The following is a 53,470-nucleotide window of genomic DNA, read 5'->3' on the forward strand; positions in this document are numbered from 1 at the left end:
GGAACAGATAAGTGAAACTTTCCTAGTTATACAGGCAATTGGGATTAGGAATTGGTGGGAAAGAAAAGTTAAACAGCAGCATCCACTATTAAAACACTGCCCTCTGGGTGGTCAAAGTTTTCTTTAAACCTTTAGATGCTAATGACAAAAAGTATCTTTATAAAAGACGACAGCTTTAAATGTGGAGGAGCTAAATCAGCTTGTTTCCGACAGTGAAGAAACTGAGCAGCTGCACCAAGGTCCAGTATGAGATAAATAATTTCGACCATTGAATTATGTAAAGCTACTTTAATGGAGCCAAAGAATAAACACAGAGCTAGAAATGACCACAACACATTCCCTTAAAAAATGCTAGCAGGAAAACAAAACAAATTAAGATAAGCAAAATGAGCCCGTTTCCCAAAAGCACCTCAAGGCTAAGCTTATTGGATTATCCACATCAATAACAAAAAAAGTTTCCCAAATGCAAAATAACTTACAGACATTCTTAGAGATACTCAAACATTGAAGTGTGCCTTCTGCTCTGGCTGTGAAAGGCTGCAGAAGGGCCTGGGAGGGGTTTTAACTGCAGCTTTTATTGCTTATGCTAATTTCTAAGCCCTGTGATGATCTTTCAGAGACACAGATGAAAAGCAGCTATATTTTTGTACGACGCCCATTTTCTCTTTGTAGCAAATTAATGTAATAACATGAAACAGAATCAAACCGTAACCGGCGATTGACACTTTTAATTTGACTTTTCTGACTAATAAAACACTTTTTTGTTTTGTTGAGTGTCACGTACTTGCACGAATGACAGGAAGATGTTGATAATAAGTGCTAAAATGCATATATTTATAGAAGTGCTGTGACTTAATCTTAACTAATTTCCTAAGGGTGTTGGTGTAATTTGGCAACAAGCAGAGAAAGCCGTTGACAACTGCACTTGAAGCTGTGTTTTCTCACTGAACAATCACAAATGTTTCTACAACATTCAAGCTTTTTAACTGATAAACCCCATTTTTATCCGCCTCAGAAAATGCTTTCAGAGACTTAGATTATCAGGAAGCAGGGCCAAGATCTGTGAGAGTGTGAGCACACAAAGACCTCATTTTCACTCTGAACATGACAGGAGGAAAATCCATTTTCTCAATCAAGATGAATTTCCAGTTTTCAATTCTGATTTGAACATTTGATTGGAGCTGTAAATGCACTATTATTCAGCACAGAGATTTGCCGCAGGAAAAGCAGAAACAAGTGCCTGTTTTAAGCCTGAAAAGGCAGTTTTTGAAAGATAATCTTCAAGGTATACAATGGCTGCAACAGGCTGAGAGGACTCTAGCACTTTAGCTGTTGTAAAGAGGCACCACCCTGTCTATAGATGCCCTGCAAATGGGGCATTTCTTTGGCTCTGGCAGGGCCTCGTAGCACTGGCTGCAGGTACACACATGACCACACTCTAGAAACACGCAGGAGCGATCCTGGCTCAGGCAGACAGTGCAGCTGGTGGGGGATATGCTGCTTTCCTCTATGTTAAGTTCACGCAAACGCTTCCTCTGTTGTTCCTTGAACTCCTCAAGTATGCTTCTCTCCTTCTTGCTCTGTCTGCGATGCATGTATTGCTTCCACAGGATGTAGAGGAGCGTGGAGCAGGCAGCCATGCCGAACACAATCGCCAGAATCCTCCAGAGTCTAACGCTGGTCCCCTGCTTCCGCAGGAGAGACTCGTAGTCCAGCCGAGTGAGGAAATAACAGAAGCCCTGTTTGGGTGGTTGGAGCTTAATCAGGTTGTTATCCAGGACCAGCTCTCCGACTCCTGTGATGCTGTCACCCACACGCAGCATCTCCTCGGTTTCGTGGATGCCTTTTGGTCGCTCCCCGCTGATGAAGTGACCAATAACACTGGACAAGGATTGGACTGTGGGGTGGAAGTTCTCGTAGGTGGTCTCCAGATCCAACTCCGCTGCATCTAACGGGCGTATAACTCGGACTGTGGAAGCGATATCGTCATCATGTGACCCGAGGGCAAAGGGAACTGTGTTAATGCGCTGATGGATGATTTTCTCTGTGCTGTTCCTGTGTGGAAACATTACATTAATTTATAATCACTATCCATGCATCAGAAAACAGCAACAGTCCAAAGCTCAGCTTATAAAGACAAACAACCATATTTTGGGCTTTTTTTCTTTTTTTTTTTGATTATTAGCTCTTTATTTAAGCTCCAGTGTATTTTAAATAGTTTCTTTGCATGACAATAATAATCTCAGATTATTCGGCAATTTTCTTATAATCAAATTATGTAAAACTGCCATATAAACATTTTTCAAAGCTTTTAAAAGAATCATTTAAAAAGATATTTAAGAGTTTCAAGTGCGAATGACTTTTTAAGTCATTTTTCTCTGTCTTGTTTTTTCCGACGTGTAGGGTAGATTTAATAAGAAGGATATAGGTCAGTAATGGACAGTCATTGCTTTTGCCTCAGCCTGACAGTCACTGCTACAAAATCTGAGGACCTCATGCGTTCTTTGCACACCGCCTTTGTAATATGCAATGACCTAATGAACTTGAGGCAATTTTGGGAGATTCAAGCTGGTATTTTTTTCCACAGTTACTGAAAATACTCAATTACTTCGGCTGAAAAGCATGCACGCCCAACACTTGTTTTAATGCACTGCACTTTTATCCCTTGCACAGAGTCCGGTATGCTTTGGACAAGAGATATCCGAGTGTGAAGGCAAAACTGGATTTTACTAGTCGATCAACACTCCTGCCCTCACCTGTGACCATGACATGTGGGTAGAGACTGAAAGAATAAGAAGATCGTGAGAATAAGAATAAGAAGGAGAAAAGCTTTCTCCGCTCTGACTCTCTTAGAGACAGGGGAAAAGAGTAGAGCTGCAACTCATCCTCAATGAAAAGAGCCAGTTTGAGGTGGTTTGGGCATCTGACTAGGACGCTTTCTAAGTGAGACATTTCAGGCAAGTCCAACTGCGAGGAGACCGAAAGGCAGACCAGGACATGGTTGAGAGATTATGTCTCTCAGATAGCCTTGAAAGGGCATCTCTGCTTAGACTGCCACCCATTCGACTCAGTTAAGTAGCAGAAAATGGATGCTGGGACTCACTAAACAGTTGGCAGCAGTTTTTCTTTTCCCTGAATATTTGGTCATGCCTGTGAAAAAAAGTTATTAGAGAAGAAGGTGACTTCAGCATGAAATAAGCTCAATTTAGTTACCAGAGTATTTGGCTCTTGAGTTGTTTAGCAGGCTGCTGTCTGCGTCAGCGTTACCATCTGCTCTCCCTCTAACTACAACACTGACACAACTGTTTTTCCCAACGGCGAAACGTCAGCATGTAATCCTGTTCTCCGTCGATGTTTATGAATGAATTTGATAACTGCATGCCATCATTAAACCAAAAATCACTTAGCATAAATAGTTCCGTTTTTTAAATTAAAAAACAGATGTTTGGTGTGGAAAACAGAAAATGTTATTTATTTCAGCTGAATAACAAAACATTCAGACTGTCTGTAAAAAAACATATTTATTTAACCTCTTACCATATGTGAGTGGTGCGGTTCCACACCATCTTCTCCTCCTTCAGCGTCAGCCTCTCAATGACACCTTTGCAGTTATCGACAAACTGGCTGTTTAGTGTTTCCTTCACAGATCTCACCACACCTGCAGTGTGCAATAAATAAGTGTCAATTATTTTTCAGGACTCCCAATAAAAATAAAAGTTACTTTATTTAGGTTTTCCGCACGGCTCAGCAAACCTTCTATGACGGCATATGGGATACATCTTCCAGGAGTTTCAGACAGGATGGTTTTCAAATCTTGGTCATGGGAGACTTTCTTTGCTTCCTGTAGAATAAAAATAAATATATACTAAAAATGTAAGGAATTTTCACCCTGCATATGATAAACAGAGAAATGCAGAAATATGTCTGACCTTTAATCTGGCAACTATTGTAGCTCTGCTTCTGTAAATGGAATAGAAGAATGCGGTCAGAGCCGAGCTTGTGGCTAAAACCACAATCTGTGCCGTTGAGGGCTTCCCACTGGAGTCCATCCTGAAATCTACAGCATTGAAGGTCGCTGTGAGAGAGGAGATGAACACATCAGGAAGTTATCATTCATGTCAGTCCAATAGGCCACAACTGTCAGAGTTTGACCTACAAAGTAGTTCCTGGAACTCACTAAAAGACACTTTAGCCACGGAAAAATGATCAGCATTGTAATATTTTTAAGCACACTGAAGATGAAAAGAAAATGCATAGATTTCTGTTGAATAAAGCAACAGACTCTTTGCTTTTACTTTCCACAGTCCGATCAACCACAAATGTTGGAAATTGTCCATTTACAAAGCCACCACAAAGTGCAATTTCCATTTTCTGCACTTGAACTCCATATTATAGGATACCATTGTTTTTACTCCAAAACATTCAATTAGACTCCACAATATGGACACCCTACAAATAGTTTTGACTGTGCAGCAGTTCAAACTACCAATAAACCACATTTACTATGAGATTACAAAGAGCAGGAAATCCTCACAACTCAAAATTTTAAAGGAATTTTCCACCAATCAATCTCAAAGGTCTTGTTTGTTCTACCAAAAATCTAAACATATTTAGATTTTTTAAATATATATTTAAAAAATAAACATAAAATATATGACTTGGGAGTTCAGTCCTGAGCTACACACGTGGTGGAGACTGTCATGTCCTGTGGGGCACGGCAGCTGCTCTGTGGGAGAGAAGGCAACTCTGCTGAGGTGGTGGAAGCTGCACAGAGGATGGTTGGATGCTGCCTTGCCGCCACCACCACTACTACAGACATCTACACCAGCAGAGTCAGTAAGACTGCTGAACTCTAGTGGTCCCAGCCAAAGGTAACACCACTTGTGTCTTTGAACTATACACTTTTTGTTTTTATTTATACTAAAGAACACTGTCAAATTGTTTTAGGGTGCTTGCTTCTGTTTCTTTTCTCTCATTCTTGTTGGCTTTAACCAGGACCTCAGCGAAAAAAATCATTTCACCTCATGTGAGTATGTGTTGCAATGACAATAAAAATCCGTAAATATATGCAGACTTTCGCCACTGCTGTTGCTAAAAATCTACCGAAACAGGAACGTCAGAGCAAAGGTTGCGTGGCATCTCGTTACAACTTAGAGCAAATTTCAAATAGGATCATCTCACAAATAAAGCACATTGAAACTACCCATAATTGAATGCGTGTAGATAAATACTTTTGAAAAAGTCACGTCTGCGGCTCCCTAATGTTTTGCTTTTCTCCTTTTCATATCTAAATGGACTGGAAACCGCTCACAGCTTAAACGGTAAATATATAGTTTATGGTTACTCCAGTCTGGACACTAAAATAGCCCCCATTAACTAACACGACAAGCAAGTTAGCTTCAGCAAACACAACATTACTCAGTGCTAACAATTAAATCATCAGCTTACATGGTAATATCAGTCTTTGTCAGTAAATATCCTTTCGTTTAAAGCGAAGTCGTTAGCTGGAGTGTTGACTAAAGTTATCATTTCCTTCACTTCCTTAACTGACATTACTAGCTAGCTTGGCTAAATTAGCAGTTTGCTAGCTATGCCTTGACTGGAAATGAAAGGACGGCTGAGACATTTGTTTGAAATAAGCTGCAGCCGTCACATAAGGAGACAACTAAAAGCAGCTTTAACGGACTGTCCAGCCACACATTTACACTCGATTTCCTGTCAACAAACCTGAAACAACAGCAGTCTCCACAGCTAAGCCAACACCAACACCGGGAAAGACACCGACGTGCACTTTGCCTCCCCACCAGTAGATGGCAGTGTGGCAGCGTACATCTATTCGTGAACTTGACGGCCATACCAGCTCCTATCCAAGGTTAAATAAAACTAAAGTAAAAACTAGAAGGAAAAAAACAAAACAAAACAAAAATAAAACAAACAAAAACATTTTAGATACCGAAATAAAAAAACAACAACAAACAGACGTTGCAACTCGACAACAACAAACTGAAATTATATTAAATGCTTACAAAACTAGATAATATAAAAATTGTACATGCTTTAGTCTTTATCAGTGTAGCCAAATCTGTCAAGCATCAGGAGGCTTTGGTGTATTTCTTTAGTGAGACTGGAATGTTTATATGACATTAAAAGCATCTCATCTATATCTGAATCGGACTTCTTCCACATTATAGTCATAAAAATGCTCAAAATTACACTGAAATTGGACTAATTTAATAATAAAAACTAACATGAAATGCGCATAATCACTCTGGAAATTAACAGAAACTAAAGTGAACTGAAAAGAAAAAAGAAAAAAAAAATCATCTACTCAAAAGGTTAATTGAAACAAAAAGCCAAGGTTAAACTCAAGAGCTAAAATGTCAATAGACATAATTCTATGCAAATGAAACATTAAAATCAATCAGAACAAACAAACAAACAAAAAAGAGAGCAACAGAAAAAGCGCATCTATAAAAAACGTGTTTTAATAAGTGAAGTTAATATGAAAGCCTTATCTCCAACAGCAGATTTTCCCATAGCTGGGGCAGAAGCAGGGTCACCTTTAGATTTAAGCCCCAGAGAAGCCCCACTTGAGATTCAGGATTTCTGCTTTAGAAGTGATCAGTGAAATTTTGTGCAAAAAAATTCTAAAACAAACAGAGATCCAGTGGAAGGAAGCCACGATTTGGGTGTTTGAAAACCCAGTAAGAAGCTGAGCTGCTGAATTCTATTTGAGGTGAGATCGAGAGCCACTTTTCCTCAGTGCCATAAAGAGGGAGTTGCAGTAGTCAGATCTAAACAAAACAAGTATGTCAGCAACTGTTATGTTTTTACTAGACATTGTGTTTACCTTAGCTAAGGCACTGAGACCTATTTTTCCAGCAATAAAGTGCAGCTTTGATTTTTCCCCCTTTTTTTGTATAGGGACAAGCAGCACTGATGGCACTGATGCCATCTGATTGCCACGGGTCTTTAAAATGCATTAAAATCTGCAACAAACTAGAGACAAACAAGCATAGACTACATACATGCATACAAACATAATGACAGCTTTGGGCGTGCCAGTCATGCAAATTCTAAACATTAAAATGAATGTTAGTTACACATCCTCTCATTATATCTCCTTTAGACCTGCCGCTGATCTGATTTCTTTTTTAATGTTCCTGGTGTTGTTCTGCTCGTGTCTTTTAATTCTCCTGCTGCACCATGAACATTCTAGTGCTGCTGCAGAGGACATAAAGTCAGTGCTACAGTTAAAAAAAAGATATATATTCCAGTCCATAAAGATGTGAAGGTGTACCCAAAAGCCTCCTGGAGGGTAGGAGGGCTTCCTCGCCCTGGGGTGACCCTCTCTGCCTGCAGTTTATCCAAGGCTGCATACAAATTGTGTTTTCTCGGCTAGCATTAATGGCACTCTTTAACCATGACTTTGGGTCATCTTATAAATCATTTCAGTATACACTCATGCACACACTTACATTTGGATAAAACAAACAAAACAAAAACAGAGACAGTGGCTGTCAGACAAAATTAAGTCCAGTGTGAGTCAGTAGATTTATAACAGTAAGTCCAGTAGAATGGGTACGCCTTTTGTTTTGATGGATTTCTCCTTAAGAACCATATTTCAACTAAATGACCAAATTATCTTTTGTTGTATATTGCCTCTTTGCACTTTCCCATTGCATCATGTGCTTGGTGTATTTCTAGTGTGTTGTGGTTTCAGTTGGCACAGTTTGTAGCAGGAGGCTCTTTAGCCTGAAAAGCCATGCCCTGCTTACTCAAGCTGAATCTATCAGATAAAGAGAAGAGCTTTGATGAGGCAAAAATCATTGGAATTAGGTGCAATACTGAAACTTAGTGCATTGGGTGTATTGAATACATTTATACATTTTCAGATCATTTTTTTTGGCTACTCTGTATATCTCTAATCATTTCTGAGTCTTTGTTTTTAAACCAGGTCAACCAGCTGTCAAAACCACCCCGTACAGCAATCCATTAAAATGGTGGTACTGCACAGTGTTGGAGTGAATTGCCTGAAAAAACATCAGCCAGTTTCACTCAATAAAAGTGCTGCTATCAGAGCAAGCAGAGCTTTGGATTAAAAAAAAAGGCTGTTTTCACACGTTTGATGCTGCTGGTTGAAACAGCATTTTAAAAGAATTTGGGTCATGCTGGGTTGAATAAAGTGGAAATCCTATAAAAACAGTGAAACTGCAGAAAAGCAGTTGATTTTGTAAACACGGTATCAGAGTTCTTTAAAGGCGTTTTTTTTAAACTACTTTTATGATGTCTACCTAAAGTCATCTCAAATATAAAACTATGAAGCAATGATAAAAAGTTGCAAGATAAAATCCCTGCTGGTATTTTGTCCTTTTTAGATACTTGGGTTTGTTTCTTATGGATCTGATGTCACTCAGAGCTCTGTCCACTCAGTAAATGCACATCTAGTGTTTACTCCTGTTTCTTTTCACTGTCTCTCCTTGCCTTTGGGATGTTTTACGACTTCTTCATTTGTGGGAGAAATAAGAAGAAATGGATGTAGCCACCACGATGTCACCTTTTGGCTAATTATTTGTTTTTTTTAATAATACAGAGAAAACCCAGAGAAAGCAATCAAAAGACCCCCCCAGGAGCAAGTAATTGGTGACAGTGGAAAGGAAAAACTCCCTTTTAATAGGAAGGAATCTCCAGCAGCCATCTGCTACAACTGGTTGGGGGTGAGAGAAAGAAGACAGAACCAAAGACACTGTGAAAGAGTGCCAGAGCTTAATAATGTTTACTGAAATCATAGAAAGGGAATGTTGGTATATTTTTTTCATGAACTTTGCAACAACCGGCCTTCCTCTTTGCAACCAGAGGAGTCACCACCTGCTGGCTTCATTTTTTAGATCTGAAAGCTACATTTATCTTTCATACAGTCTTTCATCTTATAGAAATGAGCAACCTAAACTCCTGGGCTGTTTCTTTCCTCTGTTCAGTTACTAAGAACTCGTCCGCCACCCTCCAACATGAAAGATAGCTTTCTTCATCCTTTTACAATATATTTATCTATTTATGTTTAGTGAAACAAAGGTCTGCATTTACAATTTCATTTTGCAACTTTGTAAGTCCGAACTAAAAATCTGTCTTCTGCCTTCAAATAATGTATAATTCTTATTCATATGATCAATTCCTGTTATCTTGCACTCAGCTCATTTCACATCAGTAATTATTTGCCAGACACACCGCACAGAAATGCTCATTGTAATTATTCAGATGGGCTGTTTAAAACGTAATGAATGAAGGAAAGCAGCAGGTGCAACAGCCTTTAATGGTGCATTTCTTTTTACTCGTCTAATCTTTACATTCACTAACTGCATTTACTTCTTGAAATGTCCCTGAAATGCACTTCATCCTTTTAGCGTCCCTTTTAAAATCTTAAAAATTCAGCAAAGTGAAAGCAAAATCTGTCACAGAAAACTCCCGTGGCTGAATCAGTCTGACATAATCAACCTGACATCTGAATGATCAGCCTTCACAAAGTCAGGGAGCTTTGCTTCTCTCGGGAAAAGTTGCAGCCTTATTTTCAACCTCAACAAAAGAGCAGGGATGTCCTGGGGGAGTTCTTTTCAACATTAGTCACCTTATTTTGTGGAGAGAATCTACCTTTCTATTACCCCCCTCTGCCCATGTAAGACTACCTCATTTTGTTTGTGTCAGTCACAGAAAGACTTCCGTTCAAATGCCAGCCTGACACATTCACATTAATTTCAAACAGACAGAAATAGAGATAGCAGATGGAGGCAGCAGCTTTATAGGAGGAGTACTAGAGGCGAGAAGAACATTGTATGTGTCCTCTTGATGCTGCACCGCTGAAAGGACGACATTTGGAATTTGCTGCGACTGATTCAGAGAAGCCTGGCATTTTGCCTGCCTGTGCAAAATCCACAACACCCTTCCTTTTCACTGTTACACAGCAGGCACATTCATTTATTGTAATACTCTTTCAAACTTACAGTAACTTACAGGTGCTGAAATTACAATATACAACTGCAGAAGTAACCACTCGACCTTTGAAATGTCCAAATACTCACATGTGGTTGGAGGAGTGTCTCACTAAATTAAAGACAATATCAGTTAGAAGTCTTTTTCTTTTTACTCTTCAGTAAAGTGCCTTCATTGACAAAAAATATTTGGTGTTAATAAGCTAATCAAAAATTAGCAAACAATCAAAAGATTTGAAGAATTTAAATGTAAAACATGTTTGGAATACTAACTGCTTTTACTTCTGCACATGCATACAGGCTGCTTATTCATCCACTGAAAAGCATATTATTTGAGAAAAACACTGAAATGAGCCGGCGTTCTGCAGCCGGAGGACTGCTTTGAGCATTACTCAAGAGGAGCACAGGATGTATAATGAATGTAGCTGGCAATGACTTTATTGTGGTGTCTCACATATATTTTGCCCTTGAAAGCATGAAAAGGTTTTAGCTGCAACATGCAATGAAACACTAGTATTCCTGATACCGCTGAATATACTGGTATGCATAATGTGCAGTTATCATAGTGCAAATATGAGATGAAGGAAAATGCAACATCCAAAATGTGGTTTAAAAATAAATGAACATTTCAGGAAAATGCTGCATGTTTATGTCCATATTACAGCTAACATGAAGATCAATAGTAATCTTACACACTCACGGGACACTTTATTAGGTAAAACTGCATTTTAATGCAAATGCATCAGGCATGTAGGCATGGTTTAAACAACCTGATGAAGTTCAAACTGAGCATCAGAGGGAGGACAAAGGTTTAAATAACTTTGAATGTGGCATGGGTGTGTTGCATGTTTAACAGGCAGGCGTTAGCTGATGCAGACACTGAAGGAGACAGAACTAAGTTTCAAACAAAAAGCGAGCCTTTTATTGTGGCCGATAACATAAGAACAAAAATAAAGCGAACGGTAAAACTAAACTAAAACCTAAACTGGGAGAACTATGATAACAGACCAGGAACATATGAAAAACTAAAACATGGAACATGACCTGAGCAGAATCATGACATACATGAAACTTAACGGAGGAAACACAAACAACCCGACAAAGACTGAATGACAACACACAGACTGAATACACACAGGAGGTGATCAGGGGAAGTGGAAATACAGTGGAAACAGCTGAAACAAATGAACATAATGACACCTCAGGGGAAGAGTAAAACTAAGCACGCTGAACATGGAAACACCAGACTTTCAAAATAAAACAGGAAACATTGAGAGACTTAGACATGGCACACAAGCTTGACAACATGAAGCACGCAAACAAGGAACACATGACATATTGACAGAGAAGACAAGAAACTACAAATGAATCAGGAATGATAGAAGGAACAAAACTAGAATGAAACACAACCAAACCCTAAGCACTGAGCATATATTCAATATAAGAAATCAAAAAATACAAAATGAACTCAAAATGCTGGGTCACAGCAGAAACTCAAATAACCACTTGTCACAACCAAACTATGAAGCAGAGCATTTCTGTTGCTGACCGTATGTCAGGGTCTCTGAGTATTGGATCGCAGGTTTTCTGTAAATGATTATTCTGTTAACTTCTGAGAATCATTTCTTTTTTGCATTTTTCTAATAATAGTATTTCTTTATATTTATATTTCTCTGGGTTTAGTTCTTTTGAACATCCAGTTCTGTTAACAGTTACAGTTTTGGTTTATATTCAGTTCATTGAGTTTCTATGTATTCCTGCCTCTCATTTGTTCTGTGTCTTTAGTCTCTGTTTTTGTGTTTTGTTACTTCCTGTTTTTATTGTTGTCGTCTGGTGTCTTTAGTTTACTTCCATCTGAGTCATTATGTTAAGTATCCTCAGCTGTGTTCCCACCTGCTACTTTCCCCCTCATTATCTGAGGTGTTGTGTCTACACATATTATTATGTGTAGACACAACACTGGTTAGGCACATTTTATGATTGAATGATTCACAGGACAGTGCTAAGTGGATGAGACGAATAAATGAAAAACATTCCTCTAAAAATGGACAAAAATGAGTAAAAAAAACAGCCAATGCCAAAGAAAATCTTTGAAAGAGTCTCAGAAAGTCTGTTGCTCAAGACCACTTTAAAAAACTTACAAGAAAGTCTAGCTCAGAGGAACAAATATTAAAGTAATGAGGGATGGTTCAAGACTTTTGCCCAGTGTTGGGTATAGCAGAAATGAAAGACATACATTATAGGTCCCCTTTAAAAAGCATATGAACAGATATCAGACTCCTCATATGTCTCATTATTTATTTATTTTCTTGTGCTAAGAATCCACATCCAGATACTTAAAATAATTCTAATTAACATGTATTAATTAGCCCTTGCTTCTAATGTCTTGGCTAATTGCCTCATTATTTTTGCCTTATTTTTTCACTGACCTTTAAAACAACCACTTACTGCAGCACAGCACTCTTCCACTTCTATAGTGCAGGATTAAACGAGGGGGAGTTGACCTGCATGTCTCCTGTGACTGTCCCCTTCTACTGAGCAAGGACGGGAATAAGCCTCCTTTCTATAATGTCCTGCACGTTCCCTCTTCATTAAACTATGATTCACTTGAACTGAATTACGTATTCAGCCAAAGCTAGAGAATCTATAGTATGGAAATTAGGTGATATTGATTTTCATCCCTTGAGGCTTTTACTTCCTGTTTTTGTAAACAAAGAAAAGGCTTCAGCTCTACCAAACATTCTGTAATGCTACTTTGTCATTTTTTGTCAGACTAATTTTTGATTGGCCGTGGGTGTGTTATTGATAGCGGCAGTCTGATGCGTGAAAAACACAGCAGCCTTTCTGTCACTATTCCCTCTCGCGCTTTCTTTAAGCTACGGCTGCCTGCATTGCTGTCGCCCTCACGTACAACCATAAATCAGCCATGTAAGAGCTGGGCCCCTCTCTGCCAGACCCTGCACATTGATTACACTGCACTGGGTAAGTGTAGCGTGATGAAGAGAGAGCCCAATTCAATTAGGCTGCCTTGCTAGACAGAAATACGTAGAATATGTTGGCCTGGATAAAAGAATGTCTTCTGTCGAAACTGAGGATAAGGAAAAAGAATTTCAGAGGTGAGGCAGGGATGTCGCTTAGGGAAAGTAATTGGTTTGCTACGATAACCTTCTGCACCCTGGATTGCTTGTGAGTTGATAACTGATGCACATTTTCAAGGGTAGAAGAGAAAGTGATATGATGATGATAAAAGATTTGTTTTTTATTTCCTGCAACTAACAGCGAATAAACACATTTTAATCAACCTTAGGTCAAAGTCTGCTTGCAAATCTTCTGACTTTGTCGATCCCAGTTTGAACAGATTTCAAGAAGATACATTGTAACTTCTTAAGTGAACCCAGCTTTTTTCCTCTTGTACACAGCAAAATCTCCAGTGTTAAATTAACACTGGAGAGTGTCTATATGGGTCCACACCTCTGAGTGGTAAATACAACACTGTTGAGTGTTAAATTAACACTTTTGACAGTGTTATATGTTTACAAGTAACCTAGTCAGTTTTGAAGATTAACAATGGCTAACACTAAGCAGTGCTGATTTTCTAACACTGGAATATTTCTAACATTTTGAGTTATTTTATTTTCCTTGGCTGCTTATCAAATTCAGGGTAGCATAGGGGACTGGGGCCTGGAGTTTTTCTAAGTTAAATTCTAGCCTTTTATTAGTACATTACAGGACAGCTCATTTGTATTATAGAACTGGACCTCTCAACTTTGATTATTTAGAGCACGTTTAATGCAGTTAGTAAAACAAGACTTCTTTTGTGTTTAATTGTACAAACAGTCCATCCTCCAGTTTTGGTAAGCAATAAAAAATGATTTTGGGACTTTTTAGCTTTCAGGGTGATAGAGGCATAAAGACAGGAAAGCTGGAGAAAGACATGCAGCAAATGTATTAAGGCAGGTTTGAACTTGGGTCTCTGGATTAGCCTTACAGTATATGGATCACCTGCTCTACCCGGGGAACTAAACCAGCACCCTCAGTAAGTATTGTTTGTATTCTGTTTGAACTAATTAGCAGTCCTTGCACTTGCACCGTGTTAACCATGCTGGTTAGCATTAACTGATCAGTTCATTTTGTTCCACCCTGACACTATGAAGGTTAAAGGCTCATGTTAGACTGATTTTTTGTCATAACACAGTTACTTTGCATTATCCAGTAAGTATAATATTAAGTGTATTATTTTATATATTGTATCTATTTTGGACACATCTACTATTTGTTACATTGCCACATATGTTTTAGCAAATGTTTTACTTTTATTTGCCTGAGCAAATAAAAGTGCATGAAAAGTTCACAGGAAACAGTTCAGCAGTTCTAAAACTAAAAGTCGAATATAAGTCTAAAAGTCCAATATTAAACTTGAATGCAGACAGATATTTAAAAAATGCACCACACTCTGTCTGAGAGCAGTTCATACATTAACCAAAATAAGAGCAATGGGTGAAAAAAAGAGAAAAGTTGTTGCAGTTTCACTAAAAGCTGAAGGACTGAAACATATGCCACATGATAAAGAGACTAAACACGTATTACACTAATTGCACTTAAGTGCATTCTTGTATGGGATGATAACTCACGCAAGTCAATACTTAATACACAAATCCATTTCTTTAAAATCATGATGGATCTTTTCAGTTTAGTACATCAGCATCTGAGAGGTGATTTATGGGACCAAAGATGCTTGGATAAGGCCTCTCAATCAGACTGTCTTTGGTAACTCAAGGAGTTAATTCTGGATCAGATCCAGTCTTCATTCACTAAATGTCCAACATCTCTTAATCATTTGACCCCCTGTGGTCTCCTACGTGGTGACTGCTCAAGCATTTCTAAGCCCATTAACTCAGTTTCAACAATCCCAAGTCTTCCCTTTCAGTAAGCATTCAGAGACAGCTTGGATGCACTTAATTTTGCTCTTGTAGTTATAATAAGAGGGATTTATGTGTGTTAATAATAATAATAATAATGGATACTTTATTGATCCCCATGGGGAAATTACTTGTTTTTCTCTGCATTTGACCCATTCACTCAGTGAAGCAGTGGGCAGCCCACTAAGCAGGTGCCCGGGGAGCAGTGTGTAGGGACGGTACCTTGCTCAGGGGTACCTCAGGGTAGCCGTTAAGTGGATTCGAACCGCCGACCTTCCGATCATGGGGCGACCACTTTACCTACTGAGCTATCCCTGTTATAACGCCTCTAAAGCTGTTCAATCTGTTTCTCCCCGCGTGCTTTTTTTAATTCACTGCACACACGACGGGTGGAAAGAGGGACATTTATTTCCCAGTGTTGCCACAGTAACAATTTTCTAAGCTAAGAACTTCATCCACCATGTACACGTGACAGCTCAGTCCATTCTGCCCAGCACAGCTTGCTGGCAGACACATATGATACTTATTTTGATTCATTGAAGCAGAGTCATCCAGCCAGTAAACAGATGTCTGGACACAATGTGGTGATGTCGGACAGATGTTCATGCATTTTCATCTTAGCCATGTCCACAGAACAGAGCTGAAACCTGGAAGTGTTGTTTACATACTACTAATGTGCAGAACACAATACATTTACATTTATAAGAGACATGTTTTTGACAACATAATAAAGGACAATAAATGCATCTACCAAAAGGTTGATTCTCTTCATTTTATACCTTATCATTGCTTCACTGACGCTGCATTCAGATTATTAATAACCTTTGTTCAGGGTTTATTTGTATGGGTGGAGCAAATAGCACTTATTCACCTCCTCTTAACAAAAGCTAGACTTGCTGTTCTCACCAATGGAAATACACTCACTGGCCACTTCATTACTTACACCTTGAGAGTACTGGGTTGGACCCCGGTTTTGCCTTCAGGACTGCCTCAGTCCTTTGTGCCACAGATTCACAGTGCTGGAAATATTTCTCAGAGATTTTGAGCTATATTTACATGACAGCATCACACAGTTGCTGCAGATTTGTTGCTGTACATCAAAGACGAATCTCTTGTTTCACCAGATCACAAAGATGCTCTACTGTATTGAGACCCGGTGACTGTGGAGGCCACTTGAGTACACTCACTGTGATGTTAAAAAAAACAGTTGTAGATGATTTGAGCTTTGTGACGTGGTGTGCAAAGAAAGTACCCCCACATCACTGCACCACCATCACCAACCTGACTGTTGATGCAAGGCAGGATGGACACCATTTATGACTACACCAGCAACTGGAATTGAGACTCATCAGACCAACATTTTTCCAATCTTTTATTGTCAAAATTTTGGTGAGCCATGCAAATTGTGATGTCAGTTTCCTGTTTTTAGCTGACTTCTCCTCACGGATTATTTTTTTTCTCTTTTTAAGACTTAAAGTTACTTAAATCACCTGTATTCCCCATTCAGTGATGACATCAACGGGTTTACAGCCTGATACCTGAATAGTTTGACAGCTCTTGGGGGATTTATTTTAAAACTTACCTGTTTTGCAATTTTTAAAATTACCTCTGCTAATTTGAGTCACTGCACAGTCCTTTCTAACCTTTTGTGGTATTTGTGCCTTTTGGAATAGTTTGATAGAATTATGTATTATGGTGTGCACTGTAGTACAGCCTGTCCAAGAAGTTTGTCCTTGCAATGCAATATATTAATTATTTATATACAGTTATTAATAAATAGTCTGTGGTCATATATGGAGCTTTAGCTGCATCCTACACCATGCCAACATGTTCAAAATTTCATTTTTGACACTTACATAGTTACTTTTGTAACTTAGCATGCTACCAATTCTTAATTAGCACTAAACAGCTGTGGTCAGTGAGAATATCTTTTTTTTGGTGTTATACTGGCCCAAATATTTTCAACAAGTAGAAATGTGACTTGATGAGGATGATGGTAAAAAGAAATTCCAGGGATTATCAGAGTCATTTGGATTCATCATCAGGGATCATGGCCAATCCATCTGGTTGTGATATTCCACAAAATAAGTTACATTTAGTCCTGGGATAGAAAAGGTCAGGTTAATGGGGTTAATCCTTGAAAGTCTGCACCGATTTTCAGTCACTGCTGAAAATTTTTTTCCAGCAAACCGTCCGGTGGGTGTTACCGTCCATCGAGTCTTTCTGCTAAAGTGGATGAAAGGTGAACACTGACCTGGAGTCTGAAAGTGGTAGTGTTGACCCTTTTCAACATTTTTAACATCTATAAAACAAAGGCTATATTCAGAATATGGACTGCTCTTATCTCACTGCTGACAAAATGTTTCTATTGATCCTTAAAAGTACAGAAAAAATCTAAGTGTGTAGATATAATTTGTGAAATAAGAACGAACTACTAAATGTATTAAGCAGGCATCCATTAAAGCATGACATATAGACATTTTCAGTTACAAAAATAATGGGATTCTGTATTTCAAAAGCATAATTTAGTGCTTATCAGCTGTTTTGGAGTTTTGGAAACTTGCTCTGTCTTTGAAAATGTTTTTAATTATGCAGTAATATCACTCAAACAGAATTTTTAAGTCCAATCCTAATTAGCCTCACTATTATATCTCAGATATCTTTGCATAATATACAGTGAGCGACTCAGCTGTGGAAGGAAAATTCTGCTAGTTTATGTCTGAAGTGAACTGCTGATGTAAACAAACCTTTGACAGGATTAAATGGCCTTACAAATTTATCTAGTCTTAAAAGAGGGGTTAGAATCATTCCAGAAATAAGGGGTCTTCACTGTGCAACACTTGCAACATCGATCCAAAACACTTGCATCCTCAAGCTGTTAATAGGATAAGATAATTCCGCTGATCCTGCTTAAACAAATCACACTTAACAAGTGACTTTTACAACTCATTTAATAAGTAGTTACCTAAGAGGGAATACTTGTTTTTCTCATGTTTACAAGAAACATAGATAGAGTGATAGCTCAGTGCAAAGCTGGATGGATAAATAGTGCTTTGGGACTGAGCCATTTGGAAACAAAACAATAAAGCAGGGAGGGGGTTGAGAGTGCCCGAGTGCCGGGCTAAGGATCCTGCACTGATCAGCGCTGCATGATGCAGAAAACAGATGAGAAAGAGGAGGAGGAGGAGAGGAAGGAGGAGCGAACTGGGAACAGACTGGCTGAGGCTCGCAGCTCTCAGTCTCTTCTCTGTGCTTCGCCAAGCAGCTTCTCTGTGCTTTCCTCTTTCTCTCTCGCCCACATCGGCTTTAATACTCTTCTTGCCTGAGCTTACAAGAGGAAACGTAGCAACAGAGGGGCTCGCTCACTCGCTCGCACCAACTTCGCCCACGCCATGCTGCCCTGGAGAAGGAATAAGTTTGTTCTGGTGGAGGATGAGGCGAAGAGTAAACCCAAGAGCCTGGGGACTGGACTGACATACCACTCCATCCTCTCTTCTCTGCTGCGCTCCTGTCCTGACTTGCTACCCGACTGCCCCTTTGACTGGGTGGGTAGCATCTTCCACACAAAACGGCAAAAGGTTGAACTGAATAAAGAGGAGCCGGTTTATAATGTGCGCTACTTGGGAAGTGTGGTCACCATTACGGCAAAGGGAGATGGCTGCACCCAGGAGGCGGTGGCCAAAATCTGGGCGAGGAGCAACTATGGGGACCAGAGTGTCAAGATGAGGTTAACAGTGGGACCACAAGGGATCCGGATGAGTGCCGACAAATCCGGGAAAAAGAAACCCATCCATCTTTACTCCCTGAACAGGATCACTTATTGCACCGCTGACCCGTGCCGGCCCAAGATCCTGGCTTGGATTTATAGGCACCAGGTCAAGAACATGGCGGTGGTGCTCCGGTGTCACGCAGTCCTGGTTAGTAAGTCGGAGAAGGCCCAGGCAATCGCCCACAGCCTCTACCAGAATGCCACCTCCGCCTTCAGCGAGTTCAAGCGGCTGAAGCGTCAGAGTGATTTCCGGCACTGCCAGCAGCAGCTGCTCGGTGAGGAGGCAGTGCCCCTGATGCCTCTGAGGAGGCTGCTGAACGGGCAGTGCCACTACAGACCGCCTGCCGACAACCCCGGGACTGCCACCCGTCTCTGCTCCATCACAGAGGAAGAGGAAGAGGAGGAGGAATGTGAGAAGGAGAGCAAAGATAGAAAGGAAGAGGTGAAGGAAGCGGAGGAGGATGTAAAGGAGCAGCAGGACAAACAGAAGGTTTTAACGACAAACACAGACCCGACTCAGTTATTATCAAAGTTGGACATTGGGGATATTGCTCGACTGGAGCAGTGCCAAATCAACTTTGTCAGTGACAGCAACAACAATACATTTACCTTTATAACCTCTCTGGTGTGACTGTAACACAGTTTAAAGAGTGCAATTCTGCACTACAATGACACATTCCTCTCTCTGCCCTTCACTGGTACCCCACTCAGGCTCCCTCCTGCCCCAACCATGTAATGCAAAGTGTTTACCAGAAACTTCTCCAACTTACCGGGTGGACAAGAAGAGGCAGACGATCGTTTGTGGGAGTAATTCCTACTCTGCCCGGATGCCTCGGATTCGGGCTTGACTGTAGCAGTTTGGGAAACTGCATGTTTACACAGGAGGGCTGGTGATGCACAGACTAACAGCAGCACAATGACAAATGAGGACACTGGGTTCAGAAAACACGGGAGTGCTGAGAGACGCTGAGATCGCTGACATTTGTGTCACATATTGATTGCAGCACCGATCAGGATGTAATTAGTAGACCTCTGTCTCTTATTTTTGTGAGTATATTTCAAGCCTCGTTTGTAAACAGGGTCATTTTTTGGACTGACTTGTGATATTTTTCAGGGAGGTTCTTTGTAAATTTGTGTAACTTTTCTAAAATGACAATCCTCATTAAAATGACTCGCAGACTGACCTTTCCCAGCGAAGAAGTTTATTACGGTTTTACTAATGATAGCAGCCGACTAATGAATAAGGCTATAATTTAGGAGGCAAGCCATTGAGTCGACATGTTTATTGCTGCCATTTGTTAAGGTCCTTATCATTTATGCATGACAAGTCAGCAGTAACCTTTTTCGTGCTGAGCTATTGTCTTTTTTCTCATGACATCTTTGATCCTTTGGCTTTTAAAATGAACACTGTGATAAATGCGTGACCAGGGACTATTACATAACTGTTCATGCAGCATTGATTAATTCTTATAATGCATCTTTTAAAATATATATTTATGATTTGCTAAAGTAAAAACAAACTGTTTGCCACTGCTCTGCCCGTCTTAGTTTTGCTAATGCAGTTTTTCCATGAGCCCTTGCAAAAATGCAAATGACCCTCACTATTGAACACAAGTGTTTGAAATATGACTGTAGCTGATTTCCTGTTGATAATATCTGTGCTACTGTCCCAAGATGCATTGTGATTACTATGAGATGAAGCTATTTATTTTCCAAATATGATGAATAAAAATTACCCTTGCTTGGGTTTCCTTCTTGAATCTCAGGAGGAGTGTATTTCAAGATGGTATCAAAGAGATTATTCAAATGAATGCAACTGCTCAGCATTCCACTAGTGTACATGTGCATGTTTGTGATGTGAAAATATGTCTTACCATCACGTCAAACACAAGAGAACAGCCTATTTACATCCGATTAATCTGCTTTCAAACTGTATAGAAGGATAAATAAATGTTTTTGCCACAGAAAAGACAACTTTCAGCTGCCAGTTTCATTAGATGTTAATGTGGTTTGATAAATTTCTGCAAGCCTCGCAGTGGCTCTGCATCACTTAACCCTAAGGGGAGCAATTAATCAGCGGGCTGAATTGTTCAGAAAAGGAACATAAAGCACCTGCCTCGACAGGACGGCTGTCAGGCTCCGACAGTAACGAGTGATCCAAAACGGGGACCAGGAAGTTGACTTACTAATCAAGCATATTGCTGCCAAAATCAGCTATTTCTAATGAAGGAAGAGAGTTTAACCGGGTTTACTGGGATGATATGTAACTATACCATGTTTGGATTATATCACCATAAAAATAATAAATATATTAACGTTGAAAAGCTAGTAACAGTTAAACAATTCATGAATTCATGTCAGGTATCAAACATCAAAAGCCGTTTGAGCTGACTTTTCTCATTAGAGATTCTACTTTTGAAGAGGAATGGCTTCGACTTTATTGCTGCATGAGAAAGCAAAACCATTTGGAGTTGGGTTGAATTACTGAGACGGATTGCTGGAACATTTGAGATCAATAATTTTCTTTTCTTGAAATGAACTACCTCGGAAATAGAAGATGATCTCATGTCAGGAGATGGAAGATAAAGGATTCATTTGTCCTTGCAACAAATCCATTCATAGGAGAGATTACAGAATACTTTCATTTATGTGATTTTTTCCCCTGCATTTTAATACTCAGACACACAAAACACAACGCAATAAAGTCACACTGACATTCTGCTATGGGGTGGTTAAGCAGAGGAACCACTGTGTTTTTACGCAAACACAACTCTTGTCAGGCAAACATAAGAGAGGGAGCAGATGGCAGCAGCAAGGTGCACGCTGAGCTTTATCACACTCGTCTTCCAGAATAACAAGGGCTCAAGCCCATATCCGGAGCTTGTTATGTTTTGTCACATCGTCAGCCGCAGGAGATGCTCTTTAAAAACATAAAATCTAATCAAACCCAGCAGACCTGGGCCTGTCAAGTATTACATATAACCAAGCTGTGCCATTTTACAGCAGGGTGTCTGAGGAGATCCAAATAGCTGCTTCCGCCTGCACACATCTGTTCTTAGTCTTTCTCATCCTCATGCAGTGTCTGTGAGGCAAACACAAGGGTGTGTGACAGTACCACAGGCCTGCATGTCTCCACCACGACGAGGAGGAACAGAGGAATAAAATATTGTGTCCCAAAGTAGCTGGCGGCAGGCAGCAGTCCATTTTATTCCAGGGAGTAATGTGCAAAAAAACCTCCCAAAAAATAACCACACACACACAGCTTCCCCAAGAGCATGACAAAGAGGAAGAACAGTCCACAAAGCCCAAGGAAGGACACTGTGAATCACCGAGACGTTGGCCAGTACTGGGAGAAATGAACAATAATGAAACTTTATGAAATATAGCTGTAGGCAGCAGTGAGGAGGGACAAGCAGTTCAGCAGGGCACAGTCACTATGGCAACTTTTTCTGATCGTGTTAAAAGCCTGTCTGTAAGCACTGACAAGAAAACCATGGACTGGTGCTGGCATGAGGTCACCCAGTCATTTTGGGAGTCTGCATTTTGTAGTCTCAGTGTTAGCAATTTATGGTGGCAAAGGTGACTGTGGTTTGACAAAAGGGTGGAGTGGAGTTATCAGATAACACTTGCAAGCTTAGTTAGCAAGCAGCATCCACGAAACGTACACATAGAAGCACCTACTTGCTAATTAGTAACACACCACAACTGAGGCACAAGTTTATTGGATGGGCTGTACCACATCACACTCCAGAGGCAACATAAACATGGATGAGTGGTCCAGTTCATTAAGCTGACTGGCTACCAGTGCTGTGAATACAGCAAGTAAAAGGGGCAGTATTGCCAATGCCAACACTGATACTGATAGTGTTAACGTATAAAGGCCGCTTATGCAGTGGAGATTGTTGTGTTATCACTTATGAAATGAATAATCATGATTTTGCAAATTATGAAGTTTATTGGTGTAATTTTTACTTTCCACAATAATTAGTTAACATAGTAAAAGACACCATTCAGCTTTTCATGTATTTTGAAACTGCTCTTGTGCCTGTCTGTAAAGGGTCAGCATGTACTGTAGGTTAAAAAAAACAAGCAGAAATAGACAGAGTAAACAAAAAGGTTTGGACTTTTTTCATAGTACATTTTGAGGTATATCTTTTTTCATTTCCAAATAAATGATTCCTTTAACGAGTCAGCGGGCTACACACTGAACTTAGAGGGTAGCAACAAAATATCGATACTATCGCACTGTATCGATCCAATCAGACACCAGGATTAGCATTAATACTATCGATATTTGAATTGTTCTGCCCACCTCCACTGGTTAAGCCCATATAGACATGTATGGGCTTCAGCTTCCCGTGTAAAGGCACCTCGCAATCAAAGCAAACACACCTTAAGCCAAAAGAAAATTGAAACGTAATTGTAAAACATTCTCGTACTGTTCACTTGTTATTGTGGGGTTCTTTGTGCCCAGTTATAAATACTTTTAATGATGATAATTCTACTTTTGAAAACAGTGATCTGCAGGAATTAGCTAAGTTTTGAGTTTTAGCATTTCTCTGTTGGCTGCATTTTAAAAACGTATTTCTAGTCCTAATGTTGCTCCGTGGTAGAAAAAATAATAGTATTTCAACAAAATGCAAATTAAACTAATTTGGGGGTCCAGTCTTAACAAGTAGTGCAGATATGTGCCAATTTGGGGACAAATAATCAAACTTTGTGAAAACGTTGAAAGTCTTTTCAATCCTGTGTGGTGAAAATTGATATAAAATACAAATAGATCTGTGCACACCTCCAATTTTGACCCTTTGGTTGCACTAGATTGCTTGGTGGCATTGACCCAATTTATTGTGCCAAGTTAGTCTTAAAGTTTCACAAAAAGGCACCTTTAAAGGTACCATCTGAATCTCAGTTATCTATTAATCAGAGGTGTGGACTCGAGTCACATGACTTGGACTCGAGTCAGACTCGAGTCATTAATTTTATGACTTTAGACTTGACTTGAAAAAATGTTCTAAGACTTGTGACTTGACTTGGACTTTTACACCAATGACTTGGGACTTGAATTGGACTTGAACCGGTTTACTTGAAAAGACTTGATATTTTACCCCAAATATAAAAATTTAACATGCATATTATATAGAGATTGAAAATGTGACGTCATTCACGGGTAGAACCGCAAAGGATTCTGGGAACTCGTGGCAAGCGGTACTAGCGCACGCAGGCTTTCAATTAAAATCAGTTACACAGCGATAAAAAGAAACACAAAAATGTCAAGAAGCTGTTGTATTATTAACTGCAATAGCCGGTCGCATGACAGCCACGGGAAGCCGACGGGTAAAGAGATCGGTTGTTATCGGATTACGTCGTTGAAGAGAAATTGTTCGAGCCATGTTTCCGAAGTAACAAAGATGCGACAGATGGCCTGGATTGCAGCCATTCAAAGATCACATATAACGTCCCAGAACACTCCAGCTCACAGGTTAGTCTGCTCCAAGCATTTACACGAAGGTCAGTCTTCTGTTGTAGTTATTACGTATTTTATCATAACATAATTGTTGATATAGGTTACAAGCAAGTCTGGCGCTGAACAGAAATGGTCGCGCTATGCTCCTTTATTTATTGTGTTTATTGTGCATAAATAGTGAATTGTCCTGACACAATATTGCGTTTCGCTTCTGTTATTATGGTACATTGACAAAAACGTATACTTTTATTCACAGGATAAAACAGGTTTTTTGTATCACTAATTGCCCAGTACGATTACAGCATACAGTATTATTGTCACTGCTACATTTCTGTGATGGGTACCAGAAATTATTTCCACTGCTAATTAATTACCGTTGAGCTCAAAGGTCCTATTAATAAACGGTTAACGAATGTGTATTTATGACGACGATTTGTGAGACTGGTAAACTTATGATACGTACGATGGTCTTTCGTTCTACACGGTGCATTTCAAGGTCCTGCACCCATCCGTCGGTAAACTGTACCTGGGCTTGTTGCAGTGACCTGAAGTTACTAAACTTCATGAGTGTATGCACTCACTCCAAGAACCGTATGATTATAAATATGCATATAAATATGCTACAACGAGATAGCTGACTTCATCGAACTAGCAAATGTTGTCCAGGCTACGTTGGTGATGCAGTTTTTTTTTCATATGTATGATATTTTTGTCATGCGATTTTAAAGCCGGTCCTACAACCGCATCCAAAAATAACATGCAGCTTATCTCAGAACTGTCGGTGAAAATTATTCTAGGTTTAATTGAGCTGCATTTTAAAGAGGTGCAATTTCACAATTTGTGTATATTTTCTAAGTTCACTATTTTGTCATGTGTTGAGAAAAACACAGATTTAAAAATTACATGGTCTAATATTTACATTTAGCATATAACTGCAACATTATTTTTTCGTTTTTTTTTTTTTTTTAAAGACTCGAAAGGACTTGAAATTCAAAGTTTCAGACTTGTGACTTGACTCGGACTTTTACACCAGTGACTTGAGACTCGACTCTGACTTGCCTGACATTACTTGAGACTTGACTTGAGACTTGAGGATAAAGACTTGAGACTTACTTGAGACTTGCAAAACAATGACTTGGTCCCACCTCTGCTATTAATATCATCAGATTTCCTTTGACCTTTCTCACAGCTATGACATTTGAAGAAATGTTGCATCACATTGTTCCAATACATTAGTTGCAGCTATCTTACTAAAATGAACTTGATTAAAGGAAACATGAAGACAACTTTAAATCACATCATATTTTCCATGCAAAAGGCTCTCTCCAAGATCCCAAAGTATTTCACCTTGTGATTTGTTTTGATTAATAAAAACCTGACTGCAGTATTTCCTCTGGCAAAACTAAAAGACACCATTGAAAATAACATTTCACAAAACATATTTTCTTGCTGGATTCATTACTGTCTCTTGAGACGTGTGACTGGAAACATCCACAGGTACCTTTTTTGCTTGGTGAAGACCTCAGCTGTGGTGGTTGTTTGTTTGCCCAGGTAGATAGAACAACAATGACACCTATCCACACTCAAAAACAAAACTCAATAAGTGACAAGTGAAGTTCAGTCAAATAGCATTTTTCAGTTCTATAAGAGAAAAGACCTGAAAAAAGTGTTATTTTTGCAGTTAAACTGCAGTGTATGCTTGCTTGCCAGAGCTTCCCTCTGAGACCCGTGGATGTATTAAACAGAGCTGCATTGCCTGCCTCACCAGCCAAAAGTTTTCCAGTTACTGGGTTTGCTCCCATGGTTTCCAGTCCACTGCACAAATGCTTTAGCATTTTCCTGAATATAAAACTCATTTTACAGGCACTGTGGAGGTTTTACAAATATGCAACTCTGTGGATTAAAAATCATTGCAAAAATGGTTAAGAGACATACCAAAACCAGTGGGAAAACTTTTTTTTGTGGTCACTGGGACACACTGTGTCCCACTGATCTCCACTTCTTTCAGTACATATGTGATAACAGATTCATGCAACGATTAGTAAAAACCACTTCCTCATTTGCTGTTGTTTTCATTTCTACAGTTGTTTCTTTGCCTGAAATCAGGCAAATCATCATGAAAATGTTGGTGCTCACTAAACAACCCATGCTGCTCCAGAGACCGCGCCTTATTATCTGCTGCTGTCATTCTGCAGTTGCAGGGAGTTTACAAGTTCAAATGATCACAGCTAACAAGCATCATTTCCCCTACTGTGCAAATCTTATAACACCTTCTGAGAAAAATAGTTGCATATCTAGCAAGTTTCAGATGAGATGTGGTGGGTTTTGCCGCTCAGCATCACTGTCAGTATCACACTGAAGCCCTCAAACAACAAAAATGCACTGCAAGATGCACATTCAGGATTTTTCTTATAACTGCAACGATTTGTGTTTAATATTGCAAGATACAGCTGCCCCACAAGATCCTAAAGTGAACCAGAACTTGGTAGAATAAACTATCAAATAATCTCTTGAAACCACCACAACTGTTGTTCTTGAGTATAAACGGTCTCCTGGGAAAACAACATAAAAAAACAAAAAACCTGGAGTGTCAGTGAGGAGACCTGTACAACTATTTAACTCAGGAGTGCACGGATTCGTTTAGGCCATGTAATACCTACAGTTTTATAGTTTTCCCTCAAAAATATAATCAACAATAACATCTTTGTCATTTCACATGGACAACAAAATTGGATACAACTATATCATTGCAAGGTCAAAAGAGGTTTAAAAGTGTGACTATATAATATGCATAAAAAGTCAAAAAATTATACAAGTCTCTAAAAGTAATTATAAAAATGAAAGTAAAATAAATGGTAAATGGTAAATGGCCTGTATTTATATAGCGCTTTTCTAGTCCCTAAGGACCCCAAAGCGCTTTACATATCCAGTCATCCACCCATTCACACACACATTCACACACTGGTGATGGTAAGCTACATTGTAGCCACAGCCACCCTGGGGCGCCCTGTAAAAAACACATTATACCACATATATAACATATTTCATATTCAACAATTCTAAAAACAAACATTTTGTCTCAAGAAATGTGGCCAAATGCACATCACGGACTATAAATGCTTTTTCTCTAGAAGGGTGTTTTCTTTTTCATTTTTCCCAGATTCATGGCCATGTGTGTGCTTTGCTGCTCCTGCCCGCACTACTTTATTGAAACTCAGCCTTCCCAACTAATTAACATGACATTTGCCATATTGGAAAAATTGCCCCTTTAAGATTATGTTTAATAATGTTACACTAAGGAGAAACAACACTGGGGAATGTAATAATAACCCTGTCACACACCACCTGACGTCTTTATACCACACAGTCGGAGGAATGCAGGAAGGCTGCACAAATTACTCGTGCACTGACGTCACAGGAGAGCCATTACAAGGACTAATTATGAAATCAATAACCCAGGAGCATAGGTTTGTGCTTCGAAAGTGTTCTTTTATGGCACCCAATTTGAGGCCGTGCTGCTTACGTCCTTGCAGGATCTGCAATTGCTTTGGAGTCATTGTGATTGTGCGTCTACTGCTTCACTGATTGCAATAGTGAGATCGAGTTACATGCTGAGTCAGTCTTGTATTACGCCTGTGATGTATGCTGTTTGAGTTGCATCGTGACATCAGCGGCGATCACAGAAAAACAGTTTTGGAAAGAGTGAAATAAAAAAAGGTATTTGAAGGAATATTTTAATGTTCTGAGAAATCCACTAATATACTTCACAAGACAGGTGAAAATATCAATACTAGAGTGATTTAGCAGCAGGGAATTCAGGCTAAAAGCCTTTGAAAATTACCTCAGAAAAAAGAAACAGATGGACAGATGAACTGATGGGCATGTTTGAATTTATTTCTAAATTGGGTGTTATAACTCACATATTTCGCAGTACCATACGTAACTTAATTCTGGGGTTTCTCCCATTTTAATGAGAAACAGATTAAATTTTTAAAAATTTGTTTGAGTACACAAACAGGCTTCTAGCAATCTAATCCTTGAACATTAAAAGGCACAGAACAGAAGTCTCATATTAAACTAAATGTTGCACGCAGTTTAGTGATGAATATGTTTTCAGTGCTGGGCTAGAGGTATTCAGTGTAATATTTTAGTCAAATAAATGGATCCCTCCAGTCATAAAAGGTAGGTGAAGCTTCCTGCTTTGAAAAGTGAGCCAGTCTAGAATTGCCTTAAACTGCATTTCTACTGCCCAGCAGAGGATTTGCAAAAAATACGTTAGATTGTGTTGCAGTCTATTAGAAATTCTCCCTTCTGCTTACTTATTTGTGACTTCAGCAAACATTTCCACGATGATCTGATTCTCTAGTTTCAAGTCTTACTTTTTTTCATTTGAATATTATAGTCACATTTATAGCCATAAAGGAGGAGACACAGAGTATGTTTTATGGTGCGCCTGCCTTGTGATTGACAATTTACTACACATGCCTTCAGAGTCGTCAGTTTCTCAAACTGATTTAGCCCTCGCTCAAAGTTTGAGGTTCAAAAGAATAAGCTGTGATAAAAATGCTTTGCTCTCAGAATTCACACCCTTTGCATGTCTGACATGTGCTTTGTACTCTCTGTAAAGCAGGGCAAAAAAGCTGTGTGACACACAAGTAGGGCGTCTGTTTGCCAGTTTGTTTTAGTGCTTACAAACTTAGAACTGGGTATTTTGTAAAATTTCTGTCATCTGTAATCAAAAGGATAAAAGGAAGTTGTTCCTCCCTACCATCACTGAGGGCTTGCTCATGTGGGACTGTTGGATTTGCTCTCTAATCTTTACGACCCAGAGTGCCTTGAAACGACTGTTATGCACTGCACTCAATATACACTCCTTCTTTCAGTTGCTCCCAGCTATAAGGGGTTGCCACATTTGATCATCTACCTCCATCTGAACCTATAGATTCCTCTTCAGTCACACCAAACCTCTGCATGTTACTACATCCATGAACCTTCTCTTCAATCTTTCACTTTTCCTTCTTCCTGGCAGCTTAATATGCAAGGCCCTTTGTCCAGCATATCCACTATCCCTCCTGTCCAAATGCCCAAACCATCTCAGCGAAGCCTCTAACTTTGTCTCCATAACGCTCGACCTGAGCTGTCCCTCCGATATATCCATTTCGACTCCTGCCCATCTTTTTTGTCAGTGCCTCCCAGACATACATCATAGCATCATCTTGTAAACCTTCTTTTTCACTCTTGCTCCTGTCCTCCCACCAAAAATCACCCCTGACACTCATCTCCACCCACTCCACCCTGTCAGCACTTTCTTCTATACCTGCCTTGTGCATAGTCTGTTGCTTTTGATGTTTGAACTCAGGTTCTTAAACTCATTTACCTTCACAATCTCTACCCATGCATGCGGAGCTTTTCACATGTCTCTGTCATTTATTTTCTTTCTAGTGCATACCTCCACCTCTCCAGGGACTCTTCCACCCACTCCAACTCTCACTACAGATTGTCGTCTGCAAACATCATAGTCTGTTAAGACCTGCCTGACCTCACCTGTCAACCTGTCCATCCCATCACCACCACTGCAAACAAAAAAGGGGCTCAGAATCGATCGCTAAAGTAATCCCACCGCCATCTTGACCCCATCTGTCACTCCTACCACACACCTCACTACTGTGTGGCTGTCCCCATGCAATCACTAAACACTACACTACAATATACACTCACTAACAGTTTATTAGGTACACCCGTTCAACTGCTTCCTTTAAATGCAAATATAATCAAGATGACCTGTTGAAGTTCAAACTGAGCATCAGAATCAGTGGGAAAAAAGAATTTAAGTAACTCGGAGGTTGTTGGTTAGAGGAGAAATGCCAGACTGTTTGGGCTCATGGAAAGCTCAAATATAGATAAATCTCTAAATGCAAAACATTTTCAACATTTAAGAAGATGAGCTACAGCAGCAGAAGACCACGCTGGGTGCAAATCCTGTTAGCTAAGTGTCACGGTACTGGGTGTAATTGTAGTTTAAGTTATATTCTTGGATTTGTTGTTTTTCATTGTTTTGGTTCTCTTTATTGTTTTCTGCTTGTGTTATATTTAATCTCCCTGGTCTTTATTTTTCTGTCACGGTGCCTTCCCTGTGTTCCACAGTTAGTTACTCTTGTCTCCGTATTTCTGGTTCCCTAGTCTGTCATGGCTCCATGTCACAGTGTCAAGTCCACGTCTTTGTGCATGTTTCTTGTTTCCTGTTTTACTCTGACAGTCTCGCATCCCATGCTCAGTGTTTTCAGTTTTGCTTCCTCCCTGTTTTTTTAATTCCCTCGTTACTCCCTTGTGTATTTAATCCCTGTGTTTTCCTCTGTCTGTTGTTGTGTTGTCACCCCACATTGCTGTGTGTTTCTCTGTGCTCCTAGTTTCCCTTGTTGTTTCTTGTCTGCGCCTAGTTTCTAGTTTCCTTGTTTCCTAAGTTGTTAGTTTCCTAGTTTCTAGTGTTTTAGGTTCTCTTTACTTTTCAACTGTTTGTATTACCTGAATTTTGTTACAGCATTAAAGCTGGCTTCCTGAGTTCACTCCTTTGTTGTTCGTGAGTCCTGCATTTGGATCCTTCATCCTGTCTGTCACACAGCACTAAATGTGACACTGAGAACAGAAAGATAAGGTTACAGTACACATGGGCTCACATTTCCAGCACCTTGTTGAATCTGTGCAAAAAAGAATTAAGGCAGCTCTCCAAAACAGCAATAGGAAGGTGTAACTAAACAAAGAACATGTATAAATACAATTTAATAGAATGGAAAGAAGAAAATGCTCATTGTATACTATTACACTTCTACTTTGGGTCTTGGTATTGTTTTATTTTACTTCCAGCACATTTACGCCATGCTACACTGCATCTCCTGACTGCATTGGTAACAAACAAGGGTAACACTATGTAATATGACCTGGAATCTAACATTGGGCAAACATTTTTATAGCTGATTTCCTTTTTTCTGTCTACTTTAATTGGCTTCTGGTAGTATAGCTTATCAATCATTTTTGAAAACCTTTTTCTTAAAGAAGCATGTTAGGGAGAGTTTACCGTCAATCAAATTGAGTCTGCTGCATTTCTCACGTCTTTCCTTTTATGTTTCCTACCTCTGATTATTAACATTGACCAAGATTTAAAGATCATGTGAACTTTCTGCAGAGGTAGAATATTCCAGTCATGTTATTTGTTCGTCTTCTAAAGGCATTTTATATTTAGCTCTTAGAAAACACTAGGGGGCAACCGGAAAGTAATGCACTGCAATTATCATCAAACTCACCGCTATTTGCAGGAACAGCGGAGGTGTACTTGTCATTATACCTGTGGCTCTCCGAGTTCAGTCTGATGCAGCATTTTTAGCTCTTTGATGTCTCAGTGAAAGGCATGACTAATGTAATGACCCAGCAGAAGCACAGTGGAGAAAGTTTTATGAAACAGAAAGAAACAAGGCTCTATCAGAAGGAAGAAAACATCCCTATTTACCCCTTAAGCATTTTGGTGGACGGTGAAGAGGCAATCAGTCCAACATCCATTTGTTTCTCAGTTTTCTATTACCTAGGGAATGGAGAAACAAGGCACGAGAGAGCAATCACTTAGGCACATATGCACACACACACACAATCGAACACACACAAGCAGTCATGAAAGAAACTGGGCCAAGACAAACAAATACACATAGAAGGCTGAGGGCATTTCATTTAAGTAGACAGTGTTTGAGGATGAGATAAGGCTTTTTTTTTGTCTATTTGATGATCTACAGAGAGTGGCAGGTAGATAAAAGGGGCAGTGGAGTGTGTGGATTTGGCCGGCATGTGAGTGGGTTGGCACATGACACAGGAGCCAGTTTATGGATATAAGCCAGCCATGGCCACAGTACCTGAATAAACAAGGATGCACAAAAACAAACAGGCTGGACCTCTGCAGCCTATTAGAGAGGACACTCCAGGGGTACAGATTTATTTTCGGCATCACTACACTGATGATCAAATTTCAGCATCAGTACCTGATGACTGATTTTTATTCATTTATCTCATTAAAGAAAAACCCCCACAAACACTACACACAACTAGAGAAAACAAATGCATGGATTTGTGAGTACAGGTGTAACGTGAAGTTTATTCATGCATTTTATCTGAATATATTAAATGGAATGCATAAATTAGTAACACTCTCAGTAGAAAGATGTAAAAGTATCCCTTAAATAATTAGAGCACTTCAGTTGCTGGATGTAATTGATGAAATCTTAAAAATATTTAATTATATTTTTAAGTGGTCAGTTTAGGCTGTTTTTCCCTTTTTAAACTCATTTTAATCAACTGCATGAAAAGGTGGCCTTGATCTAATGAGGTCTAATTGTTAAGCTAACAATGAAGCAAACATCATTTGATTATGTTGTGCTCTGCAAGTACTGCCTTAACTGGATTATAATACATAATAACATTTTATTATTAAAAAGAGAGGCATGACTACAATTTTTGACTCGTTGTTGTTGTTGACATGTACAGTCGACATCAGAGTGCTTGTCTTTTTTATTTTTCTAGTAAAATCAAAATATGATGACCCTCTGAAAGTTAGGTAATGCATGCAAAAGCCAGATAGGGTCAGACATGATATGCAATGACTCCCCCCCCCCCATGCATCTTTAGTATTTGTTGAGCCAAATCCATAGCTTAGATGTCTGAAACATTTGGCATGAAAAGAGACATTTAAATTTTTTAAAAATAAAATCCATATGGAGGTGCAAGGCATAAATCAGGCTATCAACATTACCATCAGTCTCACTGATGCCACCTCTGGAATAAATGGAGATATGACGGTGATTTCCCTTTTACAGCTTCTTCCATAGCTTGGACAAAGTGGCTTGATTAAGGGAGTAATCAAAACATTCTACCTAGCCACCAAAAACCCCTCCAAAATATCAGAAAAATTGATAACTGAATCGAAATCTTTAAATTACCGCTATCATTCAAAGAAATCCATAACAGTCTGTCTTCATAACAGTCCGACATGTGCAATAAAGGTCAAAGATGAAACACATTGCACTGAAACAGAACTAGAGACTCATTGCCTGAAGATTTTTTAAGCATAATGCTGGCTCGTATTGATTTTTTTGGGGGTTGCTTTGTTTTTCTTTTAGGATGCAGTGGGCTGGAGAGGTCTGTGGGTTGGTTGCAGCCCTCAGGATGTATTTTGTATTTGTGCATTATATAGCAAAAGTCAGACGCCTACCTCAACAGAGTCCTTTTGATGTGGAGTAGTAGCAACTGTACTCCAAGCCTCTCCTGATGACTGAGCTACTCACACTAAGTCCAAGGATGAGCCCAGGCACTCTTTGGAGGAAGCCCCTTCATGCTGCCTGTTAGCTTCACCCTTTGTACAAATCTTTCCACATGCTCAGATTTTTCACAGGCTACAACATTTGATTGATGGTGGCACAAAAAGTGAGGAGGTCACAGTAATTCAGCTGGATTGATGATTCTCAGTGTGCAAAATTCAATCCAATAGCCAGTCCATCTAATAGCTATTATGGATATTTAGGCCAGTATTGCCAAGCCGAGGGCCACAGTGCTGCTGTCATGACTTAGAAGTGAAATAAGGCTAAGCCTCTGGGCAGTTTTGAACTCTCTGGATACTTTTTTTGAATCCGTTCAACCCTTTTTAGAGCTAAAAATTAAATTAAATCCCAGAAATTAATTGGTATTTAATAACACATACTCACGAGAATTTAAATATTTTCTTAAGCAATTTCCTTGAGACTAATGACTCCCTAAACAGAGGGTTCATTTGGATGACCCCATTTGGCATTTTAAGATGCATGACAAATCCTCTCACTCCCTAAGACAGTGCACTTGTTCAGATGGTATCAGGAGAATGTCATTATAAAACCTGCCAATCTTGGGGGGCGGGCGGCAACTAGACAGTGTAACCTTGAAGCTTAAGGAGATAAAATTGGCGATATTTATGGAGTAGCAAGCGTTTGGCATGGAGACTTTATGGGGTGACAGAAACTAAAAAAGACTTTCAGCTTGGAAATATGGTGAAAGTGCAAACTCTCAAACACTGAGCTATAAAGGAGCTGTCACTGCTTTGCTGACTAATGTGTCTTTTTGTTTCGGTCTTGGAACAAATAACTTTACTGCTTTTTAATCTGGCTGCTTTGCTTTTGTCTGCAGAATGAGCAGTTTGAGAGATTGCGGTAGCTGCAGGCAATATGAAAACTCTTTGTGCTTGGGTTTAGTCGGGTTTAATCCATCCCTGATGCAATCAAACATGACTATTGCTAAACATGACACACTTCAGAAAAACAACCTTGCCATTACCCATCTAACAGTGGAAGTTGGCAACCCTACAAACACATTTAGCAGGGTAAAAAAAAAAAGCCATCAGCAGCTGTGACTTGGGGAGGCAGCACAGAAAGCTGTGGGGGCTGAGAGAAAACGGAGGGAAGTGCAGGGGCGGCTAGCAGCAGCTGGGTGTAATTGGTCTGTTACCAATACTGTGTCCTCCCAGGGCTACTGGTTTCGTACAGTGGCACAGCTGTTTGTTTCTTACTTTAAGGGCATATAATTAATTTTTGACCTTCTCATCTATGCCACATTTCCTTCCCATCTTTACAACTTCTATAGCTTCGAGTGTTTTAATTAGCTTTACAGAGTTTGCATGCTTTGTCGAGCCCTTATTAGGTTGTGTAGGCCATACTCATTCATAGTGTTGTATCATTACTCAGTAAAAGTAATGTATTACATAGTATTACTCATTACTTTAAAAAAGTGATATGTTACCAGAGTTATTTAGTCCCTGTAGAAAGTAATGTGTTACACGGCTCATCAAATATGGAACATGGCCTGAGATGCACTGTCTCATAATTACCACTTAACATAGACCTTAGGCTACTATCCTGCACAATATCCAAAGATATTATCCTAAGATCATCATTTTAATGCTTTTTAATGTTTAAGCCAATAGCAAGTTGTTAGCGAGCCACAACAAACAGGACTTCAGTGAAAAAAGTTTTTAGCGCTTGTTGTTTTGTTTGCTTGCAAAGTGTTATTGTTTCGTCTGCAGAATTTTTCATTTTTGCAGATGCTTGCAAAGAGTTGATGTTGTGTGTGGATCGTTGTTTCTGGCTTGGGCTCAGTTTGCACTGCGGGCAATAAAAATAAAAGCAATATTAATATCTCCTCTCCTTTTTAGGAATGCATTTGGATGACATAGACAGCATGTTTTTCAAAAGCAGAGAGCTGCACAACCATGAGAGAGCATGGAAACTCTAGGGACCTACCTGGGTTTGAACCCTAACTAATGAGCCACACTGCCGCCATTATTCTCCTCCACATATAACATGAGATTGTATTTGATTTGATTGTATTTTTTTTAGTCCACCCTTTGTCCAGATGATTAAAGAACATTTGTACAGTAATGCATTAACATTACCACCTTACAGAAAAATGTTCCACCCAGCAGTGCTCATTGTCTGCTTGTAAGATAATGAAGCATTCATGAAAACCTTTTAATCATTTCTTAATAAGGTCGCTTTTATTTTTCTGATTATTATAATTTTTTTTTATAGATGAATAGTAAATGCTTATTTCAAGATGGTTAATAGAAACAACTTCTTATTTTTTAGCTGGGATTAGCACTCTAAATCACCTTGGTACTTCCCTCTAAAATCTTCACCACAGATAAAGGAAAGCTGTAACATCACAAAGGTTTATGTCAGGCCAAACGCTTTACAATATTGGTTTTATTTTTAGCATCAGTGCATCACGCATATCTGCTTGAATGTTCAAACGTCTATAAATTCATCAGATCTCCTTACAGGCTCTCCCCCAGCTCACACTCATTGGCTATGTTTTACTTTCTATTCAAGTGAACGTCCTTGTATCCATTTTGTCTGTTATCTCACCACCACAACATCACACAGCAACACTGTTCTGAAAATGTTGACAAGCACTGGAGGGGAATACTGATGTAGTCGCCAAAAGGAATGCGGGCACACACACACACACACACACACACACACACACACACACACACACACACACACACACACACACACACACACACACTAAGCCATCACAATTTCAAAATTTGCAACCCAAAAATGAATTTTGTGGTTATTTATTTTGACCCTTTGCTTTGGCAGCGTGCGATGAAGTCACCTTATCTGTTGCCCGGTTTTTCCCTCTCGTGCTTGGGTTTTGCTGCATTTCCTTCAAAATAAAATTCTACCAAACTTAAATAAAAGCCGTTTGGGTTTTTTGCCTGTACCGTTCGGCACTGTAGCAATCAAAATTATTGTCTGAAGGCCAAGAAAAATGCCCAGCAGATTCACCAATAGATGAAAAAGAAATTTCTAAATCAAGTCGTTTGAAAAACTTAATGTCCTCCCACAGTTCCCATAACATACAGCTAATAAAATTAACACTTCGGAAAGTTGGTTAGCTGCATCCTACTTTCTCTAGGCAATGAGTTTCTGTTTTATAGCTGTATTTATGTCTTGTCTCTGTTGTGCAGCCACTGCAGATTAAAACACATAGTGTGTTTGTATGTGTGTGTGCATGTGTGAGGTTGGAGAAGAAAATTGCAAACCATTCTTCTTTCCCACCCTCAACATTAATGTCTCACTTGGGCTCCTTCACTCAGATTGCTCATTTTCCAGCTGCTGCTTTTTAATAGAAGTCTAGCCTGTGAAACTGGACAGTTGGTGGAAATCCATCGAGGATCATTTAGCAACAGGATCAACACTCCACTCAGGCCAGTATATAAAGAAGTGAAAGAGTGTGATGTACATAAAGTTACTTTTTCACTCGCTGTGTGACCTTTTCACTGTTCTGTTATTAAACTTTATTGTCCTGCAGCGATACGCTAAGGAACCAAAATGATCATGCGGTAAATTTTATTATACAGTCAGTCCTAAATTCACAAAAAATATATCAACAAACTCCAGCTGCATAACAGAGGTGTCCTTTTATGACCCAGTCTAAGTCACAGCTCTCCAAAATGAAGACCCCCCTTGTTGAAAACCCAGTTCATATCATCTTCAGACAGCCAAAATAAATAAAAATAAAAATTCTCTTTACTCAGTATTTAGCAGTTTTGTTCACAGCGGTATGATTCTAGGTTAGGGAAAATTGTTCACCACTTTCCACTGGTGTCCAGTGAAATGCTTTTTAGAAAACTACTGGAAGAAATTTAGAACAAAAGTTTCATTATTGATGATTTTGGAGCCATAACCAGCTTCTTTAAGTTGAAACACCAATTAGATTTAAGTGTTCTTGTGTTTACCAAATTTTAACATGTACCTTTAAACATGGTAAAAATCATTAGTATTAAAACACCAGCAGCTAGTATGGCTGCATATTCTTCTGTCTGAAATCCCCCCTTTTTAGTAAAAGGTAAGATTTTTATTTAGGAACACAAAAAATAAAAAGAGAGAAATTTTTGCATTATAGGCAAGTATCACATTGCAGAAAGTATTGAGGAAAAAAAATTCCATGCCCAAAATAATTAAAGACAGTTTTAACAAGGTTTTAATGATTTACATTGAGCACATGTGATTTAAAGTGTGTTCCAAATCAACCCACAATGGCACAAAGTTTCTTAACTACTCTGGCAGCTGACATGGTATCAGTGTTGCATCTAGTAAAAATGACAGACTAGACAGGTTTCTGTTTAATGACATGTCACACTGCGTTGGGAGGAATTATCATAATGAAAATTAGTTCGCTGCGCTCTCGCTTTCTCCTCCACCAGCCATATAAATAAATAAATCAACTGTCATCAACCAGCGTGAAGCACAGTCTTCATCAGGAGAAATGATTGGATCTACACACGCAAACAGCTAGCATCTAAATACTCATTTAAAAACTTGCCTTGTCATACAGCTGATAGCACATCTTGACCTCGGGGTTTGAGATTAAATGAGATGAAAATGAGTCTTTCGAAACAGTAATTAATCCCTGACATGAATATTATTATTATCATTATTATTAGAGCATGATCTTTTTCATCTTTAGGTAAGTGAGGACTTGAATGAGGGGAATCGTCTTGATTTTTTTTAATCTACAACTGAGCTCAGCTTAACAGAGGAGTGTAACTTAATTACCAGCTGCTAAATTGAAATGCAAAATGCTCTTTCTTCTCTTACTGAGGCAGAGAAATTCAACAGTTTGGAGTTCAAGCACGAGAAGAAACAAACTGTCACATTCAGAGCACATCCGCACAACTCGGCAAGCCACAAAAATAGAACTAGATGTGTGTATTTGTCTCTTCTTAAACAGAGAAGGACAAAGAAATACAGTTTATTATGCAACGGCAAGTAAAAAACAGTGTTTTCTGTCAAAGTGTGGCTGAAGTAAGCTGATGTGACTACATTTGAATATTTAATGCAGCTACAGGTCCACTCTGTGCTTCTGGCTGTGTTCATGCTCACGGTCGTTAGCTAGCATGATTTAACCGTATCATATTTCAGCCAGTCACTCTCTTGTGTTTCATCAAAACAACCACGAGGCTCAGAAGTTTGCTTCCTCTTTATGCATACTCTGAGGAAAGATTCCCACTACAGATTTCATTTTTCCTGACCTATTTCCTTTTTATGTAACATTGTAGCTGCTAAAGCTCATTCCCAAATCTCGTCTTGTTTGGTCAATCTCCTCTCTTTCCTTTTCAGCATTGCTATTATTGTGCAGATGAGTGCTGTTATTGTTTCCTTCATACCATCAGACAGATTTAGACCCTGTTCAGTCAAAAATATAGATGAACGGATGGAAGCTTATCCCCCAAATGCTTTTCTGCTCTTTTATTATTCGCTCTTACATAAGCGGAGCTTCTCTGCCGAGACCTGTGATTCATGCACCTTAGTTGTATAAATATTTGGTGGTTGGAATTTTAATAAAGAAGTCGGCTGAGTTTTCCTCAGGGAGCGGTGCTGAGTTCACCCTCCCAGTGCAACGGTTACCATATGCCAATGATGAAACATTTTGCCCTTGAAATAAAAAGAATAATGAAAGAGTTCAACCATGAGTCAACAGTTAGGATAATGGGGAAATCTAGACTACACTACACTATCAGCTGCATGTGGTTAATTGCATTTTACAAGGTACATGAAAGATAATGCTACGAGAGCCCACACTTTTGTGCTCTGAATGTAGGAAAAAGATGCCCACGGGGTGTTGTAAAGCAATAATACGTTACAGTTTATGTTGTTTGAGTATGTTTAATTCCATTAAAGCAGCTGGAAGAAGGCCAACAGCTGATAAGAATGGTGGAGTCAGACAAAAACAAACAAGCTATAGCTATAGCAAAGATCACACAAGAAAACATTTTATTCTTGCAAGTAATAATAAAACCAGTTTAGAATCAATAAAGGGTAATTGCTCAGTTAAAATATAGACAGCTGGTCCTATTTGAGCTGGAATAAACAACAGAGAATATCAACAAATTAGATGACGCAGTGTAGCTGATGTTACTCAGCTTGTTTTCGTCCTGTTTTTTTCTCTGAAATGTTCATTTCTGCATGTCAGTCACACATCAGCATCTATCTAATGTTGAAGAACATTATCCATTTATGATGTTCTCAAACATACAATGTGGATGGAAGCGTATCCCTAAATGCTTTTGTGCTTTTTCATTATCTGCTCTTACATAAGCGGAGCCTCTCCAATGAGACCTCTGATTCATGCACCTTAGTTGTATAAATATTTGGTGGTTGAAAATTCAATAAACAAATTAGCAGCTTTTTCCTCAGTTGCTGATTTACTTGGTTAAATAAAGACAGCTTATCTTATTTGCTCTGGAAAAATTGTTGGAAGACATTAGTTAATCAATCAATCAATCAAAATTTATTTATATAGCACATATTAAAACAACGGTGTTGACCATAGTGCTTCACAGTCAGTAAAAGCATGAGACAGTTAAAACAAACAATAAAAGAGGACAACAAACAACAGGTAACAACACAACAAGCTAGACCAGCCAACTAGACAGAATCAAAAGCCAAAGTAAAAAAATAAGTTTTAAGACGTGATTTAAAAGACTGGATAGACTCGGCAGTACGAATATGAACAGGGAGGTTATTCCAGAGTCTAGGTGCCACGGATGCAAAGGCCCGGTCACCTCTCGACTTCATTCGAGTCCTAGGTTGTGCTAGGAGCCTGTGATTGGACGATCTAAGTGCTCTGTTGGGATTATATGAATGGAGTAGTTCAGAAAGATAGCTTTCTGAACTACTCTAAAACTTGCTTAATATATGCAAGTTTTAGATTCATTACTAATTTTCTGACTTCGTACCCTCCTTACATATTTTGTGATGGAAAAAAAGCTTGACGTTGCATAGCAATGTATATTTACTGTCTGAGAACATCATCATTGTACGAAATTCTGTTTATTCCAAGTAAGGGAAATCTGTAGCAGAAAAAGCTCATGTGTTGCAAAATGAGCACAAATCTGAGTTTTAAGAGGAATTCATAGTCATTTTTTGTAACTAAATGTCTTCTACGAGGTCTGACTTAAAAGCTCCCAAAAGCTTGTTACTAAATACTGACTCCTATACAGTACAGCAAAAGTGTTGGCGCCTCTTCTTTCTTTATATTTTCCTTCCAAATATCCAAATCATTTTTAAAGGGGTCTTGAGCAAGTTCAGTTTTTTGTGTATAATCATTTTTAGAGGAACTTGTTTTTTGTTTGTTTGCTTTTTGTTATGCTTTGCATATAAATAGGACATAAATCAAGCAATGACCCAGTGTTAGTGTTAGTGTATGTTTACACATCGCAATTTTGAAAGGAATTTGTTTCATTTTATATCTTTAGGTAATTTGTTACAAGCAACCTTTTGCAAAATCACATAATTTGTCCTTTTCTTTACTTGAAACTATTAAAAATACCAAAGATACTACAGTTTGACAGGCAAAAAATATCATTCATGCACCAAAAAGATGATTCATAAAGAGTTAACAGCAGAAAACAGCATATCTCAGCATGATGTGTAGTCAGCAGTGTTGGTCAAGTTACTTAAAAACAAAAGCTGGACTTTTGAACATATGCGCATATGGAGACTTGCTCACTTTGGGAGGCCACCCTCAAGTTTTCTTTGTACCATCCTCATCCATCCATCCTCATCCGCTTTGTCCGGGGCCGGGTCGCGGGGGCAGCAGCCTAAGCAAAGAGGCCCAGACCTCCCTCTCCCCAGCCACCTCCTCCAGCTTATCCGGGGGAATACCAAGGCGTTCCCAGGCCAGCCGAGAGATATAATCTCTCCAGCGTGTCCTGGGTCTGCCCCGGGGCCTCCTCCCGGTGGGACATGCCTGGAACACCTCACCCAGGAGGCGCCCAGGGGGCATCCTTGTCAGATGCCCGAACCACCTCAGCTGGCTCCTTTCAATGTGGAGCAGCAGCTGCTCTACTCTGAGCCCCTCCCGGATGGCCGAACTTCTCACCCTATCTCTAAGGGAGAGGCCAGCCACCCTTCGGAGGAAGCTCATTTCTGCCGCTTGTATCCGCGATCTCGTTCTTTCGGTCACTACCCACAGCTCGTGGCCATAGGTGAGGGTAGGGACGTAGATCGACCGGTAAATTGAGAGCTTCGCTTTTACACTCAGCTCCCTCTTCACCACGACGGACCGGTGCAGCGTCCGCATTACTGCAGCTGCAGCCCCAATCCGTCTGTCGATCTCCGGCTCCCTTCTCCCATCACTCGCGAACAAGACCCCGAGATACTTGAACTCCTCCACTTGGGGCAGGAACTCATCCCCGACCTGGAGTGGGCACTCCACCCTTTTCCGGCTGAGAACCATGGCCTCAGATTTGGAGGTGCTGATCCTCATTCCCGCTGCTTCACACTCGGCTGCGAACCGTTCCAGTGCGAGCTGGAGGCCCTCACCCGATGAAGCCAACAGAACCACATCATCTGCAAAAATCAGAGATGAGATTCTGAGGCCACCAAAGCGAAAGCCCTCCGCCACTTGGCTGCGCCTAGAAATCCTGTCCATAAAAATTATGAACAGAACCGGAGACAAAGGGCAGCCCTGGCGGAGCCCATCACCCACCGGGAACGAGTCCGACTTATTGCCGGCAATGCGAACCAAGCTCTTGCAACGGTTGTATAGGGATCGAATGGCCCGTAGCAATGGGCCAGACACCCCATATTCCCGCAACACCTCCCACAGGACACCCCGAGGGACACGGTCGAATGCCTTCTCCAAGTCCACAAAACACATGTAGACTGGTTGGGCAAACTCACATGCACCCTCAAGTATCCTGGAGAGGATAAAGAGCTGGTCCAGTGTTCCGCGACCAGGACGAAAACCGCATTGTTCCTCCTGTATCCGAGGTTCGACTAACGGACGAACTCTCCTTTCCAGCACCCTGGCATAGACTTTCCCAGGGAGGCTGAGGAGTTTGATCCCCCTGTAGTTGGAACACACCCTCCGGTCCCCTTTCTTAAAGATGGGGACCACCACCCCGGTCTGCCAGTCCACAGGTACTGCCCCTGATCTCCACGCAACATTGCAGAGGCGTGTCAACCAGGACAGCCCTACAACGTCCAGAGCCTTCAGGAACTCGGGGCGGATCTCATCAACACCAGGGGCTCTGCCACCAAGGAGTTGTTTAACTGCCTCGGTGACCTCGCCCCCGGAAATTGGCGGGTCATTCCCCTCATCCCCAGACTCTGCTTCCTCCTCGGAAGACGTGTCAGTGGGATTAAGGAGGTCCTCGAAGTATTCCTTCCACCGCCTGACAATTTTCTCAGTCGACGTCAGCAGCGCTCCGCCAGCACTATACACAGTGCAGGTAGAGCACCGCTTTCCCCTCCTGAGACGTCTGACGGTTTGCCAGAATCTCTTCGAGGCAGTCCGAAAGTCTTTTTCCATGGCCTCTCCGAACTCCTCCCACACCCGAGTTTTTGCTTCAGCCACTGCCCGAGCCGCATTCCGCTTGGCCTGTCGATACCTGTCGGCTGCCTCCGGAGTCCCACAGGCTAACCAAGCCCGATAGGACTCCTTCTTCAGCCTAGTGGCTCCCTTCACCTCTGGTGTCCACCATTTGGTTCGGGGATTACCACCACGGCAGGCACCAACCACCTTGCGGCCGCAGCTCAATGCAGCAGCTTCGGCAATGGAGACGCTGAACATGGTCCATTCGGACTCAATGTCCCCAGTCTCCCTCCTCCTTGAATCGCTACCTTATCGTGGTGGAGGGGTTTGTGTGTCACAGGGATCCCAGGGGCTATGTTGTCTGGGGGCTTTTGCCCCCTGGTAGGGTCTCCCATGGCAAATTGGCCCTGGGTGAGGGACCAGACAAAGAGCGATTCATAAGACCCTTATGAAAAGGAAACCGAGGGAACAGTTTACCCTGCCCGGGATAGGGTTACCGGGGCCTCGCCCTGGAGCCAGGCCCGGGGAGGGTGCCCGAGGGCGAGCGTCTGGTGGCCGGGCCTTAGTCCATGGGGCCCGGCCGGGCACAGCCCGAAGAGGAGACATGGGCCCATCCTCCCGCAGGCCCACCACCCGCAGGAGGCGCCATAGGGGTCGGGTGCATTGTGTGCCGGGTGGCGGCCAGGAGCGGAGGCCCTGGCGGACTGACCCCCGGCTGCCAAGATTGGCAATAGGGAAATGGAATGTCACCTCTCTGGTGGGGAAGGAGCCTGAGTTAGTGCGTGAGGTTGAGAGGTACCGGCTAGATATAGTCGGGCTCACCTCTACACATGGCTTGGGCTCTGGAACCAGTCTCCTGGAGAGGGGCTGGACTCTGTCTCAGTCTGGAGTTGCCCCTGGTGAGAGGCGGCGGGCTGGGGTGGGTATCCTAATATCCCCTCGGCTTGCTGCCGGTACGTTGGGGTTTTTCCCGGTGGACGAGAGGGTTTGTTCCCTGCGCCTTAGGGTTGGGGAACGGGTCCTTATGCGCCGAGTGGCAGTTCAGAGTACCCAGCCTTCTTAGAGTCCCTGGGGGGGGGGGGGGGGGGGGGGGGGTGCTGGAGGGTGCTCCACCTGGAGACTCTGTTGTCCTGCTGGGAGACTTCAATGCTCACGTGGGTAACGACAGCGAGACCTGGAGGGGCGTGATTGGGAGGAACGGCCTCCCTGATCTGAACCCGAGCGGTGCTCTGTTATTGGACTTCTGTGCTAATCACAGTTTGGCCATAACGAACACCCTGTTCGAACATAAGAGTGTCCATAAGTGCACGTGGCACCAGGACGCTCTAGGCCATAGGTCGATGATCGATTTTGTAATCGTATCAGCAGACCTGCGACCATATGTTCTGGACACTCGGGTAAAGAGAGGGGCTGAGCTGTCAACTGATCACCACCTGGTGGTGAGTTGGATCAGGTGGCGGGGGAAGACGCTGGACAGACCTGGTGCACCTAAACGCGTAGTGAGGGTGTGCTGGGAACGTCTAGCAGAGGCCCCAGTCCGCGAGATCTTCAACGCACACCTCCGGCAGAGCTTCAACAGCATTCCGAGGGAGTTTTCTTTGTACTGTTGGCTTAATTTTTCCTGGGGTCACTCTAAAGCTCTCTCTAAAGAGGAACCATCCTGGGCTGTGTGTCCAAAAATGGCAATAAGCAAGAAGTGAATACTTGAGTCAAAGAGGGGGCCTACTCACATGGTTCCTGAGCCTCTGCACATGAGTGTTAGTATTAGGTTTAATTTACAAAAAACAAAAAGAAACCCTACAGAGATTAGAAAATGGCACGAGAAAGAGTGAACACGGTCTCTCTTTTTTTTTTTTAAATTATCCTGTAAAACATCTTATCTACAGATCTTCTTAACTATTGTAGTCGTTTTTGGCCACAAGGGATGAAATTGTTAACAATATTGAAATAAAATTACACTTAGGCTGAGACAATATACCGTATCTCTCTCTTTATACATACAGTCCTAAAATGGGTTACTACACCTTCATGATGTCATGCACAATGACCTCCTCAAAAGAGGCGTCTGTAATTGTGTATAAAATCTTTTGAATATTTGGTGACCGGTTAGCTGAAATTTATAATACATTATTATTTTGTGACATTAGGTGATAGGTAAGGTGTAACCTCGCAAGCTTTTATTGTATTGGAGAGTTGTTAGTAGAAATGGTCATAACTTTGTTTGTTTTTTCCATAATGAGGATAAGATTTACACTCATAGGAAGGAAAGTCAGAAGCTAGCAAAAAGACAACAAAAAAGAAAAAATAAATAGATTTTAAGCACTGTGAAGTCCTGTAGAGGTTTGATATAACAGCTTTCAGAACTTTATTATAATATAAGAAGTCAAAACAACATTCTTCCATATAATCTTCAAAGTGTTGCTGCTGTCACTGAAGAACATAAGAAGTACTGCATGTTTGGCTGGACTGAAGCTGTGAGATTCGTGTGTCTGATGTTGACTCAGAGACTGGTTTAAGAGGCCTTTTTGGAGGCAGATTTTTAATGAACAGCGCACTTTGGGATTTGAAGGGCTCAAAGGTAGTAAGGGTCCATAAAAGCTCACTGTGTATGGAACAATTAGAGCGATGCCTACTTATTATTTTTTCATCCAGTCATCTCAGGAGGGTTTTATTCTGTAAAGGAGAGCTGAAGATTTTCAATCTCAGCTCTAACAGGCAAGTCACTGTCCTCGCTGTCCCAGGTGGCTACTGTACATCGGCACCAAAATCTTATTTACATAAATTTCCCAGTGAAAACTGACAAATATAATTACTGCAACGGATCAGGTTTTCAGCTTTCTATGTGTTACCATGGTGACATCAGTAAAACAATCTGATCCTTTTAAATGCTTCGATAGGCAAATCTATGTTGCTCCACTACTGTAGCAAGTTTAGAAAAAGCGTCTTTAATGTTTCCAAGTTGAACAGATAGACATGCTGTAATGCTTATGGCTTAACCCTTGTGTGGTGTTCGTATTTTTGTTACTCAGCCAGTGTTCATGGGTCTGGTGGACCCGCTAGAGTTTTGGCTTTCCAAATTAACACTATCAAACAATTTTATGTTAAATTACTCAACAGATGTTTACTTCATCCCAATTACAAGACATATGAACAGCAAACATGGTTAATTTTTTCCCTTTACCTTTGTTAGATCACATTTATGAATTAATGTGCTTCTCGTTTTTCTTTTATATAAAATGTTATAAATAAATCAGTTATAATCAAGTGGAGTGAGTGGAAAGACACAACACATTTACACGTGAAAAAATAATTAATTGTTTAATTTTTCTTTTGAAAAAAACTGAACACGGGTCTCACAGACCCGAACACCATACAAGGGTTAAACTTAATATTATACCAAAACATGATGATCACAGAATCTGCACAGTATCAAAACAGCATCTTTAAGTTGGTTTGCATTTGCATGAGAAAACGCTGTAAATTTAGTCTTTCTCTTAGATGCACACCTTAATGTGCTTATCTAGTAAAATTAACTTTGTGTATTAATTACTGTTCATAGCTGAGGGGTTAATTACTGTTGATTAAGTAATTATAAGTGTTGGGATCTCTTTTTCGAGAGATGCATGCAAAATAGAATTAGTTCTATTTCATTTCAAGTTCATTCTTTCTGATTAGCAGCGGCACCAGGGCTTCACAGTAAAGGGGTCTTCATTTTGGATGCAGTGCAGTGAAGGTTTACTGCTATCGTAGAACATGCTCGGTTAATACTCCACATATTGGAGTAGGACGCGTTCCCAAGTTAAAGCAGTTAGACATCCCTCTGACTTTAACTGTCTTATTACCCAGAATACAAAGACACAATACGGGAACTACACCAGCAAAATTCAAAGTTAAGTTTGTTGTTGGTTTAAAAAGTAGAAATTACAGGTGAATTATCAAATTTTACCACGTAGTGTGTGACGTTTAATGAGTTGTATGAAATGAACTAAGCTTGATATCACTGTAATGAAGGCAAGATACTTATTAAAAGAAAGCCTGTTGAGTTCTGTGATGTTGTCATATCGTTGAAGCTCGCTCTTCGCTGTTTTTAAAAACTGTCCATGAAGTTGTTATGATTTAAAAGAGTGGCAAACATTCCCGCTCAGCATTCTCCCCGAGGAGTCGTCAGCCACAGCCAGACTTTCATATCGTCAGCCAGCTTTAATTTCCTTCACAGAGGGTGAGGATGAGAGGCATTCTTCCACAACGACAGTCATAAATAGAACACGTCTAATGGCTTCAGTGTATCAACTTGCGTGGACATAACGGCTGCTAATTTTTTTATGGAGTCACGTTGCATCCACGCGTCTCACGCAGAACGCCGGGGTGGTGAGAACTGACTAATGTGGGGATATTTATGGACGTCAGTGAGAGCTTCATGATTAACCGTGTCAAGTGTGGGAGGCATTGCTTTCACACGCTGGGAAATTTACACCATAACCTTCCTCTCCCTGGATTCTGCCCATCTGATTTATCTAATGGCTCTGGCACCTCATCTTCAGCCTGCCTCCCCATTGCCCTTCAACATGTTCATGTGATATAGGAGGAGAAAAAGAAACATATGCTTCATTTTCAAGGAGTGAAACACATGAATTAACATTATATAAATACGTAAATGATGTAACACGAGTTACAGCCAAGATAGCAGCTCCATAAAGGTTTTATTTAGGCTGATGGTTCTTTTAAACAGGTATCATAATCACCTTCAGTAACAGCTTTATTTAACTGCAATATAATTTGTTTTGCAGGTACCGGATCATAAACCACAATCAAGATGATTGAAACTTTGACCTGATGATGGTGCTAGATGAAAAGTTGTTTGTGCAGTGTAATAGCCGTAGGATACTGACCCCATCGGCATTAGGATATGTTCCCTATAAGCCTCACTTTCATTGTGCAGTTCTGTCACTGGGTACAAGATGTCCCAGAAAAATAAAGTCTCGATATCAGGAAGAAGATAGTGCTTTTGTTTTCCCTCGGTGGCAACTGGCAAGTTCCCCAGGTGGCAGAAATGGTGGACGATGCAATAACCAGAGTAACTGTGAAAACTCGACTCTAGTTATATCAGGAGCAACAACATAACATATTACACTGTGCTATTATTTACTTTATCAGCCTCTCACACTGTAGAGGATTTTAGCCCACTCACCTGCAACGTTGCTTCAGTTCACTGATATTAGTGAGTAGTAATTTTTGCAAAGCTCTTTCACAATTTCATTATACACGTTATACACTTTATTTAGTTTAGGCTCTAAAATAATTAAGTTATGAAACTACTTGGTTGCTATTTTTTTCAATTGATTTCAAGACAAAACCTTCAAAGTTGACCTGAATGTTAAAAAAAAGTGTACTTTAGTGACTAGTTTATCATTTGTAATCAGACTGGGTTGGCTGTGCAGAATGTTAGAAGCAGGAGGATTCATTCTTTGGGGAAAGGTTTTCTTGATCTAATTTGCTTAAATTTCACTGGACAAATGCAAAGTGGAAACAGTAGACAAATGGAACTCAAGGTGCTGCTAGAGGAAAAGTCAAAAATCAATAAAAGACATTATGTTTTGTTCTCTGGACACCATGAATATCGGTGTTATTTAGTCGTAAACAGACCGACCAATGCCACACAGCTAACACTGGTTAAAGATGGAGGAACTGGGTTACTTTGTTGTAACTGACTTGCTTCAAGCACTTCTTGCATTGCACTGATGCTTTGCCACACATTTCTCCACTCCACATCTGGATACAAAACAACAGAGGAGTGATACGAGTGTTGCTGGGGATCATTTGTCGCTTTGAGACTCGGCTTAGCTGAGGGGCTTGGCACGCACTGCGTCTGACAAACACATTGTTTAAAGCTTCAGGAGATTAGCTGAGCCACAGCCACTGCTGGGCACTGATATGACTGCTGCTGAATTTACAGCAGACCCAGTAAATGGAGGTTGCCTGGGTTGGGCTTTTTGGAGGCCATGACAGGCAGGTGTGTTTATTCCATCTGAGGAGTGTGAGCTAGAGGCAATGACTGAAAGCATCTGCAGTGCTGGTAGAGCTGAGTAAGGGACAGCGACAGAGGTTAGGCCCTCAGGCAATGCTCCCACCCAAAGGCAATCTCATTTTAAAAGGTTCTCATTACCCCCAAGCCGCTGCAATCAGGTATGCCGTAAATCCTTCGGATCCAATTTCTTCTGCAGTGAGCTGACACGGAGCCTCCACACCAACTAATAGCTTCCCAGGACTTCCTCAAATTCTCACAGACTGCTAATCCACTGATTAGAATAGCCAACAATGGAGAAGTATTACTAATCAAATGAATTCAGATTAGCTGGGTGTCATGTTCATTATCTCGGAGGTTAATTAATTTCTCATATAAAGCAGAACACGTCATCTGGATTATTTTTAACCATCTTAAAAGTTCCATTTTTAACTTCCAATATCTTTAGATCTCTTTTTTACAGTATTATGTACAGCAAATTTAATTATTACTTTTTTAGTTTTACATTGATTCCATCATAATACAAAGCCGCTTCTTTTTCCATTACCTAAGCTGACATTAGTGCCTGCAGTAATGTAGAACTGGGGCAATTTCATGATCTAATAATTGATTCTTTCTATACATGTTTCTGTCTGAAGACTGTCAAGTTCAGGAAGGAAAGACTGCTTCAGCCGTTCCTTGTGGAAAATGTGAAACATGTTACACAGATTAGAAAATAATCTTGAAAAGCATGACCACAACAGAAACCTTAAAATTTACATATACTGCTCATATTGAACTAAATTGTATGTAAATTCTACAATTTAGTTCAATATGAATTAAATGTGGACTATTGTTAAGTGTTACATGAACAGAGAAGAACCACTTCATTTTTTGTTTCAATACTCACTTCAAGGCGCTTTAAAGACAGTTCAATGTTAGAAAGACACTTAAAATTAAGCCGGCGTTAATTTTAAAAAACAACAAAAAAGACAAATCCTACATCTGCTTCTCTGACAGCGAGAGGAAAAATCTGGTGGAAATGTGGATGTTTTTTTTTATTGAGATCAAAGCCTCGAGCACTGTGGTTAAAAAATAAAATAAAAGCTCATTTGAATGTAAGAGACTCAGCTAAACTCTGAGTCCCTCAAATCCTTCTATGCATTAATTATTAGTGAAACAGCTCTGAGTTTCGGTCCCTTGATGATTGCACAGATGGAGGCACTGGGTCTTTGGGTTCCAGCTTTTCTTTTAACTTGTATACGCTTTAAGAAAATACTTTGCCTACATCCAGGACTGCAAGAAAATCACAATTATGCTAATTTATGTATTCCTATGACACTAGTGTACCTATCCCACCTTACCCACCAGATAAATGAGACCTTCTCAGGTCTTTACAGAGGATGTAGTGTTCTCTCCGCTTCTCAGCAAACAGTGCAGGGGAATAAGTAATGAAGACTTCAGGCAGCTTGCAGTGTGCACAGTAGAATTCATTTTCTCCTGCTAAACACCTTGTTAGTGGCACATCCTGCAACTCTGTCCTTCCCTCGCATGATTGGAAGTAATTGTTTTTCGTGTGCATAACTAAAAAAACCTAAATAGGTTCAAATAAACTGCCAGCAAATAAAAAATTTAAAAAATGAATAAAAAAATCCAGTGAATAGCAGCTCACTTTATCTCTCTCTGTCAGATTCCTGACAATTACTGTGGTTTTTGACACAGATTTTTTTTTTCTTTAGTCGATGAAATTTTAAAGTGAGTGCTTTTGGTGTATAACTGTGGCCCACCCTCCTTAACAGGATGGATGTGGTGAGGTACGGGCTTAAACTTTGATTTCACTCCAGGCAGAGCTGCTGTCGATGTGGCACGAACAGATGTTACTACTGAGGCTTTTTTTTGGTAACTCTAGCAAGTTTTCAGCTGCAGATTGAGGTCACTGGAGTGTTTTTCTCATTAAGTTTTCACAATATTTTCTATAAAAACTTTCTGAATAAGAATTCTGTGATGTTTTATGTTTGCCCTGCTAGTACTGGCACATTTTGCATTGTATTTCATGCTTTGTATTAGAGGCCAGATGTTTGGTTGGTTGTTATTATTGATGTCATTCAATATGTGCCAATTTATATATTTAAAAAAAACTGAAAAAAGAAGCTTGGAGTAATTTAGACATTGTCACCATGTTATTTGTTTCACCAACTGTAACACGTTTCAGCGAAGCCTAAATCAACTTGACCAAGTTACTCATCCTGTTCTGTCACTCCAGTTTAATCTGATTTCCATGACTGATGTTCTGGGTAAAGTTACTCATGAGTGCACTTCTTGCACATCTGACATCATGCCTACCAAATTTTCCCCATCTTCTCTCAATTATCAATCCATCTCTCTCATCTGTTTACATCTTTGACTACTTCAGCCAGTGTCTTCACTATGCTTAAAACCCCCTCGTCGCCTATCACTGATTTCAAAACTTCTTTAAATTGCTAAAATTCTGGAAAAAGCTTGGGCTCATTACTCAACATAACTAATGACATCCTTCTATGCTCAGATAAAGCTGAATATTCTATTTTACTTATGCTTGGCATGCCTGCAGCGTACCTACACTATTGATCACGCTATTCTGATCGACTTAGAAGGACATGATTATTGAACTGGGTTGTCATCTCTGCCACTACTCTTAATTGGTTTTCATCATACTTACCTAACAACCTTCAAAGTTTACATTTCTTCTCTTTGCGACATCAGTGGTTCGTCCTTGGACCACTTGTGTTTTCATGATGTGTTACCTGTAGATTGTCTACTCAACAGCTTCAATAGTCTTTCTGACCATTGCTATACTGATGACAGCTTTAACAAGCCTGACAACCTTAAGAGCCTCTCCAATCTCGGTGAATTAGATGTCTTTAAATTTCCTCAATTTCAGCTCAATAGCTTCTAAAGAGGGCTGTCATTACATCAGCTATCTGATCTGGTTAGAGCCAAGGAAAGTCATCATCTAAAATTTAAAAAAAAAACAAACCTGTATTAAAACCTTCAACAGTCAATCAATACCTTGGGACTGTTAGTACATAGTTAATTTTCTCCTATCTACTTTACTGTAACTTAGTTTTCGCACCAATTTCTCAGTCATCCCCAACACATCTTCAACTTGGAGCTCATACATTCTTGCTTTTCCAACCTCTACTGGAGATGTGCTGAGACCTTATTGCAAGAATTAAACTCTCTGGTCATCTGATCAGATCTGGTTCAGTCTCTTGTTTGAAATCCTGGGACAACCATGCTTTTCAGTTTGTAGCACCTAAGCTTTGGAACTGCAAAGCACATCAGCACATCAGCTTGGCCAATGGACTTGACTTGTTTCTGCTAGCAACTCAAACATCAGATATTATCATATTATTGTGAGCATTTCACCATTACATTTATACATTCATTTATTTTCCTGTGTTTTTTATGAGTAATGAGACAAAACTGTGTGGTACTGCATCTAAACTCAGGCTTTCTTCTTTAAATGAGACTCTGGATGTGTTCTGCATTAGATAATGATATTTCTGTCTGTTTTATACTCCAAGGCAGCGAGCATGCAGACTGCAGACGTTCACAGCTCTGTGGCTGCTGAGCACAGATCAGCAGCTGCCTTTGACTCAAGAGTCCCCTGGAAGCTAAACGGACACTGCCGAGCAAATGCTGGTTGATTGCTAAAGGGAGATGATTCTTGGCCACGCTGAACCTGCCTGGCCTACAGGTTATCTTGCTTGCCCAGTATCTACAGATGTAATTTCATCTGCATGAGAAGCCAAGCAAAAAGCACTGTTTTAAATAAAGAGGCAGAGAGCCACAATGCAGAGAGGAAACAAGTAGAAGAAAATTATAGATATTGGTGCACAGACTTATATGATACTCATCTAATGTCCAAGCATCTTACAGTGCAGAAAAGATTTTGCTCTTTCTGAAAAGTGATAGAAAAAAATACCTAAAGTGGCAATAACTGAAAGATTGTGAAAGTCAATAGGTCTGAATTTTCAAAGAGAATGTTTATCGAGACAAAAAAACACAAATAATTATCACATAACCTCACACTGAGCTCATTGCTTCTATTTACTCTCAAAATTCTATTTTGTATAACAGAAAAAGTCATATCATACAAAGTATGGCAAGTGAAGATATCAAATAATTATTACAAGGTGATAAGGGTGCACAGCTGCAAAGACCATCTGTATCCAGACTAGAACTGCAACTGTACATAAAAGATTCAAAGAACCTGAACGAGACAATCTGTGAAGACACAAAGGACGCTGGGGGTTATATATACACACTGCTGGGAGATTAACAGATTGAACACAGGAGTGTGATTGAGAACAGGGAAATATAACACAGGTGAAATCAATCAGGCCAGGCCAATTGTTAACAACTAGAAGTGACAGCAGTACACACGGACATAGAAAC

At 40.1% G+C, this 53,470-nt stretch overlaps 2 protein-coding genes across 3 annotated transcripts; one reads left to right on the forward strand and one right to left on the reverse strand.

Annotated features, from left to right (window-relative positions):
* Positions 1-268: 268 nt before the first annotated feature.
* Positions 269-5,947, reverse strand: mul1 (mitochondrial E3 ubiquitin protein ligase 1). 2 transcript variants are annotated; one of them, XM_085259191.1, is made up of 5 exons: positions 5,728-5,947; positions 3,930-4,075; positions 3,754-3,841; positions 3,538-3,658; positions 269-2,055 (listed from the first exon to the last, which is right to left on the reverse strand). In XM_085259191.1, the coding sequence occupies exons 2-5, from the start codon at positions 4,047-4,049 to the stop codon at positions 1,326-1,328; spliced, it is 1,059 nt and encodes a 352-aa protein (XP_085115317.1). In that variant the 5' UTR covers positions 4,050-4,075; positions 5,728-5,947; the 3' UTR covers positions 269-1,325. The 2 variants fall into 2 exon arrangements, with proteins under 2 accessions (XP_085115317.1, XP_085115318.1); XM_085259192.1 differs by lacking the exon at positions 5,728-5,947 and adding an exon at positions 5,449-5,691.
* A 12,208-nt stretch (positions 5,948-18,155) lies between these two features.
* fam43b (family with sequence similarity 43 member B) lies at positions 18,156-20,431 on the forward strand. The gene has a single exon (XM_085260678.1). It carries the CDS (start codon positions 18,295-18,297, stop codon positions 19,300-19,302), a length of 1,008 nt encoding a protein of 335 aa, XP_085116804.1. The 5' UTR covers positions 18,156-18,294; the 3' UTR covers positions 19,303-20,431.
* Positions 20,432-53,470: the final 33,039 nt, after the last annotated feature.

This window comes from Mchenga conophoros, linkage group LG20 (genome assembly GCF_057382185.1).
Source record: "Mchenga conophoros isolate Kocher_MC1m ecotype Shallow Benthic linkage group LG20, M_conophoros_male_GT1.1, whole genome shotgun sequence".
Taxonomy (NCBI): domain Eukaryota; kingdom Metazoa; phylum Chordata; class Actinopteri; order Cichliformes; family Cichlidae; genus Mchenga; species Mchenga conophoros.

Coding starts and splice junctions, on each gene's coding strand:
- mul1 (XM_085259191.1), bottom strand. CDS start 4,049: ATGGACTCCAGTGGGAAGCCCTCAACGGCACAGATTGTGGTTTTAGCC. Junction 3,842..3,929: donor CAATAGTTGCCAGATTAAAG/GTCAGACATATT, acceptor TTTATTCTACAG/GAAGCAAAGAAAGTCTCCCA. Junction 2,056..3,537: donor AACCGCACCACTCACATATG/GTAAGAGGTTAA, acceptor GTTTCCACACAG/GAACAGCACAGAGAAAATCA.
- fam43b (XM_085260678.1), top strand. CDS start 18,295: ATGCTGCCCTGGAGAAGGAATAAGTTTGTTCTGGTGGAGGATGAGGCG.